Source organism: Aulonocara stuartgranti (genome assembly GCF_965226115.1).
Source record: "Aulonocara stuartgranti genome assembly, chromosome: 9".
Classification (NCBI taxonomy): Eukaryota; Metazoa; Chordata; class Actinopteri; order Cichliformes; family Cichlidae; genus Aulonocara; species Aulonocara stuartgranti.
Window position 1 is genome coordinate 31175554 of NC_138960.1, and position 72089 is coordinate 31247642.

At 40.1% G+C, this 72089-nt stretch overlaps 3 protein-coding genes, 1 long non-coding RNA gene and 1 pseudogene across 6 annotated transcripts in view; all 5 read left to right on the forward strand.

Moving 5' to 3' along the window:
* The window catches only part of LOC309713797 (B-cell receptor CD22-like), a 4049-nt gene extending 1349 nt beyond the window's left edge, over nucleotides 1-2700 (forward strand). The window contains exons 3-8 of the mRNA XM_082545656.1: nucleotides 1-31; nucleotides 342-647; nucleotides 767-1027; nucleotides 1263-1338; nucleotides 1484-1526; nucleotides 2355-2700. The exon at nucleotides 1-31 is cut by the window's left edge and continues 353 nt beyond it. Of these exons, the coding sequence (XP_082401782.1) occupies nucleotides 1-31; nucleotides 342-647; nucleotides 767-1027; nucleotides 1263-1338; nucleotides 1484-1526; nucleotides 2355-2588 (951 nt within the window). The 3' untranslated portion in view covers nucleotides 2589-2700. The remainder of the gene's footprint in view (nucleotides 32-341; nucleotides 648-766; nucleotides 1028-1262; nucleotides 1339-1483; nucleotides 1527-2354) is intronic.
* A 10997-nt stretch (nucleotides 2701-13697) lies between these two features.
* On the forward strand, nucleotides 13698-19638 carry LOC309714611 (cell adhesion molecule 3-like; annotated as a pseudogene). Its single transcript, XR_014280689.1, has 6 exons — nucleotides 13698-13725; nucleotides 14784-14858; nucleotides 16495-16800; nucleotides 16874-17123; nucleotides 17478-17559; nucleotides 17658-19638. The product of XR_014280689.1 is annotated as a cell adhesion molecule 3-like (transcript).
* Nucleotides 19639-21064: 1426 nt separating this feature from the next.
* Nucleotides 21065-31239, forward strand: LOC309713803 (myelin-associated glycoprotein-like). 2 transcript variants are annotated; one of them, XM_082545667.1, is made up of 9 exons: nucleotides 21065-21993; nucleotides 24293-24374; nucleotides 24504-24887; nucleotides 26112-26417; nucleotides 26504-26758; nucleotides 27648-27729; nucleotides 28309-28348; nucleotides 28509-28621; nucleotides 30523-31239. In XM_082545667.1, exons 2-8 carry the CDS (start codon nucleotides 24332-24334, stop codon nucleotides 28581-28583), a joined length of 1185 nt encoding a protein of 394 aa, XP_082401793.1. In that variant the 5' UTR covers nucleotides 21065-21993; nucleotides 24293-24331; the 3' UTR covers nucleotides 28584-28621; nucleotides 30523-31239. The 2 variants fall into 2 exon arrangements, with proteins under 2 accessions (XP_082401793.1, XP_082401792.1); XM_082545666.1 differs by having other exon boundaries at nucleotides 21065-21883.
* On the forward strand, nucleotides 30146-42064 carry LOC309714612 (sialoadhesin-like; the record flags this gene model as incomplete). Its single annotated transcript, XM_082547158.1, has 6 exons — nucleotides 30146-30194; nucleotides 39904-40272; nucleotides 40507-40812; nucleotides 41394-41663; nucleotides 41741-41822; nucleotides 41930-42064. 6 exons carry the CDS (start codon nucleotides 30146-30148, stop codon nucleotides 42009-42011), a joined length of 1158 nt encoding a protein of 385 aa, XP_082403284.1. The 3' UTR covers nucleotides 42012-42064.
* A 2298-nt stretch (nucleotides 42065-44362) lies between these two features.
* LOC309713822 lies at nucleotides 44363-45071 on the forward strand. The gene is made up of 4 exons (XR_014278695.1): nucleotides 44363-44506; nucleotides 44587-44677; nucleotides 44833-44878; nucleotides 45016-45071. It is a non-coding gene; the product is annotated as an uncharacterized lncRNA (long non-coding RNA).
* The last annotated feature ends 27018 nt before the right edge of the window (nucleotides 45072-72089 follow it).

Sequence of the window (72089 nt, forward strand, 5' to 3'; positions counted from 1 at the left end):
TCTTGTGATCCTCTTCAAATAACTGTCAGAGGTAACGAATTCTTGCTTTTTCATAGTTAAAGCAAACAATAATTTTGTAGTTTTGTTCTTGATTGTTAGATTTTTTTTCTCTGTCTATGTCTGTTGAGGATATACTATGTTACAGTCACAATTATTGTCTTAATAGCCTGAATGGTGTTTATATTTCCTTATTTATAATGTTTGCTCTGCTCAGGATCTGATTTCTAAAATTATCTATGAATTTTGGATAACGAGATCACAGGATGAAGTTTGAAGATTTAAACATGTATAAAGTGTAGTGTGCTCTTCATTTCTAATATGTTTGTGATGTGAAACCACAGACTCTCCTTGGAGGCCCAATATTACAATCCCAGGTGATCTGAAGGAGAAGGAGTCTGTCACTATAACCTGCTCAGCTCTCACTCCCTGTCCACACTCCCCTCCTCAACTCACCTGGAATCTCCAACAAGACTCTCACAACAAAATAGAGGAAAACACAGATGGAAGCTTTACAACTAAAATCCAGCAGAACATCACTCTGTCAGACACACATGATGGAACGAAGATCAGCTGCTCTGCCAGATATCCTGTGAACCAAGGAAAAGACACCAAGACAGCAGAGACAGAAGAAACTCTCAATGTTTCATGTAAGAAAATCAGAGTTTATTGTTGGATCCTGTCAACATATCATGATTGATGGGATCCCCATTATTTATTATTCTGTTTATAATGAATAATGGGGATATGTGTTAATCTTTTTCTCCAGATGCTCCTAAAGACACCTTAGCATCCATCAGTCCACCAGGTTTGGTGTCAGCAGGCAGCTGGGTGAACCTGACCTGCTCCAGCAGAGCCAAACCTCCAGTCAGCAACTTCACCTGGTTCAAGAAGAGCAGAGATGGAGCTGTGAAAGTATCTGAAGGAGAGATTTACAGCTTCAATGTAACAGATGGAGGAGTTTATTACTGTGTGGCCACTAATGATCTGGGTAATCAGACATCAGCAGAGACTCATCTTAATATTTCAGGTAAAGGCTCAATTCTAATCATTGTGTTTAACTTTAGTCATAACAGATTGATCAAAATAATCAGGAATGGGATAAATCTTTTCAGAAAAATGTAGGTAGTCAGCTGTTCATCACGGTTGAACATCTTCACAAAGTACAAGTGCAAACAGCAGGGGAAAGTAAAATAAGGAGGCTGGACATATATGAATGAACACTGAGTATACCGAGCAGAAAGACTCAACATGTGTTTCTTTAGGAACTGATACGTGGTGGGCTGCTGTTGGAGGGATCCTTGGGATCATCACACTTATTTGTTTGGTTTTCATCATTTGGTAAGTGTCTGTTTCTTAACCTATTTTAATAATTTTTTTAGCATTGTGAGTAGCTTGTTCATCACTTTGTTTATATATATATAATTATTTCTTTTTTTCCCTTTTACTTCTACAGTTAAGCTAAAAGTTGTCTTGTTCCTTTTAGGCGGCTGAAGTCAGTCAAACATGGAGCTTCCGATCAGACACAGGTGGGAAAACTGAACTTTATTGTGGTTTTAACATGACTGCACAATAGTGACTGCAGTCTTTTCAATTCAGTTTAATTTTTTTTATACAACGCCAAGCCAGCTTCATGAAGAGCTTTATAGTGTAAGGTAAAGACCCTACAATAACAGACAAAAAACCCCAACAATCATATGAGGCCCTATGAGCAAGCACTTGGTGACAGCAGGAAGGAAAAACTCCCTTTAAACCAGAAGAAACTTCCAGCAGAACCAGGCTCAGGGAGGGGCCACCATCTGCTGCACCTGGTTGGGTTGAGGGGAGGAAGACACGACAAAGACACCCTGTGGAAGAGAGACAGAGATTAAACATAATTAAATGGAGAGTGGCATATAAACGCACAGTGAGTGAAAAAGCAACATAATGGGAATCATCCAGCAGACTATACCAACTGCAGTGTAATAAGGGAGGATTCAGGGTCACTGATCCAGTCCTAACTATAGGCTTTATTAAAAAGAAAATCTTATCTTAAAAATCTTAGAAAAGTAGAGAGGGTGTGTGTCTCCTGCATCCAAACTGGAAGCTGGTTCCACAGAAGAGTGGCCTGAAAGCTGAATACTCTGCCTCCCAGTAAGTAAACCAGCAGTCTGAGGACAAAGTGCTCTAATGGGGTGAGATGGAGCAGATTCCTCACTCACATGAAATGCGATTAAACGTCCTGTTTTTTGTGTTTTACTTGCTTTCAAAGCATCAAGTTGCTACTCTGAAGGTATCAAATTATATCACTGATTGAGTCAAACAGAGTTTTCTCCCAGTTCTTCATTACATCTCAAGTTTGGTGTGTTTGATTTCAGAGTCTGTCTCTCCAAGAAGCAGCCAGAACAGCAGAAAATGAAGACATCCATTATGGACAGATTGACTTCTCCAAGCAGAGACCCGGACCTTCTTTAGACCGATTGCAGGAGAGCACACAGCAGCAGGATTTGGTGTATTCACAGGTCAAAGTGTGCAAGACTCAAAGCAGAGACAGGCCATCACAGACAGCTGATGGCCCAGAGTGTATCTACGCTCAAGTGCAGAAGAAATGAGTGTGGAAGTGTCTGTTGGTGAAAAAGCACTTCCATACAATATTTCTTTTAAAAAGGTACTTTGAAGTGAAGTTTGATTAGCTGTTTATCTCCAGTAAAATATTTATTATTATTTTTTATCATTTCGTGTATTTTTGTGTATTTATCATAAGTTTATCATATATATTTTATTTTTAATGTTCCTAAAATGAAGATGATGCACAGTTATCAAATTTTCTCTTTAATGGCTTGGCATTTTGTATTTATTGAGCCAAAATATTGTGTTCTTGGAGGAGAAGCAAAACTGCAAAATGTTGCATGAAATTAGCTTCTTACATTTATTAACCTTCCCAAATTAATTTATCATGTTTTACTCTGAAGTTTTACTTATAACCCACAGTAAATATCACACTAACACCCTCACAATTCCTAATACACTGTTTATTTAAAAAATGGGGATGTGCAATGTTTACTTTATTAGGTACACATTGCTAGTATTGGGTTGGCCTCCCTTTTGCCAGTCTTAATTCTTTGTGGCAGAGATTTAACACGGTGTTGGAAACATTTTTCTTAATTTTGCAACATTTTGTATCACAGCTGCTGTGGAAGGCATTTGAGTAAAACTCATTCTATTATTAAAAAAACACAATCTGATATAATCTGAATATTGTGACATGGTGGCTTAGTCTGCTGAATATCCATTACACCACCAACAACCTGGCCTGTTATTAGCAAGGATCACTCCATTCTTCCATGATCTTCATGTCGTGCTATCAGAGATGCTCTTCTGTGAGTGGTTATTTGCATAACTTTCAGCTTTCTGTAAGCTTGAAGTAGCTTGACCAATTCTCCGCTAATGTCTGGCATCGTCAACATGTTTTTTTTCCCCCATCACTCACTGGATGTTTTCCAGTGAGAACCTTACAGATGGCTGTGTGGGGAAATCCCAGTAGATCAGAAGTTTTGAAATACTTGGAGCAGACATTCAAAGTCACTTAAATCACCTTTCTATCTATTTCTGATGTCTACATGCATGAATGCTGCTACACAACTGGATGATTAGATATTTATGTTAACGAGTGAATGTAAACGGCAATACATGGGTTTGTTTGTTAGTGAAAATGAAACACGGTCAGTGAGCCGATGCAAATGTTTTGATGTATGGCTTAACTAGCCAGTACACCTGCAATATCATGATATTTCTGTATTTGACATCCATACCCTAAATCTAATTTCAGGTACTGGATGCTAACATGCTGCCATTAGGCATACTCAACTAAGGTACTGTAATTGTAATGTTACAGTTTCATAAACAGAGGTGCGTTTTGTGCCTTTCTCTATTGACCTGGTCTTTTATACTCTGCTTTGACCTCTGGTGTGCCTTAACACCACACAGGCGGAAAACAGTTGGTAAGCAGGTTAACAGGTCTGTGTGCTTGTAGACGATTTGTCACATAGTAATCAAGAAGATGTGACAGATAATGATAAAAGTGAAGAGAGGAAATGAGAAAAAGTGAAAGATGATGAGAGGACAGACTGTTAGAAATGTGTTAGATGACGACAACAAGAGCAGCAAGGCACATATATCCTTAAAGGTGCAAGTGTTTAAGTATAAAGTAGTAGAAGACTGCTGTCCTGCATAAATGTTTAAGAGACTTTGTGAATCACAGTGCCGCTATCTGTCACGTGGTGTGACTACATCATATTATTCCTTTACCTTGTTGCCTTGGAAACACTTTGCCTGCCAGTACTGAAATTTAGTTTAAGTTGAATAACTGATACCTGGTCAGACGTAGAGTGACTATATTATATTTTCTGGACCGTCAAATACAAGAAACTAAACCAGTAAACTGAACATGACACACACCAGACAGGAGACTATCAAAGTAAAACAAACGCACAGAGGGGGACACAGAGGACAGAGACACAAGGGGAACCTAATGGACAAGGAACCAAACAGAGAACAGAAGAACCTCAAAACAGACAAAACTAAAGACTACTAATGAGCCTAAGACATAAACCATAATACAAAAATGACACCAAAACACACAAAACTCAAAACACTGGGTCAAATGACCCAGATAAATGACAATTCCTTCATGAAATTATGAACTGTATAAATTACACAATACTAATATTGATATTTTCAATGTTTTCTGATGTTTTACAGAAAGAGGATTATTACTTATGAGAAGGTTCAATAAAGTCAAGATAACTTTTGTTTGGAAAAGTTCATAATGTAAGTCACCTGTCTGTCACCGGTAGGGAGAGTACTCAGGCACAGACTGGAATTCAAAGTTCAATACGACAGTTAATTTACACAACACCAAGCGCACAATATATACATGTGGGGGGAAAGATCCAGGGGTCCAGGGAGGGAAGGGAAAGGTCATCTCACATACTTGTGCTCCACCACATAAATCCACACACCAACAATCCAAAGCAGGAAAGTGGGCAGCAGGTTCTGGGAGACTATTCACTAGTGATGGGCAGATGAAGCTTCATGAAGCACTGAAGCTTTTCATCCAATTGGTTCACCCCAGCACAAAGCGTCTTGAAGCTTCATTTGCTCTAGTAGGACATCTACTGGACGTAAAAATATTAGTTTGCATGAATTTGAAGAGTGTGGGATTTTGCACACAGCCTGTAAATGTCAACAACAAAAGGAGTGTGTAAAACATGTATATTGTAGTGATGCAGTATACTGTGTATATTTATACTGGCAGTATGGAAAATGATCATTTGGAAATGCTTAAAATGGAAGTGATCATTTACTGTGAGGTGAGGTGTGGTGTGGTGTGGTTGGGGTGTGGACAGTGGTTGTGCTTTTGTAACGTTGAGGTATGGACAGCTACACACTGAGGCTTTGAGCCTCAGTCCTGCCCACATTTTATTCTGTAAAAACTAAATTTTCACTGCTTTTATGAGCTTTTTAGTGGGGAGAACATAGCTGGGATTTAATGATTTAACAAATCTTTTAAATCCTTTGTCCTCCACAATGCTAAATGGCTGGGAGTCCTCAATCACCATGCTGACCAGGTCTTCATCTATTTGAGATTGTTTTTGTTGTCTTTCCTCAGGAGAACAAAGCACAAATATAAATATCACGTAACTTATAACAGTTGTATAATATTGTTATATCATTTAGTAACATTACTGCATGCTATATTATCATTGCATTTGATGGCTCACCTGGTCTTGCTCCACAGTCGGTGTTCCTCTTATTCTCATGCAAAGCTCTGTAGTGCCTAAGCATGGATGAGGTGTTGTTGTTATATCCCAGCTCCCTGGCACATAGCAAACACTTCACCTTGTACAAAAGTAAAGACAGCTTAACATAAATTGTATTGCACCATCAGTATCATGAAAATACATCTTCTGTAGAAATTTACATACCTTGTTGGGAGGAATAAGATCAAAATGTTCCCACACAGGGGAGGACATCCTCCTCTTCTTAGCTGGCTCCATTCTCTTCTCACTCTCATAAACCTCCAAACTGTCTCCAAACTCTCACTAACCGCAACTCTCCATCAAACACCTACATTTTGTCTGAGGGGTTTATATCGCTGTCATAGCTCGCAGCAAAGTTCGAACCACTTCATGAACCAGTCACGTGGTACAGCCGGGCAGCGAGGCTTCGGACATCATCATTTTCAGCTCCTCCCATAAATGAAGCAAGCCTCGATACGCGCATCGCGGAAACGCCCTGTAATGTTCTGTCTCAAACTTATGAATAACGTGTTCGTAATCTGCTTCGTGAGCCACCATTATCTTTATTGCCGCTCGTCCAGTTCCACATAAAACACCCCCACTTTCGTGAAAACAAACACTCCCCGTTGCCACTACGGTGGACCACAAGGGACAGTAAGCACGGAGTGCAAACATTATAAGCAATATAACATCTCCCTTTTTTTTTTTTTAAATGTCCGCCAGTGACACAGCTGGTATACATTTCAAAATAGAACATCCTGAACATGAGGATAAGGAACAGTTTTTCAACACTGCCATGTGTAAAATTACTGGGGCATAAAACTAACACCAACAATGCAATGCGGGATATGCACTCATTAGTACATGGACATTTGACATGTTTCCATTTTTTTTTTTTTTTTTTTTTTTTAGGGCAGCGATCCGCCTACACCCTTTACAATCACAGGTCAAGAATAACCCTCGGTTTGACCACTCGTCCTGATCTGGTGGTCAGTGCAGGGCTAGTGTCCATGGTTGGCGTTTTAGTGTCTCTAGATGGCGACAGGGGCTCTGCTTGTTGCTGAGCTGCACTATCTGGCTGGGTGACCAGATCGGATGCTGGTGCTGAAGGTGCCGGTGACGCCTTGGCGCCTCTCAGGTGCCGTCGGTTACGCCGTATAGTCTGTCCCTCGCCAGTGCGGATCACAAAAGAGCGGGCAGTCTCTGCAGGTCGGATGATGACAGCCGGTTTCCAGGCTCCGGACTCGTGCTGAAAGCGAATGTGGTCCCCCTGCTGCAGCCTCGGTAGTGGTGTGGCGCTGCGATTGTAGTAACGCCTCTGATGCTCTTGTCTTTCCATCCGTGTTTTTTGCACAACCGTCGGGCTTATGATGCGAGGTACCAGGTGGCATCCGGTAATGGGAAGCACTGAGCGTAGACGTCGACTCATGAGGAGCTGCGCGGGTGACCGGAAGCCATCGACTGGCGTGTTCCTTTGCTCCAATAGGGACAGGTAGGGATCTACTCCCTGAGCATGAGCTTTATCCAGAACTGATTTGGCCGTTTTGACTGTTCTTTCGGCGAGGCCGTTGCTTTGCGGGTACAAAGGACTTGAGGTCGTGTGGACAAAGTCCCATGTGACTGCAAAATCACATGGGACTGAGATAAGCTTCTCTGGTATACCATGTCTGGCGAATATGGCCTTGAGCTTTTTGATGACGGACCCTGCAGTGGTAGAGAATAGCCTTTCGACCTCAAAGTAGCGGCTGTAATAGTCCACAACTACCAAGTAGTCCCGTCCACGCCATGTGAAGAGATCTGAGGCCACTGCCTGCCATGGTCTCTCAGGGATCTGGTGTGGGATGAGAGGTTCTTTGGAATTCGCCGCGCGCCTCTCCTGACATATGGAACAGTTTTCCACCGTGGCAGCTATGTCCTTGCCCATGCCTGGCCAGAAGAGGGCGTCCCTTGCTCTCTGCTTACTCCTCTCAATCCCCATGTGCCCAGTGTGGATTCTCTCCAGCATGTTGTTTCTTAGGGCTATTGGCACTATAATTTTGTCACCTTTGAAGATGATGCCATGGAAGTGTGAAATTTCATCTCTGAAATTCCAGAAGTCCAAAAGGGTTTTGGGGCATTTTTTTCTGTCCTCAGGCCAGCCATCCTGCACAGTTTGCTTCAGCAGGGTGAGCTGCGGGTCGCATCCTGTTGCAGCCTGTATCTCTGAGAGTTTTTTGTCACTTACTGGGAGGCTGTTTATCACTGAGTGGATCTGGTCCTCCATGCCTTCACTCAGCGTGCTGTCTTGGTCGGGCAATGGTTTCCTGGACAGTGTGTCAGCCACAGGTATGTCTTTTCCGGGCCGGTGCACAATCTCTATGTCGTATCTCTGCAGCTGTAACAGCATGCGCTGCAGACGAGCAGGGGCTACAGAGATTGGTTTCTTCAGTATGTGCTCCAACGGCTTGTGGTCCGACTCGACGATGACTCTCCTGCCGTATATGTAGGTGTGGAAACGCTTGCATCCAAACAGCACTGCAAAGAGTTCTTTTTCGATCTGTGCATAGTTGACTTCTGTTGGGGTCAGTGTCTTTGAAGCATATGCTATTGGGTGTCCGTCCTGCATCAACACAGCTCCAAAACCATACTTCGATGCATCTACCTGTAGCCGTAGCTCCTTGGTCGTGTCGTAGTATGCCAGTATGGGGCCTGGTTCTCTGGTTATGAAATCTTTCATTTGCTGGAAGACTCTGTCGTGGGTCTGATCCCAGATGAACTCTGAGTCTTGTTTGAGCAGCTGACGCAGCGGTGCGTTCACCTCTGATAGTCGTGGTGCGAATCTGGACAGGTAGTTTGCCATTCCAAGGATTGTCTCAAGCTCATTCTTATTCTCAGGAGGTGGCATGTCCTTTATGGCCTGCAGTTTCTTTGGGTCTGGCTGGATGCCCTCCCGGGTGAGTTTGTGTCCAAAGTAACTCACTTCTGTGGCGCCTATGACACATTTCTCTGGATTGAGACGTACTCCTCGCTCCCGTGTGCGCTCAAGCATGGCACGGAGGTTCTCGTCGTGTTCCTCCTTTGTCCTGCCAAACACGAGGATGTCATCCACGATGGCTGCCACTCCATTGAGCCCTTCATACGTCTCATCGATTTTCCTTTGGAAAATGTCCTGTGCTGATATTATCCCAAAAGGAAGGCGCAGAAAATGGTACCTGCCAAAGGTCGTGTTGAAGGTCGTGAGGAGCGATGACTTGGTGGTTAGTTGTATGGCCCAATAGCCTGAGCGAGCATCCATGACACTGAAGTACTGTGCTCCTGCCAGCTTTGGTGTGATGTCATCCAATGTTGGAAGCAGGTAATGAGGTCTTTTGATGGCTTTGTTTAATTCGCGAGGATCAAGGCATACTCTGAGCTTCCCAGTACGCTTCTCTGCGACCACCAGTCCGTTTACCCATTCTGTGGGTTCTTTTACTTTGACGATTATGCCGTTTTTCTCCATGTCATCCAACTCCCGTTTCAGTCGTTCCCGCAGTGTGAAAGGGATCCTCCGGGGGGGGCACACAACGGGCATGGCGTCTGGGTCAATGTGTAAGTCGCATTCTCCTGGGAATTTCCCTGTGCCCTCGAACACATCGGCAAACTCCTCCATGACGTTTGTGATCTGTACTGACATGACCAGCTTGACTAGGTTTAGATCCAGGCATGCTCTCAACCCTAAGATGGGGGGTGCTGCAGTGTCTACTATGTCAAAAGTCAGCATCTTGTGAATGTTTTTCCACCTGCACTTCAACTGGCATGTGCCTTTGATGTTGAGTTTTTCTCCTCCATAGCCAGATAGTGTGTGTGTGGGCGGTGCCAAGCTAACCTGCTTAAAACACTTCTTAAACAATTGGGCAGGAATGACGTTAGCAGTGGCTCCTGTGTCAAGCTTAAAACTCACGGTGTGATGCAGTGAGCCTACTTCTACGTCAGCGTAAGCCTGTTCATCGGCCTCCCCTTCGTTGCACTTTGTTATGGAATCTATGAATAGCTCCGCTTCATCGCTTGGAGTGTCAGGGTTGATAGAGTACACTGGGTTGGGTTGGTGTGGTGCTTGTGAACGGCATGCTTTGGCAAAGTGGTTCATTTTATTGCACTTTTTGCACCTCTTCCCTTTTGCAGGACACTCCTCCTTCTGGCTGTGTGCTCGTGCACATCTTCCACACATTTTTCCCATCTTATTATAATGAGGTGCCCTCCTATCTTTTTGCTGCGTACTCTGGCGCTTAGCGGATACTGCATGCGCGGGCGCTGCTCCCTGCAGGCTAGTGTGTGGGTCAACCATGGCTTTCAATTGCTCTCGTGCGATCTCATAGGAGCGTGCAATGTCTATGGCTTTTTCTAGAGTCAAATCTGACCCTTGGCTCAGCAGCTTTTCTCTGACTTGTGGGAAACTGGTTGCGAAGACAATCCTGTCTCGGACCATTTCATCACTGTTAACATAGCCACACTGCTTGACGAGTAACTTTAACTCGGTCACAAAGTGCTCAAATGACTCCCCTTCACCTTGGAGTCTTTCATTAAACTTGTATCTGGCGAAAATGGTGTTTGTTTTCGGCATGAGGTACTGTTCAAACCTGTCGAGATATGTGGTCAGCTTTTTAGCTTCTTCATCAGACAGCTGCCATGTGTTATAAATGTCCCTGCCTCTTTCTCCTACCCACAGAAGAAGATAGCTGCACTGGGTCTCCTCGGGCTTGCCGCTTAGCGGGCCGCTAAACATTAGCTTCACATGTTGTACGAACCTCCGCCAGGCATCGGGAAGATTGGCTGAATCCCAGTCCATCCATGGTGCAGGAACTCCCGACGAATCCATTTCGCTCTGTCAGTGGGCGTTTAGTTCGATTTACTCTGACACCATGTAATGTTCTGTCTCAAACTTATGAATAACGTGTTCGTAATCTGCTTCGTGAGCCACCATTATCTTTATTGCCGCTCGTCCAGTTCCACATAAAACACCCCCACTGTCGTGAAAACAAACACTCCCCGTTGCCACTACGGTGGACCAAAAGGGACAGTAAGCACGGAGTGCAAACATTATAAGCAATATAACACGCCCCCTCAATTACTCGACACAAGCTTTGAAGCCTCGATACAGAACGTCACATCACTACTATTCACAAAGAGAGATGAATCTCAAAAGGCAAACTCACTCATGAAATACAGAAACTAACACTAACGCGTCTCAAACAATCATCCAGCGATGAGAAGATCCGAGCCCCAGCCATAAATAGCCATGGAGTAATCAACTGAGGAATTAGAGCCAGGTGCGTGGGCCAAAGGCAGGAGCCTGCAGTGAGCCCCGCCCGGGCAGAGCGACAAGGGGGAGAGAAAGCACAGAGAACACAGAATAACCACAGCATGTGGAGACATGAGATTTGAAATATGAGTGGATTTCAAACTGTGCAGACTGATGCACATAACAAACATTTTTATTAAATGTGGCGATTGAACATTTCTTACTGGTTACCCTAATTACCCTAATTTCTTACCCTAATTACTACAGATTACTGCTAATTATTTACTTGAAAAAAATCAGGTGATGATTGAGCAGTATGGCTCAAGAAATGAAGGAGTTGAAAAGAGACCCCTTATGTGTATGTCCCAGTGGCTTGAGGCCCCAGTGGTGTTAAATGTGGTCTCTGTCCATGTGTTCAGCTGCTGTTAGGGTGAACAACTGGTTTTCTGCCTGTATAAAGCTGTGTGTCATCTGCAAGAGGAAAAGATTTGGTTTTGATATTGTTGCAAATGAGTAATCACCAATTTAGTATTGATGATTCAGTATTGATCAGTATCTGAGGTTTTTTAGAGGAAAAAAGTCGCACTGATGATGAAGAAGTATCAGAACTTACAAAGCCAAATATGACACTTGGCATTACAGCCAGCAATATCTCACTTCCTCTTTCAGCGGGTTGTAAGCAGGAAGGCCAAACATAGTGCATCTCGTGTTTTAGTCAGTGAGTTTCTCAGTGCTTGCTTCTTTCTGATATGATGATCACTAGTTTACAGGGTTTATTGTAATTCTGCTTCATTTCACTCTAAAACTGTGAGACTAAACTGGGACTTGTTTGGTAAAAAAAACAAACATTTGATGCTTTTGTAACCTGGACGTGTGTCCCTCTATCTATAAAGAGATGATCTATACTGCTCGCCCAAGTGCAATGTCTACAATATCCGAATCTAGGTTTGGGAAGGTGATTGGCAGTAGCAACTTTGTAAGAGCAATAAGACTTCCAACCCACATAACACGCACAACCACAGGTTTGTGAAACAAAGTTTGCTTTATATATATTTTCTTTGAATCAGTTCCCTTTGCTCATCCTCAATGTAGGGATACCTTCAAATGCAGTAACGATCTCAAATGCATCACAAAAATAATTGAAACAATCAAAATAGATGTAAGACAAGAAAGAACACACAATATTTCAACACCCCAAAGAAAAGGAAAAAGAAAAGAAAATAACATGTGAGTGTCCAGTTCCTTATGGTGTCAGTTTATTCAGTTACCCACTGTCTTGGGTTGAGAACTGAAAAGGACCTGAATCTCAGGTGGGGAAAAAGTAGCAAAAGAAAATGATAAGGTATCTCTCAGGTGGGCTTCCTTTTGTTTTTTCCCTACCGCCCTCCTGGTACGGCAGGCATCAACGTGTCAGCGTCCTGACACACAGAAGGCCTCCCCAGCAGCAACAGTGTTCAACTTTGTCCACAGTAAAGTTACAGCGGGATACAAATAACATCAGGCTGATCCTGCCACGATTTGTTCCCCGGTTCAAATCACAGACAAACATTATCCCACAGCTGTTTATGTTTTTAAACCCATTTTCCACAGAGAGACATTTTTTGAAAAATGTATTGACAGCAATGTTGAATATTATTGCACAGGAAAAAAACAACTGAACGTAAAATAATTACACCTTGACGCCTCTGCCTTTCTAAATAGAGGGACAGTAACTGCGTGTGCATGTAAGCTTGTAAAACCTGAAGATAGAGACAAAATACTGTTAATCTGACTCTCTGCCATTCTGCAATTCCTCTCATGTAAGCAATAACGTGGCGCCCAGCTGACGTGAAAAAAGGCACATACCTTTAACTTTGCATGACGAACTCTGTATTCCTCGTCCACACGTAGACGCAACGTTTTAAAAAATCTCAGTTTTCGGTGATTCGAAACACCGTTTACGTGTGGACGAAACAGCTGCGTTTTCAAACATACCGGTGTAGCTGCGCGGAAGTAGCGTAAAAGAGTTAGTAGTTTATTTTATTACTACCTGCAGATTACTTGTATTTGCTTAATTGTTTACTAAATGTTTGAGGTGTGAAATAAACCACAATTGAGCAAAATATGGGTGTGTGTGGTTGGAGGATGTGTTAGTGCGTGCGTGTGTGTGTGCGCGCGCGCGGGGGGGGGGGGGGGGGGGGATTTTTCTGTAAAACAAAGGGGGGCCCAGCGAAAAAAGTTCGGGAACCACTGTCCTACACCACACCTTCACGCGCACCGAGCTGCAGATGATGCCTTCAGGGCAAGCCCGGAAATTAAGCTATCAGCCAAGAACTACGATGCATTCAAAGAACCCTGTACTTCTGATTGCTGTAAATCTTACCAGGGTTACACTTTTATTTAATGAAACTAAAGCTTTTATTTTGTGATTCTTATTTTAGTGCACTGACAGTGACCCTGTTGTATTATTACTGTTTTTATATTTCATGCGGCAAATGCTGTTAACAATGGTTCCTTATGAAAAAACGACAGCTTCTACTGCACAGAGTCTGGATTATGAATATGTTTTAAAGAATAATGAAAAATCTCTTCAAAATCCATAATACAAATTATTAAATATGTGATGTGTGTTTGTAAATCAGGGTTTCAACAAGTTCCTGTGTGTGAAAATGGTGACAGTCGACATGTTGCTGATTGTCCCCTGTGTTCCAGGTGAGCTGTTTGTTCAGTCATTCACAGACATGGAGTCATTTTGTGTTCTGAACTTTAACAAAGAAAATCTTAAAGGTCAGTGAAGATAGAATCAACAGCTAATAATGACACTGTATTTAAGCTGCTTTGGTAGACTAAAAGAAGCATCACTCTCCATAACTGCACGATTTGTTTAAAAATGTGCAGTTGTGTGATTGGATTAATCATTATGTTGTATTTACAGGTGCGTTGGCTGGTTGTACTGTTAAAGCAACACTCTCCATAACTGCACCAAAGACTCTGGAAGCACTGAGTGGATCTTGTTTGCAAATCCCATGTAGCTTCAGACGCAAAGAAGGACAGAAATTTATCAGCACAAGAAAAACCTTTGGAGTGTGGATTAAAAATAAATCCCAATTTGGCAAATATCCAAACAATGTGATCTTCAACAGTAGTGGAGCAGTTAGCATCTATCCAATGAGTATTACTGGGAACCTGAGTCAGAGAGACTGCACCGCTCTGTTTTCTAATTTAACCACCACATACACAGACACATACTTCTTCAGAGTAGAGAGTGAACCTGTTCTGCCTTTTATAACTTAAATCGGATATTATAGTTGTAAGCTGCCCTAGAGCTCCCTCTAGTGGCTGCTTTGTAATATGGGTTCGGTTACTTTGGGAAAGGAAAAAATGAGAACGTGAAGAAGAAATAAAAGATGGCGGAAAGTGATACCGTAATGTTATCGTTCTAAGCTGATACGGACCTTAAAATGTTGTTGCCTTGGACAAGATATGTCTGTAAGTATGAATGTCGATAAAATAACTATTATCTTTTGTTTTGTGTAAAAATGGCACAATAATTTGTACATTTGAAAGTTTTATCTTGTTAGCTTGCAGTAAGAGTGTAACAAGCTAGTTTACATGTTAGTTAGCTAATACAGTATTTTGTACTTTCAGTTTTACGATGGTCAAAGAGAAGGCAATGGTCAGAGGCCATTCTTCAATAAATCAGCGCAAAAAGGAAAATAAGTCTGGTTATTGGAGCATCGTTATCTCGCTGTCTAGCTGGTGAAACTAAGAGACTCAGGGCGAGGACAGCATAGAACCATTCAAGGCAACAGCAGAATGTGATCCTCTTCAAATAACAGTCAGAGGTGAATGATTAAGTTTTAATGTTTAATAACAAAATGACAATAACCCACATTCAAATAGTTGCTCTCTGTTCTTTGCATACAATATCTCTTAGAGCTAAAAATAGCAATGTAGGATCAGTGATTGTCCTTACAGATTATTCATGTGCTACATAAAAGTCTTTCCAAAAAAGTCAGGCTGTAAAATGTAAGTGTCACGGTTCTGGGTCCATTGGACCCACTATTTTGAGTTTATTGTGTTTTGATTTAAGTTTGCATCAGGGATTGTGTTCTTGTTCTCTTGTCGTGTTATGGTGATGATTATGATGTCTATTATTAGAGTTCCATGTTTCTGTTTATCTGGGTTTAAGATGTGGGTTTAGTTTCATATGTCATTTCCTGTCTGTCTCTCGATGTCGAGCCTGTGTGTGATGTTTTATTGTGAAGGTCTGCGTCTCATGTGAGTGTGTTCAGTTTTACCTCTGTCTCATCTTACTGATTGTTCCCAGCTGTGTCCACCACCTGTGTGTAATTCCCGTGTTTCTCTGTGTGTATTTAAGTCGTGTCCTCCGTCATTGTAGTTGCTGGTCTGTCTGTGTATCAACCATGTCTCACCCGTGTGTTCTCCCTGCTGTCCATCTCCTCTGCTCGTTCTCATTCTTGTCCAGGTTTGTGCTCTGTAGTTTAGTTGTTTCCAGTCTAGTTTAGTTCGTGCTCCATTTGCTGTTTGTCCATATTTATTTCGTGTTCAATAAACCACCTTCACTTCTCCACTACTGCCTGCGTTTGGATCCTCCTTCATTTCCTCCACACGGCTCCTCTCACTCGCCGTGACAGTAAGTAAATGAATGGATGCAGTTTTCACTATTTTCAAAAACAGGTTTGGTCAGTTAAAGTCTGTTTTAATCTCTGTCTCACTTCATGTTAAATAAGTTTGCAGAAATGGGCTTTTCTGTTTCCAGCTCTACTGAGGTTTGATAGAACTGTCTATGTTCACTGCAGTTTGACCTGAAGGCATGAAGATCATTTTACAGATTTTTTTAAAGTGTGCTTAGATATTCCCCAACTTCTCCCATTCCCTTCTCCATTCCATTCACACGTTTACTGCTGACAGGCCTCACTCTTTTTAGGTCCATAAATATTTATTATTAAACTTGTTATTTGTTATATATGAAAAGATAACAAAACAAATTGTGGCGGTTGGGTCCTGAGAGTGGTTTTTGGTGATGTGTGTGGCTGGCAGCTGTAGAGCTGCAGCCAACTGTGTACAGCACCCGTGTGTGCAAATAAAGTAAATGCTAAAAAGCATAAACATGTGGACGAGTCTACTGTGTGATTGTTAGACAAATATCTTAATGAGGTAATCTGAAATCAAAATAAAGTAAAAAAAAAAAAATCTTAATGAAATTCATTCCAAGTAAATTACAAATGATTATATAAATTATTTCAAAATTAATACCGAAGCGCTGCAACAGCAAACATGTGACAACAGAGTGGTTCGTAATAACAAGTGTAGTGTGCAGTACATTGCCGTATACTGGATTAGTGTGTGTTAAGTGCAGAGTTTAAATAAAAGACTAAATGATTCTACATTTGACAGATATAGTGCATTATATACTGTATTTATTTGTATGTATTTGCAACATCTTCGAAACCACAGATTCTCCTTGGAGGCCCAATATTACAATCCCAGGTGATCTGAAGGAGAAGGAGTCTGTCACTATAACCTGCTCAGCTCTCACTCCCTGTCCACACTCCCCTCCTCAACTCACCTGGAATCTCCAACAAGACTCTCACAACAAAATAGAGGAAAACACAGATGGAAGCTTTACAACTAAAATCCAGCAGATCATCACTCTGTCAGACACACATGATGGAAAGAAGATCAACTGCTCTGCCAGATATCCTGTGAACCAAGGAAACGACACCAAGACAGCAGAGACAGAAGAGACTCTCAGTGTTTCATGTAAGACAATCAGACTTTGTTTTTTCATCCTGCAAACATATCATGATTTATAGGATATAATTTATTTCTCCAGATGCTCCTAAAGACACCTCAGCATCCATCAGGTTTGGTGTCAGCAGGCAGCTGGGTGAACCTGACCTGCTCCAGCAGAGCCAAACCTCCAGTCAGCAGCTTCACCTGGTTCAAGAAGAGCAGAGATGGAGCTGTGAAAGTATCTGAAGGAGAGATTTACAGCTTCAATGTAACAGATGGAGGAGTTTATTACTGTGTGGCCACTAATGATCTGGGTAATCTGACATCAGCAGAGCTTCATTTGACTGAAGGTAACGTTACTCAGCAGATTTTTTTTTTTTCATTTCAAAATGTTTTTGATTGGATCCAACAAATGAAGTGTTAAAAGCATTTTTTTTTTTCATTCTATTTTTTGTAATATATGTCAGAAGAAAGCAGAGAGAGAGGTGTGTTTTATGTGAGACTTGAATTGTGTTTTATGAACTTCTAAGATTTTACTTCATCCTTCATCAAGACTAAGACCTGAACCTGTGGTTGTTCAGGTCTTATTTGTTAAAGTTATGGTTTTCTTGGATCTTGTTTCACCTTAAACGGTTCTATTTACTGTTAAATGTTCATTCTGTCACATATTGTTTTAATCACTCTAAAATCTTGTTGCATTAAAGGTGGAAACCAGGTTGGTGTCTACACTATAGTGAAGACTGTGTTAATAATAATGCTCGTGAGCACACTGATGGTTTTTGTTTGGTGAGACAAATGTTTCTGTGACACACTCATGTAACGCCACAAAGAAACTCATCTGTTGTAAAACAAAATGATTTTGTCTTTTTTTTTTTTTCCTTCAGCTGGTTCAGATCAAGACTCTCCAACAATCCAGAAACTGAAAGCTGTCAGATGAGCAGAGTCACATCACAACACATCAACTGAAGTTTCTTCAGGAGGACAAAATCCACCTGAAAATATCAGTAAATTCACTGCAGTGATGTTCAACAGTTTTGCTTTTTGTGTAGAGATGGTGTTGCAGGAATGGAGACATTTTCTTTGTGGACAAGTTCATGCCGGTCCTCAACTGGACTGAAATTTTTTTTAATAGGACCTGCTTCACTCTAAGGTCAAGCATTTTATCCATGAACACTGATCTAACCCTACACTTATGTAAGACTGCTGCAGCATGATGCTTGGACAATCCTGGCAGTTTCCACTCTGTTACAGTTTCAGCTGTTTTCCTAACATTAGTGTTAGATTCAGAATCAGACTTTATTTGGCCAAGTTTGTGCACACAAACAAAAAACAAGGAGCAAGTTACACAAAGTATTAAGAAACTATACAAAGTATTGGTACCAAACTGAGTGGTATAATATGCATATGTGTTATGACCTGAATGATGTAAGAGTGGGTCATTTCACAGTGTTCATCAGAGTGACACCTGGGGGAGGAAACTGTCTCCGTGGGTTTTGTAAACAGTGGTTTGTAGCGCCTGCCTGAAGGCTGCAGTTTGAACAGTTATTTCTGGGATGTGAGGCCCTTGTGGATCTTTGCCAAAACAATTACAAATATTTGAATGCCCCGAGGTGCTCAGGCTGAGGTGGGGGAATATCAGTGATTTACAAGTGCAAATTAAGTTGTCATCCATTTACTCTGAGCTCATATCATCCCTTCAAATCTAAGTATGAAAATCTATTTTGTATTATTATCCACCAACCTCCTAAGTCCTGCGATGACTTCTTGAATTAATTCTCTCATCTATTTTCATATATTGCCAAATCTCACCAATTCCCTTTGGTCAGTAATTTTGATTTAAACACTGATGATAGTGCAGCATGGTAATGGTCCCACACATAAAAGCGAGCACCCCTGGATCATGTTTTTACTCCCATCTTATCTACAACCTCCCTGCATATGTTGTCACGGTCCTGGGCCATTGACCCAGTGTTTATTGTTGTCTGTGCCTCCCTTATGTTTGGTCTCTGTGTGTCTTAGTTGCTGTTTCCCCTGTCATGTGTATCCCTTAGTCAAGTCCGCGTCTCAGTGTTAAGTTTCCTGCTTTACTTTGAAAGTCTGTGTCCTTGGTGAATGTATTGAGTTTTGCTTCCCTTTGGTCTCGTCATGTCAAGCCCTGTGTTTTTCTGCCTCATGCTGTGTGTTTCCTTGTGTGCCTCTTGGTGAAGTTTAGGTTTTATTCTCCAGTTTACTTTGGTCCTGTATGATTTCCGTGTGTCAGCAATAAAGCTGCATTTTGAGTTATTCCCATGTGTTGAGATTTCTGCATTTTGGGTCCTCATCCTGTCTGCACACAGCCGAATCATGACATATGTCTGATCTACTGGCCACACATCTGTATTTTTTTTGACAGAGTTTTTCACTTACTGTTGTTCCCAGGAACAAACTGTTCAGTCTTGTATCTTTAAGGAGAATTCAAGAGCTGTATCAACACATCATTTTTCAGATGTCAGTGATTCACTTCATGGGTCTAATAGTCTATGTTAATCATCTATATTAAGTTTTAATATAGATGAGTAATGAAATTTGTAGGATTCTTCTCTGTCTCAAGCTGACTTTACAGAATGAAATTCTCTAAATTATCTTATTGTGTCTCCATGTAATCTTTAAAGCAATTGTTGCCGAGTTTTCTGTTGTATAAATGTTCTAAATGTACTCTGTGATCATGGCAGGTAGATGCCTTCTCTCTGTAAATATTCTAGACTTACAATCCCTCTGTGTCAGAGGGCATGCAGACTGTGGTCATGCTGTCTGTACTGTTGTTGATTTCTTTGCAAAGGTAAATAAACTGGTAAAGAGTTTCAGAGTTGATTACTAATCAGTTTTTTTTTTAGTATTAATTAGTACTTGAATATTAATTTTTACGATGACCCTAACAGCTTGTAATAACTCCTGAACAGTGGCGGTCCTAGCCTGTTTGGTGCCCTGGACACACATAAAATATATTAAGGATTGTACATTAATATAAAACTGTTGTCGGAACCATACTGAATTTCACCAGAGAAACACACACACACACACATATGGAGAGAGAGAGAGTATGCATAGTATGCAAACAGCTACTAAACAGCCATCATAATTTGTCATACAATGAGAACAGGACAGATCATCAATTGATAATGACTAATTAATATTGTGCTGAACACAGTCCAAAAGATTCAGTAAGCGACATCAGTGTCTACTGTTTACTATCATAGCCAAGTGACACTTCACTATCCCTACTAGATGATGTTATTATCTCTGTTGTGGTCAGTGCAATCCTCTATGCTGTTGCATGCTGGGGCAGCAGGTTGAGGGTCACAGATGACGACAGACTAAATAAACTGATCCACAAGGCCAGTAATGTTGTGGGGATGGAGCTGGACTCCGTTAGGGTGGTGTCTGAGAGGCAGATGTTGTCCAAGATAAAGACAATGTTGGATAACACCTCCCACCCACTCCATGACATGCTGGCTAGTCACAGGAACACGTTCAGTGAGAGACTGAGATTACCGAAAAGCACCACTGGCCGACACAGGAAATCATTCCTGCTCGTGACCATCTCCCTGCACACCTCCTCCATCTAACACACTGTAAACACTGCTATAGTTACAGCCATTTTACACACGCTCTTCTCTACTCTGGAATATTCTTGTCAACTTTCTTGATATTTATTTATAATCCCCTCTGTTTATCATTGATATTTATAATTTAGTGGTCTGTGTGTATTAGTGCTATTTCTTAAATGTGTAAAATCTGTAACATAATGTATTGTTTGGAGTTTAGTCCGTTACTGTTACTATTTTTACCATTTCTTCTTGGAGCAACTGTAACCCACATAATTTTCTTAGGGATTAATGAAGTATTCTGAATATGAGTCTGATTGTTTCAGGATGACCTGCCATTATCCAATGACACATCTGCTTACCTGCATCTTTTGCTCGTTTCTCTTGCTCTTCTTTTCTCTTTTTTCTAAACTGAGGACCTGATGGCTTTGAACTTTTCTTGTTCATCTTCCATTGGTTTTCATTTTGCACTCCAGTATGAACACCCATCCCCCAACTCAGGGATCACCACAACATAACCTAATAGACCTACACCTTAGTTCACAGATTTGCTTTGTCTAAGGTTTATTTCTGGGATTTCAAATCAAGAATACATAATGGGCTTGGATTTACAACATTATGAATGAAATTTGCTCTATTTGCAAGCAGCAGGTCTCTCCTCCACTGTCGACAGGTTGTGTGTGACTTTAAATCATCAAACTGTAAATTATAAATTTTAAATTGTTATTGATCCCTTCACTCCTAGTCCTAAAGTGTATGTTTATTTTCTTACTCTTCTTATATTTGTTGTTCGTTTACTTGCACTGCTGTAACTGGAGCCTCGTCGTCTCGTCTCTCTACATACTGGACTGTATAGCGGAGATGACAATGAAGTTTACTTTGACTTCAGCACAGCAGCAAGCAGGCGCACTTTTCGCATACAGAATTTCGAAAAAAACATCGGTGCAAATTATAAGTCTGTATCATGATGTCTGGTGTTTTCGTGTTTGTTGGTTTGTTTTTATTTTGTTTTATTTTGCGAGTCGGTTATTAGATGCTGCTCCAGCCAGCCAGAGAATCCCCCGCCGCCCCGCCCTCTCCTCCCTGAGCCGCAAGCAGCAGGCGCACCTCGCAATCAGAGGGCGCCCTTACTCCCAGCAAATGGGCGATAGAAAACCGATGCCATTCCCAATATGCGCTGGCTGATGTCGGGGCAGCATGAGTACGAGCAATTTTTTATTTATTTTTTGCCGATGCCCCTGATGCCGCCCCCACCACGATGCCGCCCCAGGCAACTGCCCGTGTCGCCCGTATCAAAAACCGCTACTGCTCCTGATGATAAGTGACGTTCATATTGGGATTTTTAAAAAAATATTTTAACTAAGGTTAAGTTTGCAGGCTCTGAAGGATTGACATTAAAAAAATCTTTTAGGTTGTGAATGTGAGTTCAGAGTGGACGTTAAAAATAGATTGACATGTCATATCCCCTGTTTCAGCTTTTAAGCAGGAAGGACACAGTTGATTGTATCGTGTGGTTTAGTCAGTGGGTATGTTAGTGCTTGCTTCTTTCTCAAATGATGACCACTAGTTTACAGGGTTTATTGTAATTTTGCTTCATTTCACTCTAAAACTGTGAGACTAAACGGGGACTTGTTTGGTAACAGGGGCGGAGCGGGGGGGTGGCTTACGGGGCTTAAGCCCGGGTTGTTTTGTCAGAAGCCCGGGGTATTTTGGAGTGTAATTTTTTCATAGTTAGATGCCTGGCTGACAACTGTATAAAACAAAAAGTACACACAATATTCGAAGCACATAGTGCACACTGTGGGAATTTACGACTGTGCGTGAATCCCCCCCTGATATTGGTATGATCCAAGCTCAGGCACTAAGCGACTGAGCGAGGGGGCGGGGGGAGCTGCTGCCCGTGAGTCCGCTGTTGGAGAGACGGAGCCAGCCATACTAAGGAGAGCTTAAGTTTGAGCAGGTACCAAAGCAAATCATTCGTACCGTACAAATAATGTAAATATGACGGTGCATCACGAAAGATTGATATGAAACTGATCACTTGACCAATATTATTTTACTTGCTCTTCAAGTGAATCAACAAATGGCGAAATGAAAAGCCGAACAAATGCTATTTTTTAGAGAGTCTTAGCTTACGTGTGTTTATTTCATATTTTCAGTTCTTACCCTCCCCGACTAATTCGGTTTCAGTTATGTACTGAAATATAAGAATGGACATTAGAGGGTTCTTTCAAAGAAAAAACTCAGGTAAATGTTATTTTATATATTATGCTTTGTTGTTCAGTATATTTCTATGCAAAACAAGAGGGATTTCAGTACACAGCAGGATATTCACATTTGTAACCAGATATTTACATACACTTTAGGGAGAAAACATAAAACATTTTTACTGTACAACATCAATTTAGAGTAAACTTTTGTTTTAGATAAATATTGAAATATATTTTGAATTAGTTAAATGTCAGAATAAAGAGAGACAGAGCTGTCTATTTTTTATCACTTTCATTAAATTTAGGAGTACATGTACACTAAGTTTATTGTTAATTAATAAGAAAACTCCAGACGATTCCATTCTGAGCTGAAGAAGCTTCTGATAGGTTAGTAGAGTCCATGTGAGTAAATTGGTGGCACAGCTGTGGATGCATATAAGGCAAAACACAGAGCCTGTTTCTTTGAAATGGGAAAATTAAGAGATGTCAACCAAAACACCAGGAAAAGAACTGTGGAGCTCCATAAGTGTGGCTCAATTTGAATACAATTTGGTGCCATTTGCAATTAAAAAACACAGACAGTTTCTCTCTTTACTCTTAAAGTTAACAAATATGTTTTTATATTTATCAATCTAAAAAAATAAACATTTAGTCTGATTTGATGTTACAATTAAAAAAGTGTTTGTTTTGATCTGAAGAGTTTGTAAATATCTGGTTTCAACTGTATATTTGATGATTGTCAGCACAAAGAGGGAGAGAGAGGAACAGAGAGGGAGAGAGGAGAATAAGGACAGAACAGAGATGAACAAGAGCAGGTGAGACACACATGTTAGTCAAATGGTTGCTTACTAAAAGTATCACTGTATCATAGGTACTCATGTATCTCGTACCTAGTGTTTCTTTTTAGGTTTGCTATTTTTCAAATTCTATATTTATTAAGTTCTGCAGGCTTGTTTGCACAACAAGGCTAAATAATTATATAAACTTTTCTCAATCTAAATATTGTACTTTGGTAGAATTAAATAAATAAGTGTAGTGCAGGTCTATGATGATTTTTAGTGCTACTATCATCTAGTTCTGATTGTGGTTCTGTCTTGGTTAAGTCCTCAGTAATCCTGCTTTTGAACTGTTGTAGTCCTGTTTTAATTCTGGATCAGTTCTGGGTCTGGTTGAATTGGGGTTTAGTCCCTGTGTCTTGATACAGCCCCGACTTCGTTCTGTCTTGCTGCTCAATTAAAAAACTAGTTTAAGGTGTCCTGCATGTGTGATATATATATTTCCCTATATGAAGTCATTCTTTTTTGAACAAAACTCAAAACAGAGCCTATTAATCTTTCAGTCATTTCTACACCCCCCCTCAAAAAAAAAAAAAAAAATCCCACATGCATACTACCCTTTAGGGCTAAGCCCCGGGTGTTTCAAATGTCTGGCTCCTCCTCTGTTTGGTAAGGAAACATTTTATGCTTTTATTTAACGAAACTGAAGTTTTTATTTTGTGATTGTTCTTTTAGTGCACTGACAGACACATTTATGTCATTTTCTTTCCTGGTGATTTAGTTTCACTCATTTCATATGTCAGATGTTGTTAACAATGGTTCCTTATGATGACAGCTCGTATTGCACAGAGGAAGTTTGGATTAAGAATTTGTTTTAAAGAAATATGAATAATCTCTTCAAAATCCATAATTCAAGTGATTAAATGTCTGATTTGTGTTTTTAATTCAGGGTTTCAACAACAGCATCAACAAGTTCCTGTGTGTGAACATGGTGACAGTCAGCATGTTGCTGATTGTCCTCTTTGTTCCAGGTGAACTGTTAGTTCAGTCATTCACAGACATGGAGTCATTTTACAATCTGAACTTTATTGACAAACAAAATCTGAAAGGCCAGTGAAGATAGAGTCAACAATTTATTAATCATGACACTGTATTTACAGGTGTTTTGGCTGATTGTGCTGATCAACCAGCACTCTTCATAACTGCACCAAAGAAGCTGGAAGCACTGAGTGGATCTTGTTTGCAAATCCCATGTAGCTTCAGACCCAAAGACGAACCAAAATTTATCAGCACAAGTGAAACTTTTGGAGTGTGGATTAAAAACAATTCTTATATTACCAAAATCAAAAACAATGTGATCTTCAGCAGTAGTGGAGCAGTTAGCACCTATCCAATGAGTATTACTGGGAACCTGAGTCAGAGAGACTGCACCACTCTGTTTTCTAATTTAAACACCACATACACAAACACATACTTCTTCAGAGTAGAGAGTGAACCATTCAAGGCAACAGCTCAGTGTGATCCTCTTCAAATAACAGTCAGAGGTGAGTTATTTTTAAAATAAATGAATGTTTAATAACAAAATGACAATAAAACACATTCAAATAGATTTCTGTATTCTAAAATATAATTTTTTCAGCCTAAAAGTTTCAATACAGTCACAGTGATTTTCCTGATTTACATTTTATTTCTTAACTGTACAGGATTCTTTCTGAAGCAGTCAATATACTGTTTTTATTGTGTCATAACATTTTGAAAACAGTTTCAGAGTGTGACAGGTCTGTACAGAACACAGTATCGTTTAAAGCCAGTTCTAATCTCCGTCTCACTTCATGTAAAATAATTCCAACTAGACGAAGCAAGAATGGACTTTTAACTTCCATTTCTGCATCCAGCTCTACTGATGGCTTTCAGAAGTGTTCCTGAGCTCACGCACTGATTCTTTTGACAGAACTGTGTGTGTTCAGTGCAGTTTGACCTGAGGCCATGAAGATCACAGTCATTCAGTAATGATTTTGGGATTTTTACAACTTCTGCCAATTTGGTTTAAACTGTCCATTCCCTTAACATATTTACTACTGACAGGCTTCACTCCTTTTATGTCCATGCATGTTAACCCTATAATGCCCTTTGTATCATAACCTCTATCTCATCAACATGATCAATATTTGCCATAATTTCAAAATGTTATGGACAAAACTGTTTTTTTTTAAAAATGAACATTGTTTTTAACAAACAGTTGCCACGTATCTTATGCAATACAAAAAAATATAATAAATATTTAATAAAAAATATATCATGATATAGCAAACAAAATGTGGATTTTGTTATAAGGGTTTATAAACATCTCATTTCTAAAAAAATCTGAATTTTCTGGCTATTTTTTGATGGGTTGGGTCTTACAGGGTTAATAATAACAATTATTTGTAAGATATGAAAAGATGACAAAACAAATATCTTAATGAGATAAAAAGTAATCTGAAATCAAAATAAATTGAATAAAGTAAAATAGAAATGATAATACACATCATAAAAATATTTGAAAATCAAAACAAAAACAATGCACCAGCAAACATGTGACAGTGGAGTGGTTCATAATCACCGTGTAAAGTGTAGTGTGCAGTGCAATGCAGTACACTGGATTAGAGTGTGTTAAGTGTAGAGTTTAAATAAATTGATAACAGAACAAATGATTCTACATTAGAAAGATATAGTGTATTATATACTGTATTTATTTGTATGTATTTGCAACATATTTGAAACCACAGATTCTCCTTGGAGGCCCAATATTACAATCCCAGGTGATCTGAAGGAGAAGGAGTCTGTCACTATAACCTGCTCAGCTCTCACTCCCTGTCCACACTCCCCTCCTCAACTCACCTGGAATCTCCAACAAGACTCTCACAACAAAATAGAGCAAAACACAGATGGAAGCTTTACAACTAAAATCCAGCAGAACATCACTCTGTCAGACACACATGATGGAACGAAGATCAGCTGCTCTGCCAGATATCCTGTGAACCAAGGAAAAGACACCAAGACAGCAGAGACAGAAGAAACTCTCAGTGTTTCATGTAAGACAATCAGAGTTTATTGTTGAACTGGATCCTATAGGACAACATGATTTGTGTGATATGTCTTTGTTTGTTTGTTTCTCCAGATGCTCCTAAAGACACCTCAGCATCCAGCAGTCCATCAGGTTTGGTGTCAGCAGGCAGCTGGGTGAACCTGACCTGCTCCAGCAGAGCCAAACCTCCAGTCAGCAGCTTCACCTGGTTCAAGAAGAGCAGAGATGGAGCTGTGAAAGTATTTGAAGGAGAGATTTACAGCTTCAATGTAACAGATGGAGGAGTTTATTACTGTGTGGCCACTAATGATCTGGGTAATCAGACATCAGCAGAGCTTCATCCAACAGGTAAATGCAGACAGCAGCACAAGAATCAATCATTTATTAAAATTAATAAACTGTATGCAGAATTGTGATTAACAGGTTTGAATTTATTGAAGAAAGTTTGGTGAGAATAATGGGAACACATCCATATTTACAGAAATGAAAGCACTGTCAACAGGATCCAAGAGCTTTAAGTCATCCTCAGAAAATTCAAGCCCAAATAGAAGAAACAGAAGTGCCCATAATACATTAGTATCAACTGCTTGCTTGTCTTCTTCTGGTCAGATTCATTGCCCTAATGCACAGAATGCTTTATTGTCTATTGAACTGAATGAAGTGACTTGATATCAATTAGGCCACGCAGAGGATGAAGTAGGGAGAACTGCTTTGCTGACTCATTCTTAAATAGACCAGCAAACAATCCAGCTTCCATTCATTTTCCATTGAGCATTTATTCCATATTTCAGTCATCCATCCACCTTGCAGTCAAGCGCAAGCACATGCAAGCTACTTGAGGGCAATCTAAAGAAGGCAAGGCATTTGACATGCACAAACGAACACAGTCAGCAAAAGAAATACAGTCTATTAAATCTATCATTCATTAAAACCTCCCACATGAACCCAAATCCCTGGAATAGACATACAACACCATGCAGACACAACCTTATCACCACAAAGTTTGTGGCCCCAACATTGAATATGATGCTGTTTTAAATAAGACATGAAATTATTGATTGAGATCATTAAGTTAATAGGAAAGCTTTCACTCTCTTAACATTTGATTGAATGTAAATAGATTAAACCATTCACAGCAACTTGAACATTTAAGTTACCTTCAGATAAGCCTGAACACTCAGTGACAAACATGATATTTATCAAAGTGCATTTGTCACTAACCTTTTTATATCTGCAGGAACACATCAGCCTTTATCATGGTCTGCTGTAGGAGGGATCACTGGGATCATCGTACTCATCTGTATGGTTTTTGTGTTTTGGTAAGACTCTAAGATCAACATCCAGTCCAGATTTATTCCATCCGTGGAATATCGAATTTTGTCTCACTTTTCTTTATCTTGTGATATTGCTTGAAACTGTCAATGGTTTCATTTTGACTGAACTTTTAACTAAAACCAGTGGAAGTGTTGAGGTATATCTTTAAGTTTATAGCTTCAGTATTTCAGTTTTTGTATCACTGGGAAAACAAAGCTACAGATGTGAAGTTTCTTCAGATTGTATCATAAGATGCTGAAATATTCCACAAAATAGAAATATTTTTTCATGCAAATGATAATAGGATGCATTTTATCGTTCCTGTGTGTCTGAAGTTCCCTTTGTGAGTTTCTAAGTTATGTAATTAATTAATTGCACAAGATTCATAAACATATTTTGAAGAGTGTAAACACGTAACCATTTATTTTGCAATGAATGTGTTGCTGTGATGGATTCTGGACTGACCTGTTCAATTAAGCTGGTAGGAAATGTTTCAGGTAGATTGCTCAAGATATCATTATTATTATTATTATTATTATTATTATTATTATTATTTCTGATGATTACATCTCTGTAACTTCTAGGCGACTAAAATCAACACGTCAAGCTTCACATCAGGCACAGGTAGGAAACTGACTCTGATGATTGTAGTTTTTACATGTGCACTCATAAAATGAAGGCTTAGCGTGACTGTGCTCAAAAACAGATTTTAGATGTTAGTATCACCTTATTGTATCCTCAAGCTCTTCATAGCATTTCAAGTTTGGTGCGTTTTATTTCACAGAGTTTGTGTCAAGAAAATGAGGACAGCCATTATGAAGAGATTTTCTTCTCCAACCAGAGACCTTCTTTAGACTGAATGTAGACAGCAAGTAGGCAACAGTGTAACACAGACAGGTAATCGGGGTGCTTCAGTACCTATGTAATTAGCAGGCTGCACATCTGGAAAGGCACCATCACTGCTGATGCATATTACAGCAAGATGAATCACATAATGTATCTATTACACCTGCTTGAACTCATAGTAGAAGAATCTGGGCGATGCACTGGTCTGCCTGCAGTCCAGGCCTTTAACCACCTGGAAACATTTGGCACATTTTGGAACCAAAAATATGACAAACTGAACACTGTTGAACCCTATGACACAAGAAAGGGACAACAATCTTTTCCAAAAAGTTTCACAAATGCTCTCCTCTGTTCCCCGAGTTTTACTGACTGCTGTTAAAAGAACAGGAAATGCTGAATGTGTCTGTTTTTTGGGGGGAACAATCAAACTCAGTATGACCTTTTTCTGTCTCTGAAAATAGTATATTTCCTCTCTTTAACCATTTGATATGTGTTCTATGTTCTGCTGTGAATAAAATATAAACTTATGAGATTTTGTTACGCCCCAGTCTAGGGGTACAGGAACGTAACATAAGAGTTAAAAAAAAGAAGTGACCCCGCCCTGGGCCCCAAAGCCACACAGAGAAAAAACAATTTCTTAGTGAACAGTGGTTTATTGTGCCTAAACTGAAGCGTGACTTCTGGGGTGAACAAAGGGCAAAATAACAAACAAAACCAGCTTAATCAGTCAAGAAGGTGCTACCTGAACCCTACATGATGAAAAGAACAAACAAAACACAAATGCTACGCCTAACTCCCTAACTGAATAAACAGAAGGAAATAATACAGAAAACAACAAGGCAGCTCACCACTTCGGCTTCAGTGACTATTTACAAGTGCTATTTACAAGTGAAGGCTAATTTACACACTATATTCAAAGCTCTGTAAGTCACGGGAATCACAAATATTACAGCGTTTGGAGGCCAGGGTCAGGTCTGCTGCTGCTGTCAGTGGCTGCCCCAACTGCTAGTGAGGGATTTTGAAAGCAACCACATGATCAGGGGACCAATCGGCAGCCGTCAGCTTATCCAATCAGGGACCTGCAGAGACTTAAAGACACAGACAGAACAAGAAACGGCTACCAAGACACATTATGGCCAGGGCCGTAACAGATTTGCAAATCATTTAATTCTGTTTTCAATTTACATCTTACAGCATCCCCAGAGTTTTTTTTTAGAACTGGGTTTGTAGAAAATTGCTACATTGTATAAATTGCACCCATGAATTTAGATTATTATATATTGTTTCAAAAAGATCCTGACTTCAGTACCATATTTGTTATAGTTTACTTTTATTTATTATTGCATATCTGTAGATGTTGTCAATAAGACACTGACAAATCCTAGCAAACTGTAGCTGAAGCAAAGGTAGTTTTAGGAACTGAAATGCTCACTTTTATATGAAAACATGATTTACATGAAAAACACTTACCGTATAAAAGAAAAAAAATGGAACATAGACTGACATGTAACATATAACAACTTATGTAATGTAGAGTTAAATATACGAGTGGCAGAAGGTGCACTCTGATGAACTATGCAGAAGGACAATCTGAAAAAGACAGGAGACTGCAAGTTGGTGGCAGGTGAGAATGCAGCTAGGCAGCATCAGTAGTCTGTAGGATGACTTTTACATGAAGAAAAGAAATCAGGTGAAGGCAAAATTTAAATAGTGTAAGTTCAAAAAAGAATAATGTTGCACAGAGTTCAGGCGTTTTAGTTGACTGAGCTAAATCTGGTAAATTACTTAAGAAACATAAAATGCAATTAAACTTCCTGTTTTTCAATTTTACTCTATTGGCAAAGCATTGAGGATTTCTGTGACTGTCTTCAGTAAGAACTGTTTGTTCTAATATTATCAAAATCAAGTGAATGAGCCTTTTCCTCCAGTTTTTTTTTTTCATTTCACGATAGGTGTGAGTCTGTCTCTTCAGGAAGCAGCCTAAACAGCAGAAAATGAAGATGCTCATTATGATGAAACTGAGTTTTTGAAGCAGAAACCTGGACCTTGTTTAGACTGAGTGCAGGACAGCACGCAGCAGCAGGATGTGATGTTTTAACAGTTCAAAATGTGCAAGGCTAAAAAAAGCCAGTGCAGAAGAAATGAGTGTGGACATGTATTGCACAGATGTTGTACAGAGAAATGTTGTTTTGTAGTTCATCTCAGGTAACCTGATAAGAATCAGGATGTTTGTGTCCGATCCATATATAGTTAGATAATGGCAGTGAACTAAAAAAACAAAACAAAAAAACCCTCTTTTAAATGAGGCATTAAAGTGATGTCACACTAGCAGTTTACTTCCTGTGAAATATTTTTGTTGTGTGCTTCCTATCTGTGTGTATTTTTGTTATGGAACATATTACATGTTTTAAATTCTGCTAAAATGAAGATGAAGCACACTTGTTATTTTTAATAACAAGCTTTGCACGTAATTGAAACATAAAATTCTCTTTTTGCATTTATTGACCTAAAATGTTGTGTGTTGGGCTGAGAGGCAACAGTAGTGACAACTTCACAATACTTGTGCATCCAAAGCTTACAGATACAATGTGATACTCGTACTGAGTGATGTGTATTCTGTAAAATGTTATGCACATTTCGAATAACCAACGTTAATAAAAAAGTGCTTGGGCTTGAGTAATTGCAGACTTAAGACCTTTCTGACTTCATCTATCACAGGACAGTATTATTCTTGCATTTTTTTTATAATTAGCCCATAATTTCATGTCTATAGCAGCTTTGCAACTAAAACTAATTGACCTAAAGCACCTGTACTATGTATTCTCCCTGCATCTTGTGGTGGTGTAGCTTGTAAATATTAACTGATGATACAATGTGACATTCATACTTGAAGTTAGTAATTATATTCTGTAACCTTAGGTTTTGAATGAGGGAAGTTAGAAAACTTATTCTCAGAGTGACGGAGTCATTTTAGACTTTCAAGAAACAGTATTGACTGACTTCCTCTTTTACAGGATATAAACAGAAAGAACAAAATGCGAATTTCTGAGGTCAGATGGCCCAGGATGTGAGTGGTCGTTAAGGCGTCTGGGGAGGGAACTCAAAACTGGATTATAGATGGCAGACAGTTGGTGTCATAAACCACCGCCTCTTTCTTTGCAAGCTCCTTTGACTACGATGACCTGGATGACTGAGAACCTTCACAGACATTCTGGACATTAGTTTTGTAAATAAACTTGTGTACTCTTTCTCCAAAGAGCTCGAGTCTGTGCCTGAATCCATTCACACAATTCACAAATGTACATAAAGTAAAAAAAACAAAACATAACATACTTACAGCCATGAAATAACACATAAGGATAGAGTTGGGTTCAAAGAGACTGTTCAATCAAGACGGCACATGTGAGAATTACTTTCTGATCCTGGCTCTGCCAAGTCCTGATTGGTTACTGCAACTATGACCCGAAAAATACAATAGCACCACCTGCTGGTGAGTTTTAATCTCTGGCAGCACACAGCTGGTTAGGTAATATTAAGAAATATTTTATTTCTTAGCTTTGCTGTATGTTCAGTTCTACAAAGATAGAATCTTAACTTAATTTAGAAAGAAAACCAAAAACCCGAGGACAGAGCCAGCTCTTCATGCAGTTTTTTTGTATACCTGATATCCCTATGTTGGTTTTGTCCCTGCATTATAATGTGATTGGTCAGTGGAATGTTGATTTAACTGATTAGTTCTGGAAAGTGAGTTAAGAAACACAAATTGTGGCAAAGCATTAAAGTTTTGGTTAGTCTTCAGTAAAAGCATGTTATTTTTATAGTATCATAATGAAGTGGATAAAGGTATTCCTCCAAATCTTCATTATACTTTAAATTTGGTCTGTTTGATTTAATAGAATCTTCAATATTTTAGGATTTGGGGGTAAATTTATAGTTTATCATTAACAGTGGAAAGTAACTATATTATTTGGATTGTTGAAGTGATTGTTAGGAAAAACTTCTTCTTTTGCCTGTTACACTGATATACCAAATTTGCCTGCATAAATACATCATGGCGCATGTGTGGTCATTCAGTCAGTTGAGAATTGATGATCGTAAACTGAGTTATATGTGAAGCTGTTTCAACTCACACAAACTGACACATTTACTCTTAATGACAAAAAATATCCCGTTGAAAATCACTGAAAATGCCATTTTTGATCACACATTTATCTTAATCTCATCTAATATATTCCTTTATATTAAAATTTTATTTTGGTATACTTGCTCTTAATTTTTATATTCGTCCACGAGGAGGAGCGTTTACCATTCAAGCATGCAAATGTTGACACTTTTTACTGTGATGTTGAATAATGGTGTGTGTGTGTGCTCATCCTACTTCTCCCTCCTACAATAGACTGGGGAGCACTGGCTTGACCTGAGATACATGTAGGATGAATTCACATGGACATAGGGAACTTTAATCTGACTGCTTATTACGGCCCCAAGTTCATAGGGACCAATGTAGCGTGGGGATAGCCTGTGGAAGAGAGATTTTAGGGGAATGTCCTTGCCAGATAGCCATTCATGTTGTCCTGCAGTGTGCCTGGGAGCTAATGTATGTAATCAGTGTGCATAAAAACACTAATGGTCAACTGCTTTTGGCAGTGCCTACCAAGTCATTCAAAAGGAGAGAGACCAATGGAGGATGAGGTGACACAAGAATTTCACTCACATGTGCTGTACCAATGTACCTGCACATGTGATGTGACAATAAAAGTGATTTGATTTGATTTGATTTGATTTGAGTGAACTGTGATGTCAGAGATTTACAGTTAACAAACAGTCAGGTGAATAAACAACAATGAGACACTTGTGTAGGTTAACGTGCTGCACGGGTGAAAAGCTCAGAGCAAATCACACCGAACTGCAGTATTCGTTTATTTTTATAGGTTACATCGTCAATATGCAAATATAATCACATTTCCTGTCACGCAGGTCCTGATGTCTGTCTGCATGCAAGCTGTGTGTGTGTGTCACAGAGTATGTGTGTTGCAGGTCAATTTCTAAGAATAATATAATGCAAGTCAACTTCTGCGGATATGTATTTCTGTGCTGGTCTCTTGTCAGTGTCACAGGCTCAGAAAACTGTGTCTGGTGAAATATGTATAACATAACTTTTGAAGCATAAGCAAATAAAACAATAAAAACTCCCTGACATGTGAGCATACTCTACCCAGGGGAGATATCAGGGCCAGGTTGCCAGTGTGACAAAGTGGTCAATGAGGTTATTTGAAAAAGTAAAACATGACAACGCAACCTCGGGGAATTTCACCCCCATGAAATACAGTGTTTTTAAAACCAGAAAACGATTACACACGTTCAAAGATGCACAACAGAGGCAGACTGGCTCTATTATTAATATATCTTCAATTATATTTGTAAAAATAAAAACAAGGAATAAAACAACAAAAGTTGACTGTGGTACAGCCCATTCTGTGATAGTTTGCTAAATTAAATAAAACTATATATTGAACTGGACTTACCAGGAGCTGAGGACCAAACGAAACTCACATGTAAAATCAAGTCTACACCCCAGGTGCTGTACAACAACGGAAGTGTGGAAAACGATTCACCACCGGAGGTCCCACAGCTACTGGTATGTCCTCAGTTCACTGCAATAAAAACAAAAACAAAACTCATTAAAGGTCACAAAAACCTTAAAGTACACCGAACACCAGCATTGCACACACTGACAAAGGACTATGTATATTTCAAAATTTAATTAAAAAAAGAAACCACTTAAACGCACGCACACAAACAGACACACACACACACACACACACACACACACACAACCAGCACAATCCACGGGCAAAGGATCACTCCAGACAGGCTACGTGGGCACAAGTATGAACAATATTACAAAGTAAAACTGTAGATAAAACAGTTTTACTGTCTTGTCTGGAGAAGACCAGACAAGACAGGAGTTCTTCTAGGAGCTCAGTTAGGATTTTTTGTTTAGAAGGTTAGGTAAGTGAATTGTCTTTTGGTTGGTTTTCATTTGACAATGACAGAAAGGATCACAGATTTACCAGAGGAGACAGGTAAGGCAGTGACGAAATCAAAGGCAATATGCAACCACGGCTTGAACCCCAAGCAATCACACCAAAATGTGATTTGTGCTAGAGAAGTGTAGTTGGATGATAACAAAGAGAAAGTAGTCAGAACTGAGGGGATTGCACTACTAGAAGGAAAAATTGCACACAAATGAATCCAGGCGATCGATACCTATAACCTACCACTCATCAAAAACCAGGTGGCCAAACGAGGAGACATAAGCCACTGGTATCAAGACAAGAAAGCTCCTTATAATGCATGCAGGGTTTCACCAAGTCCAGCACCCTGAGACTGTACACTAAGTGGAAGGAAGGGGTCTGAGGACTGGTGAGTGTCAGAACCACCATCCAGGATGAAAATACAAACATCCATGAATACATCAGGAAGATGGCCACAGCTGACCTACTTAGTGAATACCTCAGGCAGCAGAAACCTGAGAAAGAAATGGTGCAGGAAGAGGAACCATCATGAAAGGCACCTGCCTTTCCAAGTATTCATATTTACATATATAGATCTCATTCATAGTTAATCTCTTTTTTACTCTAAAGTTGTATTTTTTGTCTCCCATTTTAAACTTCAGCATGTTTATATAATTCCAGACACCACCCACAAAGCAGCAAAAAGAGACCGCATTAGAAAAACATTTTGAAGATGACGACAGCAAGCCTTTGTCCTTACAGCAACAGCAACACCAGCCCCTCATCTGTAGCACATAGAATGGATCAAGAATCCAACTGTATAGAAGGCTTCTTCCTATTCCAACCAAGGACAGCACCACCCTCTGGTAGAGGATGAAGAAGGCCACATATTAATAATAATATTAATGCAGTGAGGTGTATAGACAGAAAGTGAAAGAGAAAGATCACTGAAGTAGAAATACTCAATGCATCATGGGAATGCCACAGCAGCCTACACCTATTGTATCAAAGTTAGAGGAGGATTCAGGGTCACCTGATCCAGCCCTAACTATATGCTTTAGCACAAAGAGAAGTTTTAAGCCTAATATTAAAAGTAGAGATAATGTCTGTCTCCTGAATCCAAACTGGGAGCTGGTTCCACAAAAGAGGGGGCTGAAAGCTGAAGGACAAATAAAATGTGATGTCATCTGGATACCAGTTAAAATGTATCAAGTTTCAAGTTTTATTGTCATATACAAATAAACAGTGTAGCCACATTTACCCGTAATGAAATTCTTTGGTTCGTGCTCCTCAGCTTTACGTGAACATATAGAAGTGTGCAGTTATAGAAAAAAATCCGGATCGGCTACATCTTCCTCATGCAGCGCTGTCTGTCTGCTGATCCTGCATCGCTGGCAATTCAGACCTGGTGATGCGCTGTGCTGATCTCCCCACTCTTTGCAGAGCTTTGCAGTGCGGAGCGTTACAGCTGCACACCTGGTGGTGATGCAGCCAGTCAGAATACTTTCAATGGTGCATCAGTAGAAGTTTTTAAGTATTCTGGAGTTCATGCCGAATCTTCTCAGGCGCCGCAGGAAGAAGAACTGCTGTCTTGCTGCTTTTGTGATAACACCAACATGGTGTGACCAACTCAGATTCTCGCTGTTGTTGATACCTAGGAATCTAAAGCAGCTGACTCTCTCCACCTCTGCTCTTTCGATGTGGATGGAGGTGTGACCTCCTCTCTGAAGTCTCCTGTAATCCTCGATGCGCTCCTTGGTTTTGTTGTCGCAGCACCATGGTATCAGGGCTGTAGCAGAATTCCATCTTTTCTTTGTTTTCTTTCTTTGTTTTCTTTCTTTTCACCTGTCCCCTGCATTGCTTTCCTGAGTGCATACTGGGATGTTTTGTATTCACCTGGGTCTCTGGGTTTAAAGGCAGTAGTTCACGCTCTGAGTGCTGCACGGACCTCTCCTTTAACCCACGGCTTCTTGTTGGGGTAAGGTCGTACATTTGCCTGTGGTATGACATCATTGATGCATTTTCATTTGTAAATAAAGTCTGTTACATACTCAGCATAATTGTTGATGTTGTTGTCAGCGGCAGTCCGGAAGACTTCCCAGTCTGTGATGCTGAAGCAGTGACGTGGGGCGCTGTCTGATTGGTCGGTCCAGTATTGAACCGAACGCGACATGGCTGATCACTTTTCAGCTTGCAGCAGAACCGAGGAGTGATCTGATTTGCCGAAGGTCAAACATGGTCCAAAATGTTCCCACTATGCCTTCTGATGATACTGCCTAAAGGAAGCATGTATAATGTAAACAGAATTGGTCCTAACACAGAACTCTCTGTGGATGTGATATTGATAATGGAATCGGAGTGTGCAGAGATGCCCCTGACACAATCCAGCACATAACAGCAGGGTACAAGATGCGACAGAGGCATCAGGATCACACTGGAAGATGGGCAGGAAGGGAGTAAGTCGGAGACCAGTGGCCACCAACTTGCAGTCTCCTATCTTTTTTAGATTGCACCTTCTGCATAAGATATAGTCCTCCAATGTGCACCATTTGGCAAAAGGAAACAAATTGGAAAACAAAGTGGTGCCAAAAAACAAAACCCCACATGCACCACGACGCAACCTCCAGCATTAGTCATTTTCAGTGGCTAGCACAACTGTCGCCACTAGGTGGTGTAGGCTACTTGGATGGTAATCACTATGTTGTTGTCTCCCCTCTCAGGACTTTGACTGGACCCATTCATCTACTTCCTAATATAGAATCATGATTAACAAACTGCTGTTGTAGTCCTCCATTTCTTAAGCATTTCAATTTAGAAACAGGAAATGAAAACTTGACTCTGACCTCAAATCCTTTAGATTTATTTCTAAAAGAAGTTGTAAGATGTAAGATGATTGTAAGATGATCCCATGTCTTGGAATAACTACCCAGAGAGCTCACCTGAAAAAAAGCCACAGTTATATTTATGATTATTAACATCTGTGAGTTCAAAACAGTTGAAAAATAAAAAGTATAATAACTATAAGTATTTGTGAGTAAAACTAAAACTGTAAAAATCAAAATCTTAAGATCAGGAAATAAGATCCCCACATGTCAGTGAAGTAAAAGAAAAACAATTAAATAAAAGTTTGAGTGAAATGAAACCAGCTTTTGAACAGCTAAGATAAATCATGCAAACTAGTTTTTATCTTGTCAGAAAGAACATATAGACATGCACTGACTATCACACTGCATAATGCAGTCAGTTTTGTTCTTTCTCCTTTTATCCTGCAAAAGAGGAAGTCAGTCATTACTGTTTAAAATTATTTGCCACCCTCAATGTTCTAACTTGACTCAATCAAAAGCCTCAAAAGCTCAACCTTACAGAACATACATAACAATATGAACTACAGTGTGCTAGGACTTGTTAGTATGTTATTGACTTCTGTCCCAGCTACTGTGCTGACGTTAAGATGCTGTTCTGCTTGTAAAATGTAGCAACTTTCTACAAACCCAGTTCAGAAAAAGTTGACACTGTGTGAAATTGAAATTAAAAATACTGACGGCCGCCAGTGCTTCACTTCATTCTCATAATAAATACACATAGGGTATCATTTTCAAAAACCCCACATTACCTTATTCTCGATTTATTACACTCACAAGATTTTTAGAAAACGTGACATCTCTTTACTTTACCTTGGTCACCAGGATTCGTGCTCATCTGAGATTTTTAGCAGATGCACCTATGGTACGAATTTGAAATCCTGTCAGCCTTTTATGGCTCAGGGGTAAAAACAGAATCCAAAGATTTGAAGTCTCAAACGTTTCCAAATATGCAGGGCTTTGGACTAAATAATGAAAACAAGCCAGATGCAGCATCTGTGTTTTCCAAAATAATTTTTCTGACTTCCACTTTTCCTCAGTCCATTTTAAATAAACTTTTGTTAGGACTAAAACGATCAAATAAAGCTGTTTTTATGATTTTATATAAACATTGCATGTGATCATTAAAGTGTTGGCACTCTGTGTTTTTGAGTCGGATGCTTCATTCAACAAGGTTGTCTTTATGAGTTTTATTTGCCTTTGCAAAGAAGTCAAATGACAGTACAGAGAACATGACGGCACTTTATGTTTTTACAAAGAGCTACAGTAATACTAGAATATATACAGAATCAAAGTATCTACCTGCCAAAGATTACATGATGACAGAAAGAGACAATATGAAGCCTTTCATTCAGTAAAGTCAGCTTGACACACAAGCAGAAGAATCTTATAATACATCTTATGGAGAAATGATGAACATAGACTCTCTTGCATATTTATATCAGGGAGTTCTTTTCTCAAGGTGCATAACATAGGAAGGAGAATATTTAAATCAAGTACACAAACGATTCAAACATTTTTATGGTTTACAATTTCCTGCTAATTGTTACGACATAGCTATGCTGTAAATTTCCCACTGAAGCAAAAATCCCCAGTTAATATTTAAACTTGCGCTAAGTTACGTGGCTCTTGGCAAACTGGACATTTCATATTGAAATGAATTGACGGTGCTTGTGAAACTAACCACACCTATCCTATCGGCACCATTTGGAGATCGCGCCCACACAATATTTTGGTCAGATATAATGCAGAAACTACAGTATTATACCGGTAACACAACTTCGGCTCTTTGCAAGTACCTGCACAGACAGTATGCTAACACGAAGTTAGCCAAGAATCCAGAGTCATGTTAAAGCTGAGTAAATGCTGAACCTTGCCCAGCACCGTGATAAAGGGGGGTGGGGCGTGGGGTGGGGGACGTCCTTTTCAGTGAAGCTACCCACTTTTTGAACATTTGAACCTGGGTGTACTTAAGCAATATACTGCATTACCTTTAAGAAAAGTTCTGTGTAATGTGTAATAACTTTTCTACTTTTTTGAGTATTGATCCCAACACTGATCACAACAAATGAATCAATTCCCATGGCTAAGTGGAAAAAAATCCCATCACTAAATGACTGGCATGAGGTTGTTCAAAATGGAAAAAATTATTTTTTCTAACAGGTTGATACATTTGTTGAGATTTGTGACAAATGGAAACATTACATTTTGCCAAGGCATCCTGAATTCATAAGAACCTCTGAAATTATGTATCTCATATTTTTGAATTGTTTTATATATATGTTGTGTTTTATTTTCTCTATTAAAAAAATAATATTTTTGATTTTTTTAAATTCTAAATTAAAAAAAATTAAAAAAGAGAAAAATTTGCTCAGAAATGTGAGAATGAAAAATAATGTAATTAATTGCATAATATTAATGTCTGAACAGGTTAATCATTAAATTTTATTTATAGGTGCTTTGGCTGGTTGTTCTGATAAAACAGCACTCTCCATAACTGCACCAAAGACGATGGAAGCACTGAGTGGATCTTGTTTGCAAAACCCATGTAGCTTCAAACCCAAAGAAGCACAGACATTTATCAGCACAGGAAAAACCTTTGGAGTGTGGATTAAAATTGATGCCAGAAATCCAACCAACGTCATCTACAACAGTAATGGTGCAGGTTATCCAAGGAGTATTACTGGGAACCTGAGTCAGAGAGACTGCACCACTCTGTTTTCTAATTTAACCACCACATACACAGACACATACTTCTTCAGAGTAGAGAGTGAAAGATTCAAGGCGACAGCAGACTGTAACCCACTTCAAATAACAGTCAGAGGTAAAAAAAGAAAAATGTTTTAGATTTTATACCATGAAAAATTGTCCTAACAGCCTGACACTAAGAGAATGTTTATAATTTCTTATTTCAGTCTATGCACTGTTATTATTCTGAGGACTTGATGACATTTCTAAACGTCTGAATTTAATAGTAAAATTTCACAGGACAAGTTTTAAAGATTTTAAAAGCTGATGTGTGCTCTATAGTATTGATGTTTGTGTTGTGAAACCACAGATTCTCCTTGGAGGCCCAATATTACAATCTCAGGTGATCTGAAGGAGAAGGAGTCTGTCACTATAACCTGCTCAGCTCTCACTCCCTGTCCACACTCCCCTCCTCAACTCACCTGGAATCTCCAACAAGACTCTCACAACAAAATAGAGGAAAACACAGATGGAAGCTTTACAACTAAAATCCAGCAGAACATCACTCTGTCAGACACACATGATGGAAAGAAGATCAACTGCTCTGCCAGATATCCTGTGAACCAAGGAAAAGACACCAAGACAGCAGAGACAGAAGAGACTCTCAGTGTTTCATGTAAGACAATCAGAGTTTGTTATTTGAACCTGTCAGCTCATCATGATTCGTGGGATATAATTTTTAAGTAGTTTTTATAAGGACAGCCCAGTCATCCATGAAATTTTAAAAATGAAGAAAAAAGAAATACTTAATTTATCCTGAAATGATTGTGTTACAGCAGTCAAAATGTGAAACTAATTCTATGAATACAAATTTATATGTGATAATGTAGGGAGTCTAAATTTAGCGCTGCTGGTGGTAAAGATTTTCTGCATCTGTCCTTGTGGCAGCAGAGTTAAAAAGATTTTAACTCTGCTGCAAGTTTTCAACTCCATGTGCAGTGGGGTGAAAGTACCTCTGTGTTGGATGTAAAGTGACTAGTGCACAATGACTATGGTGCTCATGGTCAGAGTTAAGCAGCATAAAGGGTTGTAGAGATAAATGTGAAGCTAAGTTGATGATGGTTATATAGTGTATACTATAAAGAAATCATAAAAAGTGTCAGTATGAGGCGCAGAGAAATCATACCATAGCAATGAACGAGAGCCAACTGAATACTATAGTGAAAAATAGTTATCTAACTCGCTTTTTTTTCTTAGATGCTCCTAAAGACACCTCAGCATCCATCAGTCCATCAGGTTTGGTGTCAGCAGGCAGCTGGGTGAACCTGACCTGCTCCAGCAGAGCCAAACCTCCAGTCAGCAACTTCACCTGGTTCAAGAAGAGCAGAGATGGAGCTGTGAAAGTATCTGAAGGAGAGATTTACAGCTTCAATGTAACAGATGGAGGAGTTTATTACTGTGTGGCCACTAATGATCTGGGTAATCAGACATCAGCAGAGAGTCATGTGACTGTTACTTACAATGAAGGTAAAGTAGGTTAGTTAGTTATTTTCATTTTGTCACTTCATACATACATTTAACACTAAAATCTGGTTTGATTTCAGCTGGCATACTGGTTGGTGTCTACACTATAGTGAAGATTGTGGGAATCATAATGCTTGTGAGCACACTGGGCATGTTTGAGTGGTGAGAAAAATGTTTCTGTGATACACTCAATTGAACTTACAGAATAACTGTTCTGTAGTAAAACAAAAGGGATTTGTTTTTCATTGATTTCTTTGTTTTTCCTTCAGCTGGTTCAGCTCAAGATGCTCCAACAATCCAGAGACAGAAAGCTGTCAGATGAGCAGAGTCACATCACAACACATCAACTAAAGTTTCTGCAGGAGGACAAACTCCACCTTAAAATGTCACTAAATTACTCCAGAGTGCACCCTGGACATCTCGCCAATCTGATGCAGGGCTAACACATGCTGCCCTCTATTCACATCACTAATACTGTATTAAATAACTTGCTGCCCCCTTTGTGGAATTTTGCCCATCCAATTATAAATGCTTGAAAGTGAATGCCATCCTGTATTAAATAAGACATGGAAATAGCAATTGAGATATCTGTGTAGGTTCTCAGTCTTTTATTTCATGGAAGTCTAAGTCACTTGGAAAGCAAGCGACAAGAATTCTTCATCTCTTGAAGACATTGCATCTCTAATCTAAGATGCTTCTTCAGTTCTAAAACCACATGGTTGAAGGTCCCAGTTATTTAAACCCTAGTGAGGGTTGTACCTGAAGAGGATCCTTGTACCAGTATTAATTATATGCCTCATCACATGAGCCAAGGTGAGAAAAAAGGTGTGGGTCATTACCACCAAACCAGAGGTTTTCAGTGAAACCATTGTGAAACCTTGTCTTACTCTATCATGTGACGCAAAATGTGAGTAGAGGTGAGATACCTGGGAAGGGATCTGAAAACTACACTGTAAGTGACAGTTGGTGTCGTAAGCCACCACCTCTGTTAAATAATGATCATTTACAGTGGATAATGGCCTCTATTTGTCCTCTTTCAAACCATTCGTATTCTGGTCCAAAATGGGAACATTTGCACCTTTATCCTTTAGATGCAGATGTACAGTTGAGTCTTGTCCTGTTGAGGTGGACCTGAGTAGCTCCTCTATGTTGTGTCATGTATTTATGGAGTGGCTGTTTGGTTTCTCCAATGTAGAGGTCAGAGCACTCCTCGTTGCACTGTATAGCATACACTATGTTGCTTAGTTTGTGAGTTTTAAATGACCCTTACGAACTTGCAACACCAGGGAGAAAACATTCCCCCTAAGCCAGAAGGCAAAGAAAAAGAACACACTCATTTAAAAAAAAACCAACATAAAATAAACCTGTGGTTATTACAACTGTGCTTTCATCAAATCAGCAAAGATGCACAGGAAAGAAGGTCAGACACCAACTAGGGGTAATCACAAGGACAAACTGAACATTTTCATATGTATGTCTTATGTAGCAGGTTTATCAGAGGGACACAGGAGAATTTTCTCCAAGCAAGGCATCCAAATCCACTTCAAATCGAGCCACAACCTAAGTTAAAAAATAGTTAAACTGCCAAACTCACCTCAAATTAACAGCTAGATCGTTCAAACTTGGACAAAATATGATCTTCCAGCATTGTGTATGTGACTAGTGCACAATGACTTTGGTGCTCATGGTCAGAGTTAAGTTACACAAGGGGTAGTAGAGATAAATTTGAAATTAAGAAAATGATGGTTGTGTAGTGTATACTATAGAGTAAACATAAAAAGTACACTGTCAGTGTAGAGGATGGAAATCAGCCAGAACAACTATGCAAATCCACAAAAGCAGCAGTTCAGCTGATCACAGCTTGTACATTAAGACAGTCTAGAAATCTTGTACTGTACTTTTTCACTTTTACTTGAGTAAAGAACTCATCAGTACTTCAACTTTTACTGGAGTATTTTTTAACACTAGTATCTATGCTAGTCTAATTTATTTAATTATTGTAAAAAAAAAAACCCAACCTTTTCAAAACACATAAATAAAGACAAAAATGTGTGAAATGTAAGAAAAAACTATATAAAATGATTTATTCATTAAATACAAAGGAGTTTGTCAAGGGAATTAAAACGAATTGACTATGTGCACGTTAGCATATGCTACTTCCGGTGCGGAAACTCCTGTGGGGAGCTTTGTTTCCGGTGTCCTATTCGCGCCTTGTTTACAGTCCAAAACAAGTTAAGCAAATGAATGAATCAAGCGGCGATTTACATTTCTATAGATGTCTTGGGCATTTACCCAATATATCTGTAAATGATGTTCATCGACTTGTCGATATTTTTCCCCCGCACCTCAGAGCAAAAAGAGAAAAGGGAGTCAAATGTTATATTTCTCAGTATCTGTAAACAGTGGTCCCTCGTTTATCGCGGGTGTTATGTTCTAAAAACAACCAGCGATAGGTGAAATTAAGTAGCCAATTTTATTTTTTGACAGTGCAAAATGTTTCGTCGACATCCAGTACTGCACTTCAGAGTTTGTTGTTGGACTTTGTCAACATATCATCATTTATGGGACTTTATCTTTTCCTCCAGATGCTCCGAAAAACACCTCAGCATCCATCAATCCATCAGGTTTGGTGTCAGCAGGCAGCTGGGTGAAGCTGACCTGCTCCAGCAGAGCCAAACCTCCAGTCAGCAATTTCACCTGGTTCAAGAAGAGCAGAGATGGAGCTGTGAAAGTATCTGAAGGAGAGATTTACAGCTTCAATGTAACAGATGGAGGAGTTTATTACTGTGTGGCCACTAATGATCTGGGTAATCAGACATCAGCAGAGATTAACGTGACTGTTGCAGGTAAAGTTAAACTACACCATATGGCAAATTAAATAACATCTTTTTTTGGGAACATTATTTTTTTCATATTTTTCTATCAGGACATCAGAATAATGGTTCTTTACCACTGAGTCCACTTCTTGGAGGCATCCTTGGGTTGGTCTTACTGATCTGTTTAATTATCTTTGCTTTGTAAGTATCTCACATCAAAACAGAAATCATGTTCAGCTACTGTCACGGATATTTTAGCTACATATTAAAAATGTCCTTTTCCTTTCAGGCTTAACTTTACTCACAAAAATATTTAACAACTAAGTGACTATAGTTGATGTGTCTACCTTTTACAGCAGAGCTCTCAGGTTGTTAAAGTACCAAACTCAGCAAGAGACTCAGGTAGGAAAATACGAAGTTTTAGTTTGTTCAGATGATTACTAATTTCATCAGGGCAATATGTTCACTTTAAATTGTCTGAAAATAGCAATAAGAATAGTTTGAAATGCAGCCACAAACCCTCCTGGTTTATTTCATAGAGTCAAAGAAGTGAAGAGCTGGTTGTTGAAGAGCCGACAAGTAAAACAGAAGGAGGGGAAGGAAACATCCATTATGGAGAGATCAACTTCTCTGAGCCTGGATATGAAGCATCCTTTGTCTCAGTGCAGGACAGAGGACAGCAGCAGGATACGGTGTACGCACAGGTGAAAGTCAACAAGCCAGAAAACAGCTTAACACAGAGAGCTCATGGCCAAGAGGAACTCTACGCTGAGGTCCAAATAAGTGAGAACAGCTGTGTTAAGACATTACATTACCAAAGTCCATTAACAAAGAAACACAGAAATCAATGAAGTTAACCCAGCAAACCACTTCCTGCATATTTTCGGGGGGGGGGGGGGGGGGGGGGGGGGGGGGGTTCTGCTTTCCCTTTAAACTTCATTTAGATGCTTGCATATCTGTCTCACTAGTGGAATAAGATTTCTGGAAACATCACTGGATCAGAAACATCACCAACATGATGTTGAGAGTTCACCTGTGAAGTGATAATCTGACCAGCTCTCGTTAAAGTGGCCAGTCAGATACTCACTTCATTACGAATCTCCCTCTAATCAAATATGATTGTTTGACTACGCCCAACGTTTCATGGAACAGAGAAAGTTTCTGGTGGATTTTAATCCAACACATATTGCTTCAAGCTCTGTTGTAAAGCTTACAAAACAATATTGCAATTCATACAGTGTCTCCCTAATCTCTGGCTGCAACATCTAAAAGGAAGGAAAACTCCACATGAAAATAGAACTTGATTTACAAAAAACTCTTAAGAATTAGAGAGTGTAAACTTCAAATATTTGTAGATTTTGTTTTAGTCTGATGTTCAGCCCTTATTTATGAGCATATACCACTGCCCAGACCACAAAGCACTGAACCCTACAAATACTCCTCCGAGTGATATGATCCAGACAGCGCATAAAGTGGCCTTTCTGGCCTTGAGCACACCACAAATGTTAAAACAAGTCAATATTGACCCAGCAGTTCAGTTTCTGCTGCAAAGTTACAGTACATTGATCACATTGAAGAGCAAATGCCATCACTTTTCTGTAAATCAGACTACATTCGTATCTTATCTTTAAATGTATGAGCTGCATGTCTAACCAGCATATCCCTAAATCCGTATGGCATAATATAAAAACCACTGCGAGACACAGCATAAACTACTGTAAGCTTTCTGATTTGGATGTTCTAATAAGGCTCTTATTAGTGCCTGTTTGTTCCTCCAAGTATTGTTGTGGATGCTTTGTCTGATGATGAGCTCAGTGAAATGTGTTCTTGTTTTTTCATGTTAGTGTGGAGTGATGGAACACTAAAATTCAAATGGTGATTTAGAGTTTTGTCTTTTGGTGTTGAGTGAAATTTAACCAATAATGTGTCTGTTGTTAAGATCTCCTGTGATGCCACTTTTTGGATTTGAGTGCCGTTTTCAGGCTCTGCTTCACTTCTTTCTTCATCCTTTGAGGAGAACCCACAAAACTGAAATCAATTATAGTCATATTTCAGAGTGATGGTGTTAAATAAATGGTATTTAAATGAGTTATTTTTGGTCAGATTCTTATGAACTCTGGACAACTTTCCAGTTCTATCATCTACTGACTTCAAGAATGTGAATGAGACACGGCGAGTCCACGGGTCGAGGTTTTGAGCCATTTTATTTACCGCGGCTGCAGCTCACAAGCTACCAGCCGCAAGTACTTCACACCACAACAACAGCTCTCTACTCTCTCTATTTCTTGTCTTATGGTTTTACTGGTTTTTCAATATTGTTCTTATAAATAAATTGACTTGACATGACTTTGTTATAAAACGTCTTATATTTTAAAAATGGTGTTACAGTGATTTGGTTTACTTTGAAGGACCCTGAATTTTTCAGTAGTGCCAAACATTTTATACATGCTGTTGTGCAACACATGCTGAAAAACTCCAGCCTGATTCTTCTGCTTTGTCAAACTTTAGCCCTGTGTCAAAGCAACCTTTTTTGTTTAGCTCCTGGAAAAAATGCCTAAACCAAAATCTAAATCCTTCTTAGATGAACATGCAATCCTGAAAGTTTTACAGTCTGCGTATAAAACTCACCACAACACTGTTTACCACAACACTACTAAGGGAATTTAATGATATTCCTTCAGCAACTGATTTCGGGAACTGTGTGCTCTGACACATTGGACCATGAGATCCTCATCTCTGTGTCAGCAATGATGGTTTTATCGCCACCTCTGCCCCCCCCAGTAAGGACCACAAGGCTTAATTCTTGGACCTCTCCTTTTCTCCTTTCACCTGCTGCCACTTGACACTATTTTCTCAAAACATATTTCCTTTCATTGTTTGGCAGACAACAGTCAAGTTTATTTTGCACTAAAGTACTCTGGTATATACTCCGTCCAGCCTCTCCTTGACTGCTTTAGTGACATCGAGAGGTAGATGGCACATAGAAGCCATGTTGTTAGACCCAGTTTCAACAGCAGAACCCCTTGCATCAACCTTCTCTTTCTTTTCTTTTCTTCTCTATTGCTCACCTACAACTTGTCCAAAACTCATTGTATCAGTTTGAACTGCTGGATCTGTATGTCTAGACCTGATGCTTTTGCTTATTCCTAAGAAAACCCAAACTCAGATGTGCAAAAGTCTTGTTGGTCCACAGAGTTTTTTCCCAAAAGTGTTGAGCATCAAAATTATGTTTTCTGGCAAAACAGAGATGAGCCTTCATGTTCTTTTAGCTCAGCAGTGGTTTTTATCCTGGAGCTCTGCCATACAGGCCATCTTTGCCCAGTCTCCTTCTTATAGTGGAGTCATGAACTCTGCCCTTAATAAACGCAAGTGAGGCCTGCAGTTCTTTGGATGTTTTTCTGGGTTTTGTGACCTCTTGGATGAGTCATTGCTGCGCTCTTGGGGTAATATTAATCAGCTTCACATTCATCACTTCTCCATGTTTTCACCATTTGTGGATAATGGCTCACTGTGATTCACTGGATTCCCACAGCTTTAGAAATGTCTTTATACCTAACTTTATTTTCCAGATTCAAAGATCTCAATTACTTTGTTTCTTATCATTTCCTGAATTTTTTTGGATGGCGGCATGATCTGTGGCTCTTTTGGTCTACTTCACTTTGTCAGGCAGGTCCTATTTAAGTGATTTTTTCATTGAAAACAGGTGTGGCAGTAATCAGGCCTGGGTGTGGCTACATAATGACACACAATAACTTTTATAGAGCAGTCAAAAGGAAAAAAAAGATTAAAATGAATAAATGCATTTAATTAAATAATGATCTTAGGTACAAAGCACACAGCAAAAACATCATGCTAGTTTTTTTTTTAAAGAATTGATTATTGAATTTTCTTTGTAGATAGATCATTGAGTTCTTATAACAAAGGAAACAAGTTCTTTTATCCAGTAAAACTAGAGTCTGCTGCTATGTAAGCAGCTCTGTGAAGCTGAGTATTTAAAGCTGCAAAATATGCTCACATGTATGATTCCCAAACACTTATGTTAACACAAAGCATAGACATAAAACATTCATAATATTTACTTCTAAAGTTAGCTAACAAAGAAACAGAAGAATATGTGACATTTACTTATAGCAGGCTTAAAATAATTGCTATCTGTAACTAATAAATTCAGCTGTGAAGAATCAGCCACCTGCTTTTGCTGCATCACAGCCAAACTGTACTTACTGTGGTGTAACTGAGATGTTTCTCACAATATGTGATTATGATTTTGGTGCTGGTGAAGAAAGAAAATACATTTAAATGGATGCTTTTGGCCATGTGGTTCAACTGATAAATGACTCATTAAATTAAAGCAGAAACATTTAAACACATTGAGGAAGTTTGTCAACAGGAAGCTGAAGGCACAGTCTGTGCAAAGTGACTGCAAGCACACAAGTTTATGCAAGAAGATTGCTTAATCATTTGGTCTGCCATTATTTCTATTAGTGGCTCTTACAAACCTGCATCAGAACCCAACAGAACACTGGACTGTAACAAGATGATGAGTGTTATTCACTTATTAAACATAACTGTGTATATCTATAACTCTGACTTAAATACTACGGCTGTGGATGTTGAGACCCACTTGAACTCCGAAAAGTACCAAAAGTAATGAACTAAGCTCAGAAAATATTTCTATGTGACAGATTTATGTCTTTTTAAAAAAATGAATCATATTTATTAAGGCAAGTGTTTACTTTAACTCTTGTTTGTTTCATATTGATCTTGTTTATTTACCAGAAGAGCAGGATAGTAGCTCCTTCCCATTGTGGTCACTTCTTGGAGGAATCCTCGGGATGATGTCACTCTTCTTGATCATCTTTGTTTGGTAAATATTACATCACAGTAGAAAACATGATCAGTTGCTGTCACTGACACGTTACCTGCATGTTAAATTATCTGTTTACTTACACATATATTTAACCTCAAACACAGGATAGTTAAGTCATGTTTAATGGCCTCTTATGTCTTACAAGTGCTTAAAATTAAAGCATCAAACTCAACAATAGACTCTAAGGAAATACTAAACGTCCCTGTAATTTACTGAACTGTTCAGAAGGTTATTTACTGTAGTACCTCCACCAGCTGCTTAATAGATTTAAATGAAACTTTCTATTTGTTTCATTTTATAGATTCAAATAAGTGAAGAGCTGGTTGTTGAAGAGCCTGCAAGTAAATCAGAAGGAGAAGAAAAAAAACATCCATTATGGAGATATAAACGTGTTTTTGCTAGGCTATGAAGCATCCTCTGACTCAGTGCAGGACAGAGGACAACAGCAGGATTTGGTGTTTGCAGAGGTGAAAGTCAACAAGCCAGAAAACAGTTCAACACAGAGCAACTCTGAGGCGAAGAAAATATGAATGTCTAAAAGGAGATCACATTACAGAAACGTGTTAACAAAGAAAAACACACATGCTAACACAGCCCAGCAGCCAGACCCAGAACTTCATCAGGTAACAAAGTGATGAGCAGCCTTTGTTTCTACATGTTCACGTTTCTAAAGTAGCATCCCTGTGGAGATCACTTTGAAGTCTCTTTGGGCTGATGTTCATTTTTGCTGTTGTCGACTTTGTGTTCATACATACAAACTAAAAGAAAGATTGTATGTGTGTCTTCATTAGGGCGACACACATTGTGTGGGTGTGTGGGCCTGTAATCTTTAAGTTTTTATTGTTAACTGCTAATTATGTGACAGTGTCAGTTTTTAGAGTGACAGCGATGTAATGTAATAAGTAGTGTAACAATTAACTTTCTCCAGTGAGTAATTAAGTAACATAAAGCATTAATTTTAAGAAAAGTAACTGGTAATGTGTAATACATTATTTTTCTTTAGTACCAAGCCCAATACTGTTCTCTCTCAACAGTTTAGTGAACTTGAAAGTGGATCCAACTGTTTCACAGGAAACCCTAGAGGGAGACAAAAACACAAAAATAAACTGTGCTGTTATTTTTTGCCTCTATTCTGAGCACATCTAAGAAAATTGGCAAGTCTAATGTTACATTTTGAGGAGAAAATTATTTTTGAGCAAAGAATAGTTTAATTTGAGCAAGAAATGTATTTCACACACACAATAACAGCCCCTCTTGCTCAGTTGTTGGCATTGGCTCATGCTCAGATCTCTGATCAGTGTGCTGACAGACCATAATAGACATCTGTGGACCTGCTCTCAGTTTCACTCTTGCTCTCCACACCTCTGCACCCTGCACCCTTAACTCTTTCTATACACGTTATAAGTGTGCCACTAACCCAACCAATTACAGACTTGGATGCAAAAATTCTTATTAGCTGTTATGGTCTCCAGTCAGCCATCTAGCTACTGCAATCTTGAAACATGGTCCAGAATTTAGCTAAATCCAATTTCGGTTAGTGTTTTTAATTCTTTTGTTTTAAAATATATAATTTTTTAAGACCATTGTTGGTTTTAATCTAGTTTAAACCAAACCACTCCACTGCTTTGGTTTAAACGTTATTGTATTTTTCGGACCATAAGGCGCACTGGATTATAAGGCACACTAAGTGAAACAAATCAGTCAGATAAATCAAACTTTACACAATTGATTCTTATTGCTTCCTCCAATTGATTTATTAATCTTGAATTCTCTTTTAGCTGCTCTATTCCCATGTTGTTGAAATATATTAATGACTAACCTCATACAGGGCTTTGGAGCGTGATGTCACGGGAGGGGGCGAGGTCACGATCATCACCACCATCATAGGCTACGTTCACACTGCAGGCAAAAGCTTATCAAATCCGACTTTTTTGATCCTATGCGACCCATATCCGATCATGGTATGACAGTCTGAACAGCACAAATCCGATCTGGGTCACTTTCGTATGTGGTATTGAATCCGATACATATCTGATGTTTTAAAAAGCGACTGCTGTTTGAATGGTCATGTCTTTTACATCACTGACACAAAACAGACGCCAATTATCAGTGCTGGAGAAGACATCGTGAACGCTTCCTGTCCATCCAGTGTAGATGTTAGTGAAACTGTTGGGAAGACAACGTTGGGGAAACGTGAACATTTTATTTGTACTGTATAATCTGCAAATTCTGACAGAAATCTGCCGCTATCCTTTGAAGCACCGCTCCTCTCTAAAATAGCAATAAGGATAATTATTAGGCCATATGTAAATAACAAAATAAATTAAAGCACAATTGGGGAACGTAAAGTACGAAACAAGTCTTTATATTAAGATCCATCAGTCAAACAATACTGTTTGGTCTGAGTCTGAACGGAATGCGTTGTCTGTGACATCTGCTTTTGCGCATATGGGCCGCTTTGAGGGTTCACACTAGAGCGCGTTTGATGTCATATTTTATTTTTAGTGTGAACAAGTAGACAAGAAAATCGGATTTGATCAAAAAATCAGAATTGATCATCAAGACCTGCAGTGTGAACGTAGCCTTAGTTGGCCAAACAAAGGGCTACAGGAGCGAAAGCACACGGAAACATCAGCTATGGCTCGTACTTGCTGTGTTGTCGGTTGCAATGTTAGATTGCACGATTGGGAAGGGAATAAGCTGGAAAATGGACTGGAAAAGCAACGTGACGGAGCTCATGTATCTGATGTTACCAAACAAAGACGTCAGGCTTGGATAGCAGCAGTGAGACGAGCTGATATCGAGTTCTCTGCCATCATTTTTTGTGCTCCCGACATTTTCATTCCGGTAAGCTGCAGGAGCAGGCGGACCAGCAGACCCAGGTTCTGGAGCGCCTGATTGGAGCCACTGCGCTGCCGAAGGCCCCTCCTACAGTGGCCCCTAGAGACAAAACACATGCAAACTCCAAAACCCATGCAAACTCCAAAACACAATGGAAGTGCTCCAGGATGCTAGGGGCAGTGTTGAGCTCTTGTTACCTAGTAACTACACAAGCCAGGAAGTACCAATGACTGGATTTGGTGTGTGGTAGTAACAGGTAAATTAACATTTTTTTAATTATTTGAATATATATGAGTATGGTTGTTCTATCTTTGTAGGTGTTTTCCACCGGTATCTAACTCAACGGCTGTATCCCAAAGCCGCATTTTAAGGTACAATTCAAACGCTGCTCGAAATGCAGTGGCCGAAGAGTAAACTTGTAAAAGTACTTAATATTATGTCACTTAGTTTTTTGCAAATGTTTAAGAATGAAGAACATTAAAACATTACTGTTGGCTAAATGTCGGGAAAGTTATGTGTCATTAGCGATGTTTGTACTAACTTGGTTTTAAAGCCTTTACTTCAAAATATACGCTGTTCAATAGTTGACCTTGATCTTACAGAGATTGTGATGATTTTATGGATAATTAAAGTCAGTCATATATCCACAAACACAACAAGCTGAAAGTCAGTGATGCTGCTCGGTTTGCAGTCCTGAATATCACGGCACAAGCAGGATTCACTGCACTGTTAATGTTAGCTATGTTATATTGCTGCCTCTGTTCGGTGGTGTCGAGCCAAACGGACTTTAACGTGTGTTTGAACGAGCTGACGGTTCACTCGTTAAGCTGAAAGAAAGATGCTTTAATCACAGGAGTCACACATGTGTCCACTGTACCATCTGGGAACTCTTCTTGTTTAGCACTCGTAATAACACAAACACTAAATCTTCCTTCTCTCGTGCTGTTTTGTAGCAGTGTATACACCTGAGACTGTCACCTGTCTGTCTGTCCTGCACTCTCTCTCTGTTTCTTTCTCTCTGATTGTGGAATAAAAGTATGAACATGTATTTATAAGTTACACTTCTGTTTGAATCCTGCAGCTTCTCACACATTTGATTTCCATGTGTGACAACTGCAAGTTGGAGGTTAGGTCAGATGGTTGCATCATAACCTGGGAGAAAACAGAATGCTGATGAGGGGTTTTCAATGAGTGAGCTGATTGTTGAGCTTCTAGTGTGTGAAGAAGTTTTAACATAATAATAATAATAATAATGGATTGGATTTATATAGCGCTTTTTAAGGCACCCAAAGCGCTTTACAATGCCACTATTCATTCACTCTCACATTCACACACTGGTGGAGGCAAGCTACGGTTGAAGCCACAGCTGCCCTGGGGCAGACTGACAGAAGCGAGGCTGCCATATCGCGCCATCGGGTACACATACAGGGAGTGCAGAATTATTAGGCAAATGAGTATTTTGTCCACATCATCCTCTTCATGCATGTTGTCTTACTCCAAGCTGTATAGGCTCGAAAGCCTACTACCAATTAAGCATATTAGGTAATGTGCATCTCTGTAATGAGAAGGGGTGTGGTCTAATGACATCAACACCCTATATCAGGTGTGCATAATTATTAGGCAACGTCCTTTCCTTTGGCAAAATGGGTCAAAAGAAGGACTTGACAGGCTCAGAAAAGTGAAAAATAGTGAGATATCTTGCAGAGGGATGCAGCAGTCTCAAAATTGCAAAGCTTCTGAAGCGTGATCATCGAACAATCAAGCGTTTCATTCAAAATAGTCAACAGGGTCGCAAGAAGCGTGTGGAAAAACCAAGGCGCAAAATAACTGCCCATGAACTGAGAAAAGTCAAGCGTGCAGCTGCCAAGATGCCACTTGCCACCAGTTTGGCCATATTTCAGAGCTGCAACATCACTGGAGTGCCCAAAAGCACAAGGTGTGCAATACTCAGAGACATGGCCAAGGTAAGAAAGGCTGAAAGACGACCACCACTGAACAAGACACACAAGCTGAAACATCAAGACTGGGCCAAGAAATATCTCAAGACTGGTTTTTCTAAGGTTTTATGGACTGATGAAATGAGAGTGAGTCTTGATGGGCCAGATGGATGGGCCCGTGGCTGGATTGGTAAAGGGCAGAGAGCTCCAGTCCGACTCAGACGCCAGCAAGGTGGAGGTGGAGTACTGGTTTGGGCTGGTATCATCAAAAATGAGCTTGTGGGGCCTTTTCGGGTTGAGGATGGAGTCAAGCTCAACTCCCAGTCCTACTGCCAGTTTCTGGAAGACACCTTCTTCAAGCAGTGGTACAGGAAGAAGTCTGCATCCTTCAAGAAAAACATGATTTTCATGCAGGACAATGCTCCATCACACGCGTCCAAGTACTCCACAGCGTGGCTGGCAAGAAAGGGTATAAAAGAAGAAAAACTAATGACATGGCCACCTTGTTCACCTGATCTGAACCCCATTGAGAACCTGTGGTCCATCATCAAATGTGAGATTTACAAGGAGGGAAAACAGTACACCTCCCTGAACAGTGTCTGGGAGGCTGTGGTTGCTGCTGCACGCAATGTTGATGGTGAACAGATCAAAACACTGACAGAATCCATGGATGGCAGGCTTTTGAGTGTCCTTGCAAAGAAAGGTGGCTATATTGGTCGCTGATTTGTTTTTGTTTTGTTTTTGAATGTCAGAAATGTATATTTGTGAATGTGGAGATGTTATATTGGTTTCACTGGTAAAAATAAATAATTGAAATGGGTATATATTTGTTTTTTGTTAAGTTGCCTAATAATTATGCACAGTAATAGTCACCTGCACACACAGATATCCCCCTAAAATAGCTAAAACTAAAAACAAACTAAAAACTACTTCCAAAAACATTCAGCTTTGATATTAATGAGTTTTTTGGGTTCATTGAGAACATGGTTGTTGTTCAATAATAAAATTATTCCTCAAAAATACAACTTGCCTAATAATTCTGCACTCCCTGTAGATGAGAAGAAACTTATTATGTAATGAGACAACAGGGTTATGCTGTATGTTGTGTGTGGTGTGGCTGATTGGATGAATGTTTGAGATTAAACTGGCTGTTGATTTGTCTTTTATTACTAAGTTGAGCCTGCCAATTGGGTTTGGTATGATTTATCCCCCTGAGATGAAGAACACGTGTCATGATTTAAGAAGGCCTTTCCTTTCTTTTATTCTTTTTATTTTGTTACTTTCACAGTGCACTGAAAGTTTTGTTTAATATTCTTTGTCATCTAAGCAGATCTGAACATTAAATAGGAAGAACTACACACCATGTTGTTGCGAACAGTTGCAAAGTGAGTTTCTCCAAAATTAAAACGGGCTCAAAAGAAAGCCACTTATTTGGGACAATTAAGGAAACAAGTCCCTGTCCAAAAGGATTCAGCGAGGCTATCCGATCTAAAATTCTTCTTTTGTCATTGTTTTGCTGAGGGTGGAAACGAAATGCGATAATAATTTCCACTATAAGCAAAAGAAAGAATCAATGGATGAATGAATGAGTGAAAATAAAAAAATGGGGAACTGACTGACTGGTAAAAGCTGGTTAAAGCTGACAAGACTGACTGACTTAACACCACTATGTGAAGTTAACCCCCATCCACGTGACAAAGGTGTGGATGTATCTGTGTGTGTCTCTGTTGCAGGAGCAGAAGGAGACCACAGGAGGAAACTTGGGTTACATGACTATGTGAACTCTGCAAATTTAACCTTTTTAACTGTAATTTTTGAATTTACCGTGGGTGTGTTATTCACTACCTTGTGTTGCTCACAGAGATCACTGTGAGAAAGAGTGTATACACCCGCGCAGCAATAACATTTACATTTCTTTTCTACAACAGAGGGTTAATCATGTGATTTGATCATGTGATTTACAGCAGGACACAACTTAATGTTTTTCTACCACAGGATTACTGAGATTTTGTGTGAAGGAAACTGTGGTTACAGGCTATAGGTTGGTGATGAAATCCCACTGTATTGTTGAGAAAATGTTGGAGAAAATGTGAATGTTACAGGGGAGAAAGTGAATACAGTGTGATACTGTGTTTGAAACTAGTGTTGCTTCTTTTTACAGCAGAGTGTTAACATTATGACCTTTTACAGCACCTCTGGAATCTGGATGACTGACGCCTGACCACCAGGATGAACCGTGTGTTTGGCTAATGTTTGTTTTCCTTTAAGAGTGCTTGTAGAGGATTCAGCACAGACAGACAAGTGACAATTGAACAGATGTGCAGTGGTTACAGAATAGTTACATGGGGCTCATTCAGTGTTGGTCAAGTTACTTGAAAAAGTAATCAGTAATTACTTCCCCCAAAAAGTAATCCAGTTACTTTACTGATTACTTATTTTCAAAAGTAATTAATTACTTAGTTACTTAGTTACTTGTTAAAAACATGATTTACAACCTGAATAGGTGATAAAGCAATAGCTCTTTCAGCCCAATTCTACTTTTTCCATATAATCCATCATACAAAATGTAATCAAATGGAAAAGTCTCTTTTTAAAACTTGTTTTATTAGTTTTAATCTTTTAACTTTATGCATCAAGCAAAAATTTAATTATATGCAACATTCTCTGACTGGAAGAAATTTGTTTAATATTTAAACCTATTTTCTACACATTCCAGCACATATATATATATATATATATATATATATATATATATATATATGCGACTGTGCGACTGCGACTGTGTGTTTCCTGGGTGAGAGAGCGCCTTTTCGTTGTTGTTGTTGTTGTGCTAAGCTAACAGGCAGAATGCTACAAGCATAGCTCTAAAGAATGTAGCATCATGGGCAGTGTAGTCCGTGTTGCAGGGAGAATGGACTGCCATACACGTTATGTGTCTGTGAGCGAGGAGGGAGAAAAAGGGGAGTGGAAAGGTACGAGTTGTCATCGAGGAAAAACGGGAGCTGGAAGCATGTAAATATAATAATAACCACTGCAGCCAAGAAGAGAGCCTGACGAGCCCAGTTGTAAGTAAGCTATTAAGACTCGACTCTACACCGTGTTCGTGTTTTCCTCCGAAAACAATAAGTTCCGTTGGAGCAGTCTTTCAACGCCTCTCTCTGTCTCTGCTAGCAAAGTTGACCCACACAACAAAGTAAAGCTATTTTTCGGCTACGAGCCGACAGGGACCCCGCCGTATTAGTCAGAGGTCCCTTTACTACAGTTCGGAGTCGCGGACCTTCAGTAATAGTAATAAATCACACAGCAATAGTACATTCACGTTGTTGTAAAAAGCATGATAATATATTAAGTAATCCAAAGTATTCAGAATACGTTACTGTCATTGAGTAACGTAACGGAATACGTTACAGAATACATTTTGGGGCATGTATTCTGTATTCTGTAATGGAATACATTTTAAAAGTAACCTTCCCAACACTGCGCACAACGGATGCTAATGTTTTTGTCACTTTTTATGGAATCAAACTTAAAATAAGGTCAGTACTTCCACGCTTTAAACGCTGCACGCTCATACTCTCTCCGCACTCGATATATTATCCATTGTTGATCTGCAGACAGCTGTTGTCACGAATGTCGCACTTGCTTACGTCACTGTCATGAGACATTCTCGCAAAAAAATCACGGTTTTAGTAACGCAGTAACGCAGCGTTCCTACGGGAAAGTAACGGCAATGTAATTACCGTTTTTGCAATAGTAATCCCTTACTTTACTCGTTACTTGAAAAAAGTAATCGGATTACAGTAACGCGTTACAAGTAACGCGTAACTGCCCATCTCTGGGCTCATTATCTGACCACTATTGGGCTTATAGTGAGTGACAAACTTAAGGGAAGTCACTGATTATAATGTGGAATGACGATGAGATGTTCAATGATTTGGAGCAAATTATGGGAAAAAAAAAAGTAGGGGTTTAATGAGTTTAGAATAAACCTGCAATGATACTTGTCTCTGTGATGCTGAATACTTTATTACACTTATGAGTTGCAGTTGGTTGCAAATGTGAGTTGTTTTAACTTAAAGACTTCTAGGATACAGGCTCCGGGTGGAGCTGGGAGTTAAACAAACTAAATATTTAATTACTGACTAATGTTTATACACAGGGTTACAGGTTGGAGTGAAGCTGCTCCAAAGGACAAACCCTGGAGATTGTTTTAAGGAGACTGTGCAACACTCTTGTACATGTCTCATTGGGGAGTTGACACATGGCGTGAGCCATGTGGCACAAGAGGAGTGTCAGGTACCATGAGAAGAAGCGAGTAAGGAAGAGCGTCGACAAGAAGAAGAGCGTCGATGAGATGGAAGCTGAGGACCCAACAAAGTGCTTTTTGTGCTGGGGTGTTTTTTTTCTGTTCTCAAACTGTTCTCCTATTAGGAGTCTGAGTGGAATATTTTTCTCCTCCTCTCACCTAATGTTATGTATTTCATTGTTTTTTGTTTTTTTTTTACTATCAGCCTACCTCACTGACATTGTGATGCCAATGTGATGCCTGTGTAATGGTCAGAAGGTTCCTTTGTAAGTGCGCATGCGCCATTAGTGTGCTGCCTGCTGTAACCCATAATTTCCTTCGGGATTAATAAAGTATTCCGATTCTGATTCTTCCTGTGACTTCCTTTTAATAAACATTCAAACAGTCTTTTCATCTCTTGTTGCTGGACATTAGTTTTTTTAGTTAAATTCATGTGGAAATGTGTCATTTGTGACGAACTCTTGTGATGTCACTTCTTTGGATCTGAGAAACTTCAGGTTCAGCTTCTGTTCTTCCTTCAGTCTGTGAAGAGGAACAAAAATAAAAATGAAATAGAGTAAAATTATTCCAGACTGCTGATTTAGAAATAGATTTGCGTTTGACTTTTTCCAACATAAACTCTGGCTAGTTCTGGGAGAATCAGGTGTCTTCAGTTTAGCTTTCTGAAAGGTTCATCCAAGAGGCGATAAGGCGTTATCATATTTTTTTTTAAACAGCTTGTTGGAATTGATATTTCTTATATTGTCATTTGTGCTTAGAAACATATAATCATTTGTATGCTGATAAGAATCATCTCCTTATTAGGTCTGATAAGATTCTGTGTGCACTTGTGTACCATGAGATGACAGGAAGCAGCCTCGACGTTATAATCCCATTATAGCTTTGATACGAAACCTTTCTGTTTCTTGAGGTGAAGATTTCACACCTTTAAATGTGCATTTGAGATATGACCTATTACAAATTCCTGCTTTTATAGTTTAGCAAAACGTTTACTTCTGCTTTTCTGCATACCTCATACACACAGTTTAAGTTCATTGTAAGGTCTATGTATAGTATGGCTGGAAGCACACACACATGCACCCACACACACAGAATATGGCTTTGGAGTTGACGTCAACCCGCAATGCATTGTGGGAGCGCGGCGCCATCTTCCTGGGCCACGAATCAAAGCAAACACACTATGTTGGAAGGATGGTTGCTAGAAACATGTTTAAAAGCAAAAGCAGTTTAATGCAAAGAGACAATACTTGCTGAAAGTAGCGTGCATTGGAAATGTGGACCCGTATGAAATAAGGAGACCTACCGCTTTTGGCGTAGCCTGACATATTTCCGTACCTTGTCTGTGGAGTCAGCGAGTACAAGGTGAACCAGTTTTGCAATTACAAATCTCTGGAGGGATACACACACATGGGTACAAGATTTGTGAGTACGTCATCATTCAAACAAAGGTAAGTCAGCTCGAGTACTGCGAGTAAAATGCGTTTGATTTTCCCCCGAAAATTCAAATTAGTGCAGCATAAATTCAGTCATGAGGGGGAAATTACAGTGATACATGTTTAGTATAAATAATTCTAATTATACATCTTTCTTCCGTGTTTGTGTCCTGTGTCACTACAAGTACATTTTATACATTGATTAATGACCTGCAGAATCTCACAATCATATTAGGTGTCCATAATTGTCACTTAAATTCAAACTTTATACTTTCTCCATCTTGAAAGTGATTACATCCTTGCACTGCATACTTTAGGTTCAATTTCTGCAGGCAGGTTTCTGAGAGAGAACAGGAAGATTTAGACTATGGCTGTATCCCAATTCGGGGTCTGCAGCCTTAAAGTACGCAGCCTCAACGATCCTCTAGGGCCGCGTACTTAAAGACCGCTAAGGCCGGAAGTGCGAGGCTTGTGAAATGGGACGGTCTAGCCTCCGTTGCGCTGCCCAGGTTGCCTAGCAACCATGATACTAACAGCTGGAAACGTTTCATACAGCTTTGTTTGACAGAAATGAAGGAGAAAATCTTTTGTTCATTTGTTTGTTTGTTTCTACAATAGCTTTGATCATTCTCTGTAAGATTAAGCTCAGCTATTGAACGGCGTATATTTTAAAGTAAAGGCTGTACAACCAAGTTAGTACAAACGTCACTAATGTCACGTAACTTTGCCGACATGTGGCCAACAGTAATGTTTTAATGTTCTTCATTATTAAACATTTGCACATAAATAAGTGACATGATATTCAATACTTACTTAAAGTTTACTCTTCGGCTGCCCCTCATCCGCCGTTTTTTTCAGCAAAATTATCCACACCCACCGCCGTGCTATGCATTCTGGGATATGTTGGGCCACGAAGTCTACACTGCCACAGCCTTAAAATTCAGGGATATGAAGGACGCATTTGAGGGCCGCATTTCAAGCAGCCTTCGAATTGGGACAGCCTTCGTCGCGTCGCTGTGACGTAATCGGCCTTAAAATGCGGCCTTTAAGGCTGCAGACCCTGAATTGGGATAGAGCCTATAACATGGCTGCCGGGGCGAGCCGTGTGGTGTTGGAGGGAGAAAGGACCCAAAATGCAGGCAGAAGACTGATGACACTAGTGACGTTTATTTACAAGGAGTGGAGTGACAGAACAGGCAGTGAGGTATGACGAATGACTGAAAAAACCTAGACTGGGAAAACTAAATGACATACCTGAGACCATAAGAAAGAGCCGCAGACAGCGGAACAGAACACCATGGACCGCAGACGAACCGGCAACAGGCAGGAGAACACACAGGGCTTAAATACACACACCAGTAATCAGGGGATGAGAGACAGGAGGGCAACACACCTGGGAGAAATAAGAGCTGACGGGACAGGGGAAACGTAAACTGAACACACTCACACGAGACAGGGACCTTCAGAATAAAACAGGTAACTCAGACACAGAGAACCAGACAAGACACTGAACTAACTAAACAGACAGTGTGACACCATAGACAGACAGAACACAGAAGTGGGACCAGGGTAAGCACAGAGCAGAAACCTAACAAATGGCAAATCATAACAGAATACATACTCAGGATAAACAAAAGCATAAAGAAACACAAAACACTGAGTCGGCAGACTCAGGACCATGACAGCAGCGTTCTATAGATGGACACATAAAGAAATGAAAAATTACATGTATGTGCTAACTTTCTAAACACTTTGTTACATTTATGATAAAGTAGATTAAACACATTTGTGTCGGCCTTGGCTCATTAAAGTTCTTGTCTTTAAATTAGCGTTTTTTGGGTATGTTTCAGGTACTGCACTCTAAAAGGCTGAATGAACCAGCATTGCAGCCATGGGTCATTGTGAGCATCACAGGGAAGGTTGAAGCCGCCTGCTGCACCTGTATGGCCGGAGTCGTGGAGACCTGCACCCATGTCGCTGCGCTTCTGTTTATTGTAGAAGCAACAGTGCGGATCTGTGGCACGAGGACTGTTACAGATGAACCTGCATACTGGGTTTTGCTGGGTAATATGACCAAGATACATCCAGAGGTTGGCCATAAGATAGACTTCTTCTCTTCACCTGCCCAAAAAAAGGCTCTTGATCAAAACATAAAGAGACCGTCCGTAGTAACAGGTAAAAGGAGCCGTCCTCAAAAAAGAAAAATCCCACCTGCTACTTTGGAGGAGTTGTCACTGCTATTGGATACTTTGCTGGAACACAGTAAAGCTGTGGGTTGTGGGCATGACCCATAATGTTTTATCTAGGGGTCTAGATTTATGCCTGTAGTGCACTGCCATGTAAATAATTAGTATTTACTGAATATGTACTGACTGAGTACCACTGTTCAAAAGTTGAATAAAGAAACAAACTAATTTTTGCCCTTTTTTTTTTATTAAAACCACTTTATAGAACATCACATCAGTTACAGTGTAGAATCCATGTCATTTAAAGTTTACAAATGACAAAATGTTTACACAAAATCATGACAGCGTTTACATGATATCACCCACTATTAACACTACTTAATATACTGTATCTTCTGAAAAAATACCGCTATTTATACAGCACAAGACTTAAGACTATTTAACAAGAGCAAGTTTCCTGGTTTTACTACCACACTGTTCACCAAACGCAGCAAACCTTCACCATCTTATCCAGAAGGGTCACCTCTTCACCCTCACAATGAAGAAGTAATCTGATTGGCATGGTGGTATGTTTGAAGCAGGTCCCTTGTATAGTGCTGGAACCCAGTCATTATAACTTCTGTTACAATTCAGACGTTTGCCATATACAGAAGTTCTCAGATGATACAGCCATCATTGGATGCGTATCAGACGGGAATGATCAGGAATACAGGGGGGTCATCAGTGACTTTGTTGGCTGGTGTGAGACCAACTTACTCCAAATCAACGCCGGCAAGACAAAGGAGATGATCATAGACTTCAGGAGGAAGTCACCCCTTACAACACCGGTGAACATCCAAGGGAAAGACATTGAGATAGTGGACTCTTATAAGTACCTGGGTGTTCACCTCAACAATAAACTGGACTGGACTACAAATACAGACGTCCTGTATAAGAAGGGCCAGAGTCGACTCCACTTGCTGAGGAGACTGAGGTCCTTCGGAGTCTGCAGGACTCTGTTAAGGACATTCTATGACACTGTGGTAGCATCTGCCCTTTTCTATGCAGTGGCCTGCTGGGGGAGTGGATGCACGGACAGGGACAGGAGCAGGATTGACAAACTGGTGCGGAGGTCTAGCTCTGTGCTGGGATGTCCCCTGGAGTCTGTGGAGGTGGTTGGTGAGGGGAGCATGTTAGTAAAGCTGACATCCATCATGAAAAACCCACATCACCCACTGCATGAGTATGTGAGTGGGCTGAGCAGCTCCTTTAGTCAGAGACTGAAACACCCTCGCTGCAGGAAGGAGCGCTTTCGCAGATCATTCATCCCAACAGCAGTTAGACTCTATAACTCCTCAATCACGATGTCATGACTCACTGGACACTGTGAACATCCACGGTCACCACTTCATGCATAATGGACCTTCCATGTGTATGGACATGTGCAGGTATATATGTATGTATATGTATACATATGTATATTTAGTGTGTACATGTGTGTGTGTGTATATGTCTATAAATAGGGATAGTAGTAGTACAATAGCTATATCAAGCTATATAGTTTGTCTTCCATATTTCCAACTATATCCATAATCACATACTGTGTATGCTACCATTGTATATAGTGTATTATCTTACTTTTTTTCATTGATTGTACTTATTTGTATTTTTGTATTTCCTTCTGATATCTGTACCTGAGCTGAGGTGATGCAAAAATTTCCCCGTTGTGGGATCAATAAAGTCTTATCTTATCTTATGATGTGTTTCATCCATTTCATAGGCTGGTTTGCTGCAATAATGCCAAATAATTTGCAACTCTATAAATAGAAGGTAGTTCTCAGCAAAATCACTCATTAGGATGTTTGTTCTAATTTGCTATGACCTCAGAGTGCATAAAATAAAACTAATAGACTATAAAGAGTGATTTAAATGGCCTGTATTTGTATAGCGCTTTACTAGTCCCTAAGGACCCCAAAGCGCTTTATACATCCAGGCATCCACCCATTCACACACTGGTGATGGCAAGCTACATTGCAGCCACAGCCACCCTGGGCCACACTGACAGAGGCAAGGCTGCCAGACACTGGCGCCACCGGGCCCTCTGACCACCACCAGTAGGCAACGGGTGAAGTGTCTTGCCCAAGGACACAACGACCACGACTGTCCGACTTGAACCAGCAACCTTCCGATTACAAGGCAAACTCCCAACTCTTGAGCCGCGATCGCCCAGTGATTTGAACATATTTAGAACTTACTGGAATGAGAATGTCTGGAGCACACCAACAGATATTTGGAGATGAAAGAAAACTGGATATCAGCTCGTCTTACAGCGGCTATCCAGGCTAGACGACTTCTTTGGGTCTGCCGTGGTCTTTTACAGTGGTGCCAAAACCCAGGAAGGGAGGCACGGCAGATCCAGGACTGGGCCAGCAGAGGGAGGACCTGACGAGAATGGTGGCCGAGCTGGCGGTCAAGCAGCGGAAGCAGGCGGCGGTGGCTCACCGTCAGCAGGAAGAACTACGGGACGAGACCGAGCGCCACCTAAGAAGAATGGCGGACATGGCGAAGATGGCGGAGATGGCAACGCTGCTCCAGGCCTTGGCGACCCTGCTGACACCACACCCACCAGAATGTACTGACGGTGGGGAAGTGGTGGAGGAGCTGCGGAAGGCACCTCGGCAGCCGGTGGTGGGGGACGAGGCGCGCGGGAGTCTGCTGTTATGGCCCGTCTAGGCACGGCCAGACCACAACATAAAGGGTGATCCATCCCCGTCCAACCCCAAGCAGCACGTCACACACTTAATATTTTGTGACAGTGATTTATTTACAATAAGTGCAGTTAAACAAAGGAAGGGAGCATATCATAACTTCAGGGTGAACCCAAGGCCAAAACAACAAACAAAAAGTAACCTATCTCAGGAATAAACACAACTTACCTACTCAAAAGAACTAAACCAAACGACAATCACTTTCCTCCCTGCCTAACAAAAACAGGAGAAAACTGATCAAACAAAAAGGCGGTCCACCCCTACATGCTCTTACATTAACATAATATTTTGTCACAGTGAATGGTCTGCCGGTTGGGTTGGGCCGAGGATGAATGAATTGGCAGTCCCTGGCGGTCTCTTGTTATCCACTGCCTCCCAGTCCTCAGCCAATCGGTGTGAGCCATCCACCCTGGATGCACCAATCCCGGAGGAGCACCTGGACACTCAAATTCACACATGATTACGATCACAGTCGTAACACCCCCTTTCCCAAGAATTAACATTACCCCCAAAATGTTTAATTCAAGGAGAAAGTGCTCTAGACAGGGTATCAGCCAACACGTTCTCTTTCCCTTTCTTGTAATTGATCTCCAAGTTAAAATCTTGCAATAACAAGGACCAGCGCATAAGTCTTTGATTGGAGTTGCGCATTTGGGAAAGAAACACCAGTGGGTTGTGATCGGTAAACACCTGCACAGGCAAGACACTTGACCCGACATAGACCTCAAAATGCTGTAACGTAAGGAGTAAGGCAAGAGCCTCTTTTTCAATGGTGCTATAATGGGTCTGGTGTCTGTTAAACTTTTTTGAAAAGTAGCAGACGGGATGATCTACGCCGTGACCATCTTCCTGTAACAGAACAGCGCCTGCGCCACACGAGCTGGCATCAACTTCTAGTTTAAAAGGGCGCTCAAAATTCGGTGCAGCTAGCACTGGTGCACTGCACAACCATGCTTTGGCAGATTCGAATGCCACCTGACATGCTGGAGACCAAATAAAAGGCTTTAAGGGGCTAACAAGATCAGTTAGGGGACTAACCACATCAGAAAAATTTCTGCAAAACCCTCGATAAAAACCGGCCATTCCTAAAAAACTACGCAGAGCTCTTTTTGTCTGCGGGACAGGAAAATCAACAATGGCCTGTACTTTCGCAGCAACATGGCACACTTGCCCCTGTCCGACCTGTTTCCCTAAATAAGTAATGGTGGCTTTGCCAAACTCACACTTAGAGAGGTTTAATGTGAGAGAAGATTCACAAAAACGTCTGAACACCTCAGAAAGCGTTTCCAGATGTTCTGACCATGTTGGAGAATAAATGACAATGTCATCCAAGTATGCCTCACAGTTTCTCACCCCAAACAATACCTTCTGCATCAGACATTGAAATGTTGCAGGTGCGTTTCGCAACCCGAAGGGCATAACAGTGTGTTGGAGGAAATGATCTGGAGTTACAAACGCGGAGACTTCAGAAGCTCTGGGGGTTAACGGGACTTGCCAATACCCTTCTAACAGGTCTAATTTAGTGACGTATGTAGCTGAGCCAACACGATCAATGCAGTCCTCCATTCTGGGGAGAGGGAAAGAATCCGGTTTTGTGACTGCATTAACCTTTCTGAAATCGGTACAGAAACGTGGGGTGTTACCTGGTTTAGGCACCAAAATACAGGGTGAACTCCACGCACTGTTACTGGGCTCAGCTAACCCATGTTTAACCAGGTATTCGACTTCCTGTTGCATTAAAATCCGCTTGGTTGGATTTACTCGATAAGCATGTTGCTTTATTGGCTTATCAACTTCCACAATGAAAGAGCACAGACGTCTGCCGCGGATGGTCAGAGAAAAGCAGCAAATTAGCTTCAATCAGATCAAGGATATCTTTGCGGGCAGAATCTGACAGATGCCACAGAAAAGATTCTAAGTTCTCTAACACTTCTGAGGGCATACAACTGCTCTTGTCAATCAAGTCATCACCTTGCAAAACATACAATGGTGGTGCCGAACACACAGAGACAGGCGCTATGGGAGAGGTTTTTTCAGCTGCTGCGTCCTCTTGGAAACATAGCGTTTAAGCAAAAATGCTATGTTTTTGCTTAAAAAAAGCAAAAGTCCCTCATCCCAGTCTTTACCTGATTCAAGGCAGTATTTGCGCAACATGGCTTTTAGGGTTTGATGAAATCGTTCCAGTGCACCCTGACTCTCTGGGTGATAAGGGCTGGATGTTTGATGTTTAATTTTTAACTCCTTCAAAACCTGGGCAAACACCTTTGACATAAAGTTTGTTCCCTGATCAGTTTGAACAACTCTGGGTAATGTTGAAATCTCCCAATTCTTTGAATCTTTGGGCTGAAGGAAGGACAATACTCGGTGTATTTATGCTCAATCAACAATCATTTATTTCCATACAATTCAACACTTAAGAGCATAAGGACCATCATGATGGGGAGACATGCCTGAAGAGGGTCACAGCAGTCTCAAAATGGTGACGGGTTGCTCAGCTTTTTATAGTCTCTAGTGGCCCCCATCTAGTCGTAAAAGCCAAAACATCACATTCTTTCTCTGTTACAGCGCCAAAGTTATGACCTCGGCAGTTGTTTCTCTGCTTTCTGTAAGGTGGGGGTATGGAATGTGGTCTGTCTATCTCCCCTGTCTTAGACACAGAGTCTCCTGCTTACAATCTTCTCTTCATGATTCAACAATTAAGCATGTAACACATTCACAGCAGATCAAGGATACAGAGTGATGCACACTTATCTAATAAACTAATATGTGAATATGTTCTTTTAACTCAAAAGTATAATGAGAACTAAACTACATACAGATCACACACTCTATATTAAAGGGTATAATATGATCTACAGCAGTATTCTAATTCAACTACTTTGATTACATATATAAGGTAACATATAATAACAGAATAATCTAATAATTCCCCCTTTTGATCTCTTAAAAGAGATCACTTATAACATGCACTCCAGGGTCGCAAGGTCCAGTTCTTCTTGGTCCTGAGGCCCTCTGTCCCCCTTTAACAGGTGGACCATATGTGGGATGACCTCTGTGTTCACGCAGTTCAGATGCAAGCAAAGTTAGATTTACAACCATAACAGCAGTTACAGATGACACTCCCATCACTCCCAATTTTCCCACAGCTTTATTTTGGTGTTCCAGTTTTCCACCCCCCTTTTGATGCCACCTAATACCTTTCAAATGTACTTAGACTAGAACCTCTGTCTAAGGAGCTTTTAACCTTTATTTTTATTGCTGCAGCTACCAGTGTCTTCCAGTTGGGTGATTCTCAGCTTCTTTCTTCGACCTCCGGGGTTAGACCACCCTTTAGTCATTGCACAGTTCTGGGGATTATTCTGCCCTGATTTCAAACAAAGATCTGTGTGTTTTGGGGTCACCTCCGTGTCCCCCTTTTTGCCAAGAGCCTCTCGAACCTCGTTGGTCTGGTGTTCCTGGTTTTCGCCAACCCCTTCATGGTTATTGCTGTGTTTGTGGGATCCATGTTCTCCAGGAGCCCAAACGCCATGACACTCGACCCCAGTTGCTGTCTCGGCAGTCCCTACATCTGTCTCTGCTGTGAAGGGTCCTCACATCTCCGTGTCCCCGTCTGGTGTCTGTTCCTTTCTCTGCAAGAGACAGAAAACCAAAACACCTCTCTCCCTAGCCTTGATAATCTAATATTGTTATCCATTGTTCTTCTAATGATTCAAATTTGGTTTAAAATATTATGTTCAGGACTCTTTGACCCAGGGACTTATTCTAATCATAATCTATGTGTGTGTAAAAGAAATCAAAAATTAGTGAACCCTTTCTAAGTCTAACACATTATAAGCTTAAGTTTTACCATAGCTAAATTATTAAACACAATAAATAACGTCATAAGATGTTCATAAAACCATTGTTTGATGTTCGGACTCAACTCCCCCTTTTTGACACACTCCCATGTGTCAATTCATTGGAGCTAGACAATTAAAAGAGAAGGTTAGTGACATCATATCTCAGAAAGTATCAGAAATTCTTCTCTCGAGTACCGTTGCTCCAGCCTTGTCATCCCCGAGGATCCTCAATCCCGGAAATTTCCCTTCTCCTCATGTAATAAAGTCTATCATCCTTCCATGCCCTGGTAACTGGTCCATCCAGAGCTGTAACATTTTGAAATGTACATACAACAAGCCAAACCACACCTTGGTCACACCAACCCTTTTCTGCCCTGAAGATGTCCAACGCTATCTTAGTCTGGACCAGGGTTGTAATAGTTTTGCAATTTTCATTAGTTTTTATTTTTATTTAGCTTCGACTTCAGATTTTCAGTTTTATATCAGTTTTAATCAGTTTTTACCAATTGTTTGCTATTGGGAATAAAGAAATAAAGACCTGGATGACCTCTAAATGCATGCTTCTAAATTCAGATAAAATTGATGTTATTGTACTTGCCCCTAAAAAAATAGTCACTATCCAGATGTTTACTCTGGATGACATTAACTTGGCCTCCTGTAAAATTGTGAGGACGTTCTTCTGTGGAATCAGCTCCCAGTTTAGACACGGGAGGCAGACACTATCTCTACTTTTAACATTGGGCTTAAAACTTTCCTTTTCACTAAAACATATAGTTAGGGCAGGAACAAGTAACCCTGAGCCCACCCTTAGCAGAGATGGGCTGTAATCCAATTACTTTTTCAAATAATGATTAAAATAACACTGACACTATGACATCCCGAACCTCCTCTTCATCCCCCTCGACTGGTGGAACTGACGTAACATCTTATGAAGACTCTAGAGCGGCTCTTCCTCAACCTCCTCCGACCACAGGTACAACATGCCCAGGACCCACTACAGTTCGCGTACAAGGCAGATGCCATCTTGTACCTCCTACACAGAGCCCACTCACACCTGGACAAGGGAAAAGACACGGTCAGGATCCTGTTTCTTGATTTTTCCAGTGCCTTTAATACCATCCGGCCCTGTATGCTTCAGGAAAAACTGAACAGGATGGAGGTGGACCCCTGCCTGGTGGCTTGGATCTCCAACTACCTCACTGACAGACCACAGTACGTCAGGCTGAAGGACATCATGTCTGACACTGTGGTTAGCAGCACAGGAGCACCACAGGGAACTGTGCTGTCCCCTCTTCTCTTCACCCTGTACACCTCTGACTTCTGCTACAACTCTGAATTATGCCATATTCAGAAATTTGCAGATGACACGGCCATCATGGGGTGTATCTGGGATGACCAAGAAGAGGAGTACAGGAGTCTGGTGAGGAACTTTGTCACATGAAATCACACAAACCACCTGCAACTCAACACCTCAAAGACCAAGGAACTGGTTGTGGACTTCGAGAGGTCCAGACCAGGTCCACTGCCGGTTCAGATAGAGGGGAGGTGGTCAACACATACAAGTACCTTGGGCTGTGGGTGGACAACAAACTGGACTGGTCATGTAACATGCAACCCCTGTATAAAAAAGGCCAAAGCCGACTGTACTTCCTCAGGAGGAAGAGGTCTTTTAACATCTGCAGGAAGCTCCTGGGGATGTTTTACCAGTCAGTGGTTGCAGGAGTACTTTTCTATGCAGTGGTGTGCTGGGGGAGCAGCACAGCAAAGATGGACTCGTGCAGGCTGGAGAAACTAATCAGGAAGGCTGGCTCTGTGGTTGGCATGAAGATGGACACTCTGGTGACAGTGGCAGAGAAGAAGGACATTAAAGGAACTGCTGGACATTATGGACAATGCTGGGCATCATCTGCACACGGCCATAAACAATCAGAGGAGCCTATTCAGCGACAAGTTGCTTCTCCCAAAGTCAAAGCAAACCCAAACAGACTTAAAAAGTCCTTTGTCCCACACGCCATCAAACTGTTTAACTCCTCACTGGAGGGGAGAGGGAGGGGAGACAGGGGGACAAGGAGGGGGGAACAACTGAGCTGTAGTGCTTTTTTACACTGTGCAATATTTGCAGTATTTTTTTTCTTATATTTGACTGTGCAATATAGTCACTCAAATCTGCAATCCTACTTATACATATTATATATTCTGTATATATATATATATATATATATATATATATATATATATATATATATATATATATATATATATATTAGGGGTGCAACGATACACAAAATTCACGGTTCGGTTCGGTTCGATACTTTGGTGTCACGGTTCGATATTTTTTCGATACAAAAAAAAATGTTCATGCCTTTTTAATTTGTCATTTATTAAAATTATAAATATATATTTTAACACAAAAGTACAGTTTTTAAATTTAACCCTAACCCTTGTGCGTGTTGTTATTTAGCTCGTCATATTGCAGCCACAGAAATTCTTTTGTCCATGAAACCATAAAGCTGCACTTTCTTTTTGCCTTATAGTCTGATTTGTCATAACTTCTCCGTTTTGTGGTAAGCTTTTCTTTGGCTGTCACTTCTTCACCCTGACCTGTCTTATTTGGCTCAGCAGAACTAAAATATATATCTGTCTGTGAAGGTTCTCAATCATCCAGGTCATCGTAGTGAAATATATATCCTGCCGCACTCACATAAGCTCAGCGATTCTCTGCGCGATCAACCTCTCACATGTTTAAGCTGCGGGAGATTTCACTTGTCATGTTTGCATAGTAAGCTAACAATTAATAAGACGATGTCAGAGGAATTGGTGCACAAATTATCATCACTCACAGATCAGTGCTGTCGCTCTCTATACACAGTTCGCGCGATTGCAAAGTGAAAGCAAAAAAACAAGCGCAAATTCAAACACGATTTCAATATGTCACATATTGACAGTGGCTCACCCAATGACATAATTACCCAGCTACATTTCTGAAAGAATGCAAAAGCATTGACATATATTTTTCCTTCCTACAATAGCCCGACAGGCAGGGGAGAGATAGCCCCGGGACGTCGGGCTAGCGATATTGCGAGCCCTGTATCTGATTGAGGAATCACTCATCTTTGGAAAAGAGTTTATTACAGAGAAATGTCTCTTTCCAAAATAAAAGCTATACTATCCGTTTCTTCTGGGCTATATTCTCAGCAGCATATTAAACATATCAGGTCTCCATAAGGAGAATCCTGTGCTAACAGCTGTCTAAATGACTCGGCTAAAGTTTGTAGCATGCATGCTTGCTTTTGTCTTTGCACTAGGATGATGTCGGTGTAAATGTGCAGTCATATTCGTTGTGTTCCCACTAGTGCTTTCAGGTTAATCTCATTGAAATAACCTTAACGCCACAACACGGCAAATCTCCGTTAACGAGCTACCCTATACAGAGGGGCTAGACGGCCAACACGTT

Excerpts from the sequence above, each read along its gene's own strand:
- LOC309713803 (XM_082545666.1), top strand. The coding sequence starts at position 21,812 with ATGTCATATCCCCTGTTTCAGCTTTTAAGCAGGAAGGACACAGTTGAT. Across the intron at positions 26,418-26,503 it reads AGAAACTCTCAGTGTTTCAT|ATGCTCCTAAAGACACCTCA; the intron begins GTAAGACAATCA and ends TTGTTTCTCCAG. Across the intron at positions 28,349-28,508 it reads AAGCTTCACATCAGGCACAG|AGTTTGTGTCAAGAAAATGA; the intron begins GTAGGAAACTGA and ends TTTATTTCACAG.